This window comes from Colossoma macropomum, unplaced genomic scaffold, assembly GCF_904425465.1.
Source record: "Colossoma macropomum unplaced genomic scaffold, Colossoma_macropomum, whole genome shotgun sequence".
Lineage (NCBI taxonomy): Eukaryota > Metazoa > Chordata > Actinopteri > Characiformes > Serrasalmidae > Colossoma > Colossoma macropomum.
Window position 1 is genome coordinate 30,115,828 of NW_023494789.1, and position 60,872 is coordinate 30,176,699.

A 60,872-nucleotide genomic window follows, 5' to 3' on the forward strand; every position below is an offset into this window, starting at 1 on the left:
TTCTTTTTTTATTGCATTGACTGCATGTTAAAACTTTTAGTGGTGAACTGCATCTACACCATTGAAGGTTATCACTGTAGTTTCAACAAAAGAGGAAAAAAAAACATGACAGCAATCAATTAATGTTTAGGATTAAATCTACATCATTTTAGGCTTACGTTCATGTATGATTTTCAATTTTTTAATCGAGTTCTTGAACAATTACCACTGCAAGCACCAACTTCACTATTAATCCATGTTTTGATCTTTGTTTTATCAGGGTAACAGAGAGACAGTTTTTGAAAGAGAGTTTGTACACTTGGAAGATCTAAAAAGAAGAGTTGATGGAAATCGGTACCTAGTTAAACAGGTTTCTGAAGCCAACAGTGCAGCCTGTTATGCTGTTCCTCATTATCCAAGACCTGTAGAGTGTCTGAAGTGGCCCATGTCACTACAATATCCAAGATTGATGAAATCCTGGAATCTTCTGGATGGAAAGTCAAAGAGCCCAGTGAAGAAGAAAGAACTTTCTTGTGGTGGGGTCTTCATATTGGTGATGAAGAAATAAAGGAGGCAGAGACTCGCTATGTGAGCAAAACCTACCCTAATCTCAGAGTGCGTGACAATGTTCTTAAAAACTTCACAAAATCTCCTGTTTTCTTGCCAACATCTCGATATGGGAATTTCAAGTTCACACTCCGCCTGGCTGAGCTGATGCAAATGTACAGGGATCAGATCTGTGGAGGAGCGGAGCCAGTTCTCAGGATCTTCAAGACAGTTCTTTATCGACAGGAGATCATGTACACCGTGCTTATCCACAGCCCAGAGCTCCAAGAGTACGATGATTACCCAGTTCTGACTAACGGCCCTGATGACCTGTGTACATACAGTGATGGTGTGATTACCTGGAGAGCACAAGCAATTTCAGAAACACACAAATGCCAACTAGTGATAGATGATAATGAGGTTTACACAGAAAGAACACACGTGGAATTTTATGTGTGGGATCATGTGACACTGGCATTTCATCTGGAGAGAAATCAAACCCTGTATGTTGAACAGAACAGGCTGAGAGAAATGATGACTGCATGTGAGGCGGGGAATATACAACTCAAACCACCCGATGAATGGGTGTCTTTAGAAGCAGCTGAAGAAAAAATAAAGGAACTCAGAGCTAAATATGCTGAGGAGAAAATAACGCTAAACAAAGCACAGTTAGCAGAGCAGCATTAAACATATACAGTGTAAGATTTGCTCTCACCTGATGAGCAGTTCAGATACCAGAACCATGTGAGGTTTGAGATATTAAGGAATTAAAATTCTGAATTAATTCTGAATTTTAAAAATGTTTGTCATGGTGCACTTTCTGCAGTGGAAAGAAAAAAAAGCTGAGAAAATGCATTGTTTTGTAATCATGCTCTGGTGTGTAGTCATCTATGGTGATTTATTTTGATATTAGCATCATCAACCTCAAACATGAGCCTCAAATTAGCTCCCATAAAACAAATAGTGTTATGCATCTACTGTTCCATGTTACATATATGGACAAATGCAGATGTAAGCACACCCATGTAGCTCTAACACAATGCAATTTAGCTGTCTGTATCCTCTCATTTGTTTTTACAGCTTGAATCTAGTCCACTAAACACAAAGGAGTAATAAAACTAATTTATATAAATATTCCAAGCAAACAACACAGTATGAGTATCAATATGACTCCTCAGCCATCATTCCTGTATCCAGTGTAAATGCAGGTTAGAGGAAATGTTCTTCTCTCACTGGTCAAATAAGATACAAAGGAATAACTGGTCAGACTGTCTTTGTGATCAGAGCAGGACACATACAAGCACTTATTGTTAGGACCAAAACAAGCATCTACCATCTGTAGCTCCTTGTCTCCAGTTTGGTAGCCTGCCTGAGAGAGAGTGGCAAAGCACTTCATCATTGCCCATCAGTTTCCCTGTGAGGTGATTAATTTTTCATGTGTGGTTTATTTATTTGAAAAACCTGTTTCATGTTTCAAACATTTTAGAGGCTCTGATCTGCTTTCTAAAAGCAGATAGTTGTGTTTGCTGGAGTTACACTGCTTGAGATGATGTTCTATATAAAACTCTTGTTTTTATGAAATCTATAATGTGCTGGCAGCATTGGGCACACTGTAATAGACTGCAGTTATTAAGGGTATTATTTATAATTATTTTATGTGCCTTGTGATATGACTAATCAATATGGATATTAAACGCACAATAATAGCCACCAGTGTGTTCTCTGTGTGGTTCACTCACATTCTGACATCAGTTACTGAGTAACTCACAAATAACTATCAAATATTGAGATAACAAAGTCAAACATTTACCTACAGGCAAATAGTTACAGGCCTTACGACAAATATTACAAGACAAACATAACTGGCCATTTGACACACATTACAAGACAGACATAACTCTATTATTTCATTGTTATTGCTTTATTTAAAAATGTAGGATTTGCAAAAGCATGAAATTGCCGGTTTACAGAAACAATTAAGTTTACAAAACTGTTCCTTTACACAGCAAATTTCTTACAAGCGTCCAGATGCTGAGAGAAGAGGGCAGAGCTTTCCCGCGCTGTGCTGAGCTGTTTCTCACACCAGCGAATCAGAAAATCTTGCAGAAGACTCACACGGTCTCTGTGGTACTGCTCAATCTGACAGTACGAGAGTGCAATGTGACAGTATAAGAACAATAAACTGTAACGGCTGAAAATAATTTGATAATTGAGAATTTTAATGGTGGAACACGACTGACATTGCAAGAATAGGCTTAATCCAGGTAACCTGCCCTTTGTGTACTACATGGTTAAATCTCTTGAAGCAACTTGAAGCTAAAACCCTTGCTTAAAAGTTTTATTACACATGCACAAGGAACAAAAAGCACTTTGAGCACACCTCACTGAATCTCGCACATTTCATCAAACGAGTGGAATTCACTCATTTACTCATTAAAACTTCTGTTTAATAAATATGTTCTAGATTATCTTGGCAATAAACCAAAGAAGAGTCATTAAGGCAAAACAGACTATTCTTTACCTCTTGTTTTGCCACAGATGAGATGATGTTAAACTCCTTCTGTGTAGCTTTCTGGACTCCCTCCATCTGCAATAGTTACAGTGCTCAATATTAGTGTGAGCATGTACAGTCATAATGGTTTGGGTGCCGCTGGTCAAATGACATGTTTTGTTGATTTTCTGAGTGAAAATAATCATCATCTACATCCTTAACACAATTACTGTTTATTTGCTGAATTTAACATATTGGGAAAAAATAAAACATAACATGTGGCATGTGCAAAAGTAATTCAAATGTGTTAAACCCAAAAAATAAACAGAGTTTGTGCACCACAATTTGCATAAAAATGTCAAATACAAGTTTATGTCCTGTAGAGCATTTGTTACAATCTCCGGTCCTCATGGGCCAAAACACTGCAGACTTCAGCAACAGCCTCATTAAACACACCTGATTCAGCTCTTTAGCTAATTAGCAAGACATTTATGAACTGAATTCAGAGTGTTAGATGAGGGTAAACGCTAATCTCCGCAGCACTTTCACCCAGAAGGTCCTCAGTTTGACACACCTGCTGTAGTGGATGTTATTTTACTTAGAAAATCAACAAAACAATGTAATTTCATCATTGTCATTAACAGCTGGCATTGTTCAAGCTTTTTAATACAACTGTATATGGTGTCTGTAAATCACTCACAATTGCTTTCTTATTTTGCTTTGCTTTTTCTGAGTTCCTATTGGCAGCTTCCAGCTCCACTAGTTTGCAGGTTCTTCTGAACAGCATCTCCTACAAGAACACAGAACAAAACAGACCATAGCTCCAACCAGCACAACCTATAAACGTCCAGTCTGAACAACATCCCCATATTTCATAAGCTAGAACTCCAAAGAGTGTTATTTAGGTGAGTGTTAAACTAGTAAGTACTGAGTTTGTTAATTTATGTGATTAATGTCTGTGTCAGAACACACCCTCTTAGCTTCTTGGTAGCGTGACTCCAGATCCAGACCCAGACCCAAAGTAGAGATGTCATTATCAGACACTTTTTCATAGTTTATCTGAAAAGAAAAGCAACCAACCAAACCCAAATCCTATTCAGACTGCTGCAATAAAACAATATGCTAAAATCATGCAAGTCTTACTTACTTTCACTGCTTCAATAATATCAGAGAGCTTCAGACAAATCCTAACAAAAACAAGTGTGAAAATCAGTTTATCATTCATATCTGAAATGTAAATGTAACATTTACACTCTTATAATTTGTTCATTAGACACTTTCATTCACTCTCAGCACATACACTTACTTGGAGAAGGCCACAGCACTCGGATTGTCCTGGTTTACACAAAGATGTAATGAAGTGGAGAAATGCCCACAGGCCAAAGCAAGTCCTGAAACACACAAAGGCACACAAACATTTTGTCTTGTGCGCTTTTCCTCTGAATGTACGCATGCATGCTGTGTTACAGAAACTGAGTCTTACTTTGCTTGGTCAGCACAACGTCAAGGAAATTCTGTTGGAAATGACACGGCAGTTAAAAAAAGAAGTTCTGAGTAAGTCACAAGAATGACAGTGACTAAGGAGTGAGTGAGAAAGACTAAAACAAGGCTGAAAACAAGAACAGGGTTAGGAATAAGGCCATACCTCTGTGGATGCTTTAAACAGAACTGAAAGGTTTGTGCTGCTGTCTCTCTCGCTCTGAAAGAACTCATCCACATCCTGAGGAAATAGATTTGATATTAAGGTACTGTGTGCCTTAACATTTGCTCTTTCTTTCTCTCTTGCTCTCTCTTTCTCATACACTCACAGACCTTATGACCCTCCTTCCTCATCTCCTCCATGGCCTGACTGAGGCGGTTAAAGATGCCCTTTTTGCCACGTTGTTTTCCAGGTGACTAGGAGACAACAGAAAGAAGAAATGCCAAGAGCAAGAAACAAGAATTAGTCATGACGTTCAGAGGTAGCATATGATTGCACCAGTATGATCACCCTTAATAAAGATACTTAAAGATTTGTGGTTAATTTAGCTGTCTCACACTGAAAATATGAGAAACGTAACCTTTAACTGAAGAACATTAGAAAACACATAATTAAATGAGACAGAACTGTGTTCATAAATCAGGCAATGACAATAAACAATGACAACATGTCTAAAAATGCCCTTATGAAAACAACAAGAGCTGTAGTGAACCTGCCTGGAAGAGGATGCAAGTGCATTTTAGGCCTATGCACAGTGAGCAGGATGGTTAGAGAGACAAACATTGCTCCAAGGATTATAATTAAAGATTTGCAGAAGATGGTAGCATTTTGGGGTCACCAAGCCTCAAAACTACAATTAGACACACATCCGTACCAATTCAGAAGAAAGCTATTTCTTTCATATAACCACATAAATGCCTGGGGTTTGATAGGTGCTACTGGAAGTAACTGCAACCAGGTTCTAAAATCAGAAGAGACCAATTATAATTTTTGGCAACAAGAATTCTGGCTGGGATTGGTGTAAAATGAAGGAAGGTTAAACAGGAAAGGACCTCATCCCCACTGTTAAGCAGGGTGGAGGATCTTGGATTTTCCTCCAAATGCCCTGGGAATCTTGTTAGGATCCATGACATCATGGACTCCATGAAGTACAAGTCAACAAAGGTTGCCAAAAAGCCAAAACTGGGGCATGGTTAGGTCTTTCAGCATGATAATAACCCAAAACATATGCCCAAATCAGCACAAAAAGGTGCAAAGATAACAGAATCAATCAAGCTTTATATATATAAATCCGAGTCCCCTGACTTCAATCCCATTGAAAACTTGTGGAGTGAGCTTAAGACAAGAATCCAAAGGAGAAGAATCTAAAAGAAAGAACCCTGGAGGATCTGGAGAGATTCTGTATTAAGGAGCGGTCTTAGATTCAGAAATCTCAGTATTCTCATATGTCATCGAGCATTACATAAGAAGATACATAGCTGTTATGTTAATAAAGGTAGGTGGCACTGAGAAGCGAATGCAGTGGTGACAATAATTGTGACATATGCTTTTGTTAAAAATGATTTTTTAAAAAGAGTTTTTGTTTTCTTAGACTAAATTTATTTCAGTGAAATGTTCTCTTATATGTTCAGTGTGAGACTTTATTACCCATGAAGACATTTTTAAACCAGCTTTACCAAGGGTGCCAATAATTTAGGAGCAGAAAGTCCACATCCTGGTATTCAAAAACAAATATGTGTGTGTTTGTGTGCGTGTGTGAGTGAGCAAGTGAGAGAGAGAGAGAGAGAGAGAGAGAGAGAGAGAGAGAGACCTCAGAGCTGTTGAGGAAGCTGTAGAGTGCTTTGCTCTTGTTGAGAGTGGTGTTTGCTGCCACCTGGTGGAGATAAAGCTCTAAAGCCTTACAGTAAATCATCCATTCATCTCCGAGAGCCAGGAAACCTACACACCCACACACACACACACACAATTCATATACAAGTGTATAATACCAACACAGTGTTAGCTACTATGTCAAACACACATTAGTAATCCAGTTACTGCAGTATTTTTTTTCTTCAGTTGAAGTGAATCAGACATACCGAGCTGCTTCAGCGCTTTGGCCTGTGAAAGTGAGGTGGAGGGCAGTGGCTTGCCGGGCAGAGGAGGAAACTATGAGTAGAAGATAAAGTTACGCAACGTTTAGTACTGCAAGAACTTGTGCTAACAACAAAAAATGATTTTGCAGACCCAGCAGATTTTGAGGAACTTCACAATGAATGTTGTGAACATTCATTCTTAGGGGAATAAATCTCTAACCCCAGACTAAATCACATTTATTTATGAAACAACTCCTAATCACCATTCACAATAACTTTGAATACAGTGAGTACGTTTTGTTTCTTTATTAATGGTCATTAACACAGTAGTAGAACATAGACAACAAAAACATCCCACTAAGACTGAAAATAGCCTGAGAATTTAAGACTTTGGCCAAAAAATGGCACATTATTTATTGACTATTAAAATAGTGGTGGGTAGATTAAAAGCTTTTACATTAACATTGCAATTTGAAAGAGAGCAATTTTCAAATTGCTGAGTGTCAAATAGTTATATTATAGCCTTCATTTTCAACAATGCTGTTTCAACAAGTTCTAAGAGGGAAAATTTAACATAATATCACAGAGCTTGTGAACTGCCTGTAGATGATTTGGACCAATCAGAGGCTACCAAAGTCACAGGTGCTGCACTATGTTCAATGTTCAAGCCGTAAGCCAGAAAAGGGCATATACTGGTCTTCTTGGCCAAAAAAAGACCTGGACCTTAATTTGTAGAAAATAACTGCAGTTTAAATCGCAGTCACAATTGCTCAGAAAAAATGCAATTAGAAATTTTGTCCAAATTGTTCATCACTATACAGCTGATTATAATTGATACCAAACATTCCAAAAATGGATGCAGTTGAATTGCTGCCTTCAAACAGACCTATCGCAACACATAAATCAGGGCTGTGTATAAGAACCTGGCAATACGATGCATATGATACTTCTGATTTAATATATTGTGGGATATTGCGATACTGTAAGCAATGCAATATATATTGCAATTTTTTTTTACATCTAATTTTAGGAAAACTGTCACAGTATAAAAAGGGCACCACCATATGCATTACATCTGAGTAAAAGAAAAAGTCTAATGGCTGTTCAAAGATTACAACACACTGCTATCTAACGGTTGGGGGTTTAAACACAACACAAAATTAAGCATTGTCTGCCAGGAATCTTTGCATGTAAACTATTAATTAACAAATACTGTGTATTTGAGAATTAATACAGTATTGCAAAACCTAATATTGTGTTACTCAAATATTCATATTTTCCTACACCCCTATAATTTATTTTTATTTATTTAACATAAATGCATTTGTATGTGCCCTATTAATTCTACACATGCTTTAGGGAAGCCAGTCAGAAAAGGATAGAGGACACTCACTATGACTCCCTGGAGTCCTGGAACATCCTCCTGAGAGAAAAGACTCTGCTGAAGCCACTCAAAATCCTCATATGTCCTAAAAACGCACACTCCAGCACTGCTGCTCGACTGAGAGAAAGAAAGAAGGAGGAACTCACTTAACAATGTGCTTTTAAGCACATACACAATACAGTGCAAGGCTGCTCTCTCACCTTCTGAGATGTGATGGCAAAAGTTAGTGTATCTCCATCCTGTGTGACATCAGTGATCTTGATACTGCTAACATTCACACTTGGTGCTGAATCGTCATTCGATCCCTTCATAAACACCCACAAAAAATAACTCACAGAAAGATACTAAATGTACTTTTATTCACACCAGCAGTTTGGAAAAAGGGCAATATGTATAAATATTTCAATTTCAAGTTGACAAACTGAGATACTATACTATCTGGGATACTTTTATAGCAATTCATGTTTATACTGACTGTATTACAAAAACCAAAACTGACATAAATACATAACTCATAACAAAACAAAATTCCACCATCTCAGATGTTTCAAGAGTTTCTTTCCTTTATCATGACTTTCACATTCTGCTCTACACCCAGCAGGTGAGTTCACGTAATGATCATGTGATTATCACAAGCAAGAAGCATTCACTCACCATTATCTTCTATTCAATTCAGCCACAGTGGATCTGTGGAGGTGGATTTCTGACTGAATGACAAAAAAACTCAATCAGAAAACAAAAGTACACATGAAACACTCAGGAACTCCCTCAGTATACTAACCGAACAGTGCCTTCCCTTGTATCTCCTCATGCAATCTCTTATTGCTCTCTTTCTGTCTGCAGCAGGCACACACACTCACAAAATGCCCACACGCACACAACTGTGGAAAGCAGGATATCCTGTGAGTCAAAGTTCACAGCAGTCCCGTGATGTGCTTGTGTGAGGTTTGAGTTTGTCCCATCCCATCTGTCCCAGTATTTGTTAATATATGTTATTATAACCTGTGTGAGTGTGTGTGTGAGAGAGAGGGCCAGCCACCCCCACCCCACCACCCCACCCCATTCACCCAAAAATTACAAAGTGCTGTAGAAAAAAAGAGCAGAAGGAGCCAGGGGCGTCGCCTGGCCTGTGCTTTCAGGGCTGAAGCCCTGAATATTTTAACAAGCCCTGACCCTTTCAGCCAAGGTGAGAAATACAGTGGATCCCGTCTAATCTCTTGGACCCCCTAAATGACACAAAATTCTGAGGGGGCGCTGAAAATAAACTTATTGTGAAGATATGCTGTTTGTCAGGGTTAAACAGACACCCAAATATAAATCCAGAGAAAGGTCATTATTTATCCTACATCACAATTGATGAGCTTCTGTCTTCAATATTCTTAACTAACTATGCAGCACTGGTCTGCCTCAGGGTGGCGCTGTAGCAAATCAATTCACCCTGCTGGTTCTTCATAGCCTTGCAACTGTAGCTGTGCCCAGGACACCTCTTAAGAACCTAAAAATATGCCATAGCATATTTGTAAATTTGAAAACTTTTCCAATTTTACAAGAGACTGGCAGTAAGAGTGAATTGTTACTCATTTCAAAAAACAAAGGCACTAGAGGAGATGTGGAAGATCTTGTGTGGAAGAGCGAATTGTTAAAAGTAAACATGTTGGTGCCACTGAAGGTAGCAGCAGCGCTGCTACGGCAGGTAAGTTAGCAATTAGTTGATGCTGGAGTATCCAAGCAACATAGGACCCCAATAGTGAGGAGTTATTTCACGCACAAAGTAGATATAACTTTGGCATTTATATAGATAGATAGATGAAAAGATAAAAAAGTAAGAGACTGCGTCCACAACAGAGCGAGCCAACAAACAAGCACGCCACGATCGAGAGAAAGAGAGCAGTAGAGTCTGCTAGAGAGACTGTGAGGGACAAAATGCGTGCCTGAAATCTTTGTTAAAAAAGGTAAATCTATTCCACTAGTAAAAAATAATCATTTTGTTTTATAAATGACTAATAAATTTATATCAGAATGATTGAAAATGAGTAGTTCTGCTTTCCATTTGAATGTGGAAATTGATGAAGGATCTGACTGCAGAGCAGCAGATTTACACCCGCAGTTTCACTCCAGCAGTTTCAGGCCAGTGTAACGCATGCGCAGTAGGACAGCGCGATTGTGCCATGTAAATAAAGTCCTTATAGGAAAGTTGAGCGTTTCTATTCGTATTTCAACCACAGGCCGGCTGAACGCCTCTGATGTAAACAGCGACTGTTTGTGCTGGTTGTATGTGTCGCCATACCTATTACCATTCAGAGGGATATCATTGCTAATATACAAATCAACCATTGGTAACTGGTTAAACCATAAGCCAAAACACATTACAAAACCATCAGAAACCAAAAGAAACACTTAATGGGTTCTATGTTTTTTCAACAGGGATACGTTAAACTAAAGTTTGTTTTAAACTAAAGTTTGTTTTAAACTAAAGCTTAATATTATGCTCAGGTTAAGCCTGCTTGAGGTAAAGTTTTATTCCTGCATATGTAATGTAAGTGTACACATAAAGCACCCATATTAGTATTATGTACCCAGGCTATATAAGCTGTATTTTGTTTAATATTTATCCGTACATGTACCATAAATTTATTGGAAACCCACATAAAACAGCTGAAATGTTGATTAGCCTAACACTCACAAAGAAAAACCAAAACAAGCGTTGGCACATGCGCTGAATGCCTCTGGCTTGAACCTGCTAAAGTGTAACCGCTGGCGTGAAACTAAGGCTCTGCGGCTCTGCAGAGCCACATTATTGGGGAGGGGATGGAAAATTGAAGGAATTGGACCCCGTACCAGTGCATAGGTTAAAATGTCTGCTTTGAGTAGGAGCTCAATTATATGTGTTACAAGATTAGTGTTTCTGATGTCGGCTAAACATTTTATTTTCTCTTAACCCTGTTTGGCTCACTCACTCGCTCACTCACTCACTATCATTATTTTCAGTTCAAGAGTGCTTTATTGGCATGAATGTAATAAAATACACTATTGCCAAAGACGTTAACAAGAAACACATGAACACAAATAAGAGAAAGATAATATTATAGTTACAATAGAACACTAGAAAGTAAGTTATTTACAGGGTTATTAGTGATCAACCAAAGAAAATGAAAATAAATAATAAATAATGTAATAAACAGTAATAATCAATCATTTTTCGTTGACTGTCCTCACTGGTTGTGACAGGCTGTCACATATCTCACTGCATGTATGATCAGCCCACTCTTCTCTCCTAATATGAGCAGCAGTTTCTCAGTGTTCCTGCAGAGCTAAAACTCAGGACAGATGCTGCTCACTTTGTTATAGAATAGATTTTTAATGGAGTCATATTTACAGCACTCTGTTAGGAAGTGCAGCTCTGTTTCCACCTCTGAGAGCTCAGAGTGAGAGCACAGTCTGGCCTCTCTGGGTAACCAGCTCTGTCTGCGCCGGCCAGTTTCTGTGATCACTGAGTCTGTACATCGTCAACATTTCCCTTATTTTTTTCTCTTTAATGGTTGCCAGGTAAGTGATCTCAATTTAGGGCCAAATAGCAATGAAGTTTGTGTTGATGCTGTGTAGTTTCAGTCCAGTGGATGATGTAGTTGTGTATTTGGTTGGGTCTGATTCTCTGAGTGAGCGTGTGGTGAAGCTGATTAGTGTGGGGGGTGTCATTGGGCTTCAGGTCACTGAGACTCAGGATCAGCTGGCTTAGGGGACTCCTTTCAATGTTCAGCCACTGACTGGCCAGTGCTTTATACTGGAGTGATTGGGGATCACTGGATTTTATGTTTCCAGAGGTTTTTTTTGAATATTTAATAGAAGTGGATGTTGTCCTAATTCAGCTCTGCAGGCATTATTCAGTGTTTTTCTCTGCACATAGAGGATGTTTTGGCAGAATTCTGTGTGTAGAGCTTCAAATGGATGTTTGTCCCAGTTTGTAAAATCGTTTTGTGTCAGGGTCCCACACCTCACTGCTGTATAGTGCTTTTGGTTCAGTTACTGATTTGAGTATTTTAAGCCAAACTGTAATTGGTATTTCTAATTTGATTGATCTCTTTCACTCACTCAATCACTATCACTCACGCACTCACTCACTCTCTTTCACTAAATGCATATATGAATTATTTGAAGTGTTGTTAATTTTTCAATATTGGTCATTAACAGTACCTTAATGTGAACAAAATACTCTTTTAATCAAATTTTTGAATGTTGCATATTTTAATTACTGATGTTTTTGTTCACACTTTGAATGGTCTCTATTTGTTTAATTTAATACAATCATATATTTGCACTTTTCCTCGCATGCTGTTATACTAATAAAGTCTAATCTTGATATATATTTTGATATATATATATATATAGGATTTTGTATCATACAGTCATGCCTACATTTATCTCTGAATTACCAAAAGTGTCTAATGTTAGACGGACACTAAAACCAACAGATCATATAGAGACAGTTTGTCCGAACCACGCTGTCACAGTGAACCACCCCACCACAGTGAACCACCCCGTCACAGTGAACCACCCCACCACAGTGAACCACCCCGTCACAGTGAACCACCCCATCACAGTGACCCACCCCGTCACAGTGAACCACCCCGTCACAGTGAACCACCCCATCACAGTGAACCACCCTGTCACAGTGAACCACCCCATCACAGTGAAAGACCTCGTCACAGTGAACCACTGTGAACATGGACAGGTGGGAAAACATTTAATTTTTAAAATTTATTTCATATATTATTCCTCAAATGGTGTACATATTGTCTGTGACAGGGTGGTACAAAAATGGCTCCCTTTCAGAATAAAAACGATAATAGTGATAAAGATTTTATATCAGAAGTAGGAAAATATGATTTTTAGAGGATCAACATCTATTTCATGTTGTGTGTTTAAAAAGTTTGCTCTAATTTGAAAATTGCAGAGTGTAAATGGCACTGTTTCAACTGAGGGAGGCGGTGCTTTTTTAGAATATTGCCGATGGTCAATTGTCATAACGGTCAATTGTCATAACAATGATGTCATAACTGCGAATATATATATTCCACATTCCAGGATATTTCATTCACATTTCATCACAGGATGGAGGAGACACAGGTGAGCTCATTAAACAGTGTGTTATTTATTTAAGTTTTTTAATTTATTAAAATTCATTACTTTTTTTAATGTATTATTTCAAAGAAAGAAAAAAGTGTGTTTACAGATAACTTGTTTTCTATTTTGGGAAGAATAACTGCAGAATAATACAAACTACAATTCAAAATTGCGGTTTAAAAGTTTGGAGTCAGATGTTTCTCAGTACCAAGAACGCAAATAACAGATGTTCCTTTTTGGGAAGAACACTCGACAATTTAACTTGAAAAAAATAACCAGCAAGAACAGGAGAACAGAAAACGCGTGTGTAAGAGTTTAAGATGCTGCGCTGTGCATTTGATATTGCGCAACACTCCGAGTCCAGATGATTTCACCATCGATGAGCAACATTTAGTAGCGTAAAAGTTCAGAATACATGGAATCCTGTACAATATAAACGACTAAATAGTCTAGTATGACAGCTTATTTATTATTAATGTAGCCAAAGCTCGTCATTTCTCCGATACGGTGGTCATTTTATTTGAACGTTGACCAGCTAAATACTGTGATGAAGGGTCTGATTTAGGAGAGCATTCATACAACTGACAAAACTGAGGAAAAGTGAAATGGAGCTGGAAAAGGAGCTAAGGCCAAAATAATAGATAATATGTCCTAAAATAGCCCTTTAATTGGTCCTAATCATAAACAGTCATTTTCCTTTCAGTTTTAAGATGTTTAACATGTTGTTAAAAAGAAAAAACAAACAGTAAACACACAAGGACACCAGAATAACAGAAATCAATATAATTATAGTATGTTTTCAAAATATGTTAATAAATATAGCTCTCACTATCTGTTCTGATATCTGTTTGGTTCAGTTTTCTTCCAGGATTTTTTTTCGTAACATCAAATAAATAAATTGTTGCTACTATAATATTATCAGGCATTTTAAAGTTGTACTATAAATAATATGTTCTTGTGTGTCTGACCTCAGAATAATTTACTGAAGCTGCTCAACCAGCTGCAATCTACACTTCACGCACTGAAATCAGAAAAGGAACTGTGCGTCAGGACGAGGGAGATGTATCTTCAGCAAGGTGAACATCATTTGTTAAACTCCAGCATTTATTGTGTATGAAATACGGCTTACATTAAACGGAGAGATTCTTGATTTAAAATAAGAAATGGTCTGTCTTTGCAGAGGCCCAGAAGCAGACTGTGGCTGAAATGCTGCTTAACCAGGACTTAAATGACATAGTTAATAAGACATTCAGTGAGCAAGTGGCCTACCTGCTGGAGGAAAGAGCCAGACTACTGAGGAAAGTGAAGGAAATGCAGGGCATTAGCCGACAGGACTACTGCTCTCATGTCTTTACAGACAACCGAGAAAAGGTTGGACTATCTGATTTATTTACATAGAAATGTTTTCCCTAATCATTTTAATATTACATTGGTGGTTATCTAACCAGCACTGTGTGATTGTCTTGGATGGGCAAAATTAAGGATGAGATGGAGCAGCTGAGGATTGCCCCCCAGCAGAAACAGGAGAAAGCTGATAGTTAGCAGGAGACCCTGCGGAGTTCCGCTGTTGAGTTCAGGACTTTGACTGAGGTAAGCAAACCAAACTGTTCTGAAATATCACCTACAAGCTGGATAGTGAAAGTTAGATATAACAGTGAGCAGGAAGCTGGTAAAGAGCTTTCAGAATATATAGCATCTCTTTATTTCATTCAACAGGAGAACATCCAGCTCAAGAGCCACACTGTCAACCTAGAACAGGACAGCTTGAAGGTACTGGAGAGACAACTAAACTAAAATAGTCGTTGACTGTTTCCGAAAATTACAATAACTTTAGTCATGAAAAGGGGAACCGAACTGAAGATGGCCCTGTCTAGAATGGGACACCAAGAGAAATGTGAGCAGCACTGCAGAAGAACAAGAAGCTGGAGTATGAGCTCTAAATATCATATTCTTTTATTACAGAGAAATGCCAAAGAACGTAGGAAGCTGTTAGAGGATTTAATGAACGCTCAGAAGCTCCTCATTTCCACCCAGCAGGATCTGCTTTGCCAAAGGCAGGAAAACTCAGAGCTACAGGGTCGAATTGAACATCTGGAGCAGAAAAATCTGAAAGTACTAGAGTGGAGAAGCTCTTCATCAAATTCTCATTGTGTGAACTGTAGATTTATTCATGTTTAACTGCCATTAAGTGTAAGAATGTATATTTCAGTCAAGTGACTTTTAAAGACAACAACTGATGTTTTGTACTTTTTTCTATGGGTCATATTCATCACTTCCAGGTATTTCCTATATAGAGTAAAATAACTCTGATAAGTAAACACATGCACCTTGCAAAAGGTCTCACTAAAACATACATTCTTTGATCAGGTGGCTGCTGAACTGAAGGAAGCCCAGTCCAGATTGGAGCAGCTGGAGAGGAGAGATAAGAACAGCACTGCACAGCTCCAGATCTCTGAGAAGAGGAACACCGAACTGGAGCAGCAGCTGAGGACACTCTTAGCTCAGGTGCAGAATGAGAAGACCCCCTAACTCCAGAACCAGCAGCAGGAATTTGCATGCATCAGAACTGAAGCACTGAAGAATGAGCTGGTGAGCCACAAAGCTCGATGGGAGGACAAGTCCTTCATGCTCAGCAAGCATCAAGAGGAACTTGCAACCATCAGAGCTCAAATACCAGCCATAGATAAAGAGGTAAAGATAATTTATACTGACAAATCTATATTCAGAAACCTTTAACACTGGTACATTGGTCTGATGGCTTCTGGTAGAGTCTCCATCATTTCTTATATATATATATATATATATATATATATATATATATATATATATATATATATATATATATAGGTCAATGTCAAATAACGTTTACAAAAAAAATATCTGCATATATTTGAATTTATATCTATGTGCATTGTGCATGTATTGTATATGTACTGGTCTGGTTGCATCATTTGAAATGTATATATCACATCACCTTTGTATCACCACAGATCAAAGATCTAAAGCAGATTAAGGCCACCACCAGGGAGCCCAAGCTGGAGGAAACCCAGATAACACAGGAACAGCAAACAATAAAAAAAGAAGAAATGACAGAAGAGCCATGTTCTTTGAAAGTTCAAGAGGTCAAACAAGTAAGACTCTTTCTTTTTCCACCCACATTACTTACATTGGATTTATGAACAGCACTATTCTCAACGAACATCTGTAGTCCACTCAGTCATACAATATTGTGTTTGTTCAAGCAGGTTTGTCAGGGCATTATGGAGACATTGCGTGATACACTCAGCTGTAATCAGCAGAAGATTGAGAGTCTTCAGAAAGAACTCATACAGACCCTGAACAGACTAGGCACTCAGAGCAGGTAAAAATCCAGCACACTGATGTAAAGTCATGAGAGCTCCAGTCCTTCAGCATGCACTGATTATGCATGGCAGTTCATAATGCTTAAGCTGTGTTTTACCACAAAACACTTTTGTATTTACTCTCATTCCATCCATCTTTAACAGAGAGTTCAAGAACAAAGAGATCCACTACAAGGAAAAACTCCTGGAGGACTAGCCGTACAACAGATGATGCAGGAAGGACAGATGGAAGAAGAATGAGAATGGAGAAAGGAGAGGTCAGTCTTCTTTATGTAGTGGACCAAATGTGCAAATAAACAACATTATCTCAGATCAGACTGATTCCTTAGAACTCTCTCTTTGATACACTGACAAAATCTACAGGAAAGTTGTCCCTTATATATTACATGTGTCATTTACCAAGCCACTTGCTTATTTATGTTTCCCATATTTTATCCAGCTTGTTGCTGATATAGCCCTGACATCCAGGTGCCATCTACTACTGCCTAGATCCACTGCACAACTGAAATTTAAACAACTCTCCCTTTTATGAGTTCTGGTGCTGATACAATCCCAGTTGCTTTCAGTAAAGTGAACAAATGCAACTCACAGCACTTGTTCTATGAGATAAATTGTTTTATTAATCTCTCGACTAATCAAAGAGCAATATAAGAGGAATGAATACACCCAACTATTTAATAACAAATGTTCAGAAAGAAATCAAAGTTCAAACAGAGTGTTTGTAGAAGGACAAAAGCTCATCCACACTCTGTGCCTGTACAGGAGCTTCTGTTTTTTGTTGAGGTTGTGAACATTTAGATTGCTCTGTAAAATGTACATGTCTATTTTGTGTTTGTCTTTCTGTGTCTACTTGAAACGATCCCCTCTGCATCTCAGACCATTTGAAGGCAAGTTTTCCTTTGCTCCGGCTCTCTTCTCCAGACCGGACATGACCGGCCTTTCTGTCTTCTGTAAAATATGACGAGGGCGGGGCAAACTCTGTATCCCGCTCCTCCCGACGACGACTTGTCCACTGACCCCAAGAGAATTCTATCAGGAGAAATTATATAGATATCAACATCAGGGGCAAATCAGACAACAGTCTGAGTGAAGTAATTATATATATTTATATTCATTATGATGACAAACATGGGTTATTTGCTTACGTTACCTTTGCCTTTATCCCATTCTCTGACATGTGGCACCCCTGGTCTAGTGTCTTTTCTCTCTTGAATTTCGACCTCCACCTTCTGTACTGCAGCCTCAGGGGCGGGAGGCCCAATTAAATCATCAGCCTTAGCCTCAGCTTCATCTTCGTCCACATCTCCATCAGCAATAGAAGCTACAAGAAAGTAAGAATCTCCACTATCTGCAGAAAATCCCATTTTGGCAATTCGTTCAACACCTTTACAAGCACTTCAGTAATCTGATAAAGAAAATCCAGGTCTACTTGAGTCAGTCAATAATGAAATTATTTTCAAAACAAAGGACATGCACCACAGTTGCTAAGCTGATAAATTAATCCAAGAGACACAGCATGTGACATAAAATTCAAATTTACTGTCACAGTTTTCAACATTAAGTCCCTTTACTGATCTTCATGTAGGATTTTAATGCAGTCATTTGTTGCCTTTTTGTGGCAACAAAAAAGAATCCCATAATAATAAACAAATACATGCAAATATATATACAAAAAACCACAATTACTAAGCTAAAATCCATGCCTCGTTAGATGCATGTAAATGCAGTCACTGACACAGCCTTTATGCATATTAATGACAAACACATACATGCACTCATATATATAAACTATATTATCTACGTCCTTTCCAACATAGCCAGAGGGCACACATATCAACCTCCTAGCTAGGTTGTCTTTAACACACAAATATACACCTTCTTCCTCTTCAGCTCCTGGCTCCAGCTTGCTTTTCTTCATCCTCCTCATCCTCACTTTTGCCAATCGAGCCTCAAGTAGAGCTTTCCTCTTCTCCTTTAGCTGCTCTCGCTTTGTACGTTGGTCTGTGGTCTAGAGAATGAATAGTTTTTAAAGAAAAGAACTACTCCATCAGTGCAAGAAGTGGAGAACTGCTATATAATTCCCTCTCCAAAAAGATTTTAAGGTTTCTTGTGTTTCTTTAAAAAGTCATGTAGCCATTAGCAGAATGATGCAAAGTCAGTTTTGCCACTGGCAGAACGATGCAACCTTAAATACAAGCTGTTTAAAATGATAATCATATTATGCAACCACCGAATGATGGTTCAGTCCTGGCTGGAAATCAGCACAGCATAGTCTACTACTAAAAACCTGGCGCATCACTTTGCTGTCCCTTTGATGTTCTCACCTGGTCTCTTAGCATATCCAAAGTTTCTCTCTGTTTTCTACGTTGTTCCTCATCTTGAGAGAAAGCAAAATATCCAACACCCAGCTCTCTGGCCTCTGAAAATACACAAAAACATTATTAATACTTACCTTACACTTTCATGGATATCTCTGACAACAGTCAAAATGAACTTTGTCCATCTCTCACCTTGATCTCGGATGTTTTCATAGTGAATGGGTCCCACAGGTCTCTTCATCTGCTCCTCTTCCTCTCTTTCCCACTGTTCTCTCTGCATCTCTCTCCTCATATCTTCAGATAACAGAGTCTTGTCTGCTCCAGACACTCTACAGAGAGACAGATACACACAATTATGCGTATACAGTCACAATAACATGTTGTGTATTACGTGATCGACAGGCTAGGCAATATAAATACAAACTGTTTACATCAATGTTCATGTATTCTCTCTGAAATGACTCAAAAGTGTGATTTTTCAAACAAGAGAACCATAAGCTGGCTTAAAATCTTTGTTAAACACAACTAAATATATTTATATATATCCGTGTGGAACACTTGTAAAATATCTCTATAGTGATTTTTGCTTTTCTGTTTATAATGCTTATATTGTTAATTCCTCACCATTACCATGTATAATATAAATCAGCACCTCATGTACACTTCTCTATGTGCTACTTGGGTAAAGTACCCTTACAATATAAATATTTTTGCTCTTATTTATTTATAACTGTTTATACTGTTAATTTTTGTGAAGGATGGAGTTTATATTTTATGCCTAAATAAAAAGCATAGTAAGATCACCATAATGTTAATCATGTTGCCTAATTTTACATCACTAAAAATCTGTAAAAATATGAAAATATCATAAATATTCATCACTTGTGTATGAGAGAAATCGACAAGGACTTGTATTGGTGCATACTTTTTGTTCTGTAAATCTTGATCCAGTTTCTGAAACTCAGGTAAATCTTTTCTCAAACACTTCCTTGATCGACCCAAAGCATCAACATAGTCCACCCTGTGAGAAAAGTAGAGAAAGAACACTTAGATCTTCCAGACAAAGTGAACACTTTTCATTGCTAAGGGTACTGATTGTGTATGCCAGTGGTTCCCAATCCTGGTCCTGGACAACCCCCTGCCCTGCACATTATACTACTCCCAACACATCTGATCTAACTAATCATCTCATTAACAAGCCCTTCATGACATCAAGTGGGTGTGCTGGGAGCCAGAAAAACACCAACAGCAGGGCAGGGGTACTCCATGACCAGGCTTGGGAACTTGTAACGTACTATAACACCTATTATACCATTCTTCATCAGCATTCTGTGGGGGTGGGATAGGGATGTGTGTGTCAGACTCTTCTCCATCTCTGTCTCCTTTCTCAGTCTCTCTGCTGTGCAGGCCTTTCTTCTGATCAATAATCTTCTGTGTGAAGTCAACCAAGTAAAGACTTTCAGTCTCCTCATCTAAAGAAGAAAAGCATCAGACTGTTATTTAAAGCTCAAGAGGTGTGTATCTGTAAGATTGCCAACTGCTGATAAATCATTGCATAGAACAACATGCTCAATAAGGCCACGTTCCTAAACAAAGGCCACCTGTACCTGGAAAATCTCCTTTAGTCATCTGTTCATAGAGCCGTGCCTTCTCCTCCAACTTCTGCCTAAGAGAATATAAAGAGCACAATAAATGGAACTGTATTAGAAAATGATACACTAAAAGCTTTGTAGGAGAGGTTTAGTTGCACACCAAGTCTGTTTCACCTTGATTTGTCTAAATTTCGTTCTTCCTCTGCAGTTTGCTCTACATCCCTCTGAGCACGTGCAGACACACCTTCATTCTGTTTGCTCCAAATACTAGGCTTCTGCATGTGAACCAACACACACAAAACAAATAAATCAGTCAAATGCTGTTATACAACAGCATAAACAGACATCAGCAATCATGTTTGTGCCATTTCCCATTAGGTTTACTTGCCTTTACTTTGCTGTGTGATTTGGGTGCAGTTTCCGCATCTTGGGAAAGTCGTTCCTGTTTGAATGCTTCTTGCTTCCGATACAGCTCCGCTTTTAAGTCAACCAGCTGTTTAAAAAGTAAACAAATAAATAAAAATGTAGCAATAAAAGTGACTAACTAGGAAGGAATTTAAAGTTTTCCGCATACAGTGCTGGCAGAGAGGTGCACAATTTTGTGTAATGTAAGCTATGTATTCTAGCACATTATTTTTGGAATGAAACCATGACTATGAATTCAAATGCAGTGTCAGCTTTAACTCAAGCAAATTTACACCTATGATGGGTAACCCTAAAATTACAGCCCTCATTATACACAGTCTGCTGTGTCTTGGTTGTTTCTTGGAAACGTGTGTTGTTACATGCAAAAGAAAGCTAACTGTTGATATTGCATTTGCATCTAAAGTGTGTTGCTGTTGTCTCTGAACAGTAGGACCAAATAAATCGCCCAAACTGTAGGCATGTTTGGTGTGTTTGATAAAGGGCCTGTGCTGCAGCAAACCAAATGCTCCTCACTTTTTTTAATAAAAGAGTGAAAAAATATTTACTCACTAGTCCATATGAAGAAATTAAGCTTCAGGAGTGTTTCAGAACAGACTGCGTTTTGAGTGAGGCACAATACAGGGCAGCCAATCAGAATAGAAATCATTTAGGCGTATGTATAAAGAGGGCAAGTATAGTATTCATGCAAGACATATAACTAAATATACTTTAATAAAAACTAACACTCCGCAATTTAACATCATGCTCAATGTTTCTTTTTAACTTACCATTAACCCAATAAGCCAAAATAACGAACGCGTCAGTCGCGGACAGCACTGCTTCATATTGGCGAGTACCCTAACGTTTTGCTTGCGTTAAGACATAATACCAAATTTAACACTTTCCTAAGGTTGTCTAAAATGGTCCATATGCAAGACAGTTCAGTGATCGTAACCTTACACTAGATACCCACAAACAAAACCATAGTTTCCAGGTGAACGCATACTACTAAATTATCTGGGTTAGCCAGCTAGGTGGTTTAGCTTGCTAACTGAACCCAAATATCAAAAGACCTGTTCAGTCGACGCCGGACGGCTATGGCAAAAAGACGTTGTTCAACTCACCGACGAAGCGGTCACATTGTACTGCTTCTTCTTTTTATCCATGTTAACCTACGTTAGTAACGTTTATGGTCCTAAAAAGGTTTACTTAGTTCACTCATACAGCGCCATCTTGTAAATAATGTTGTGAAGAATCCGGGATAAAAACTCAAAGCTGCCACCTGCTGCTGTGGGGCTTTACTGCAAGAGAACAGGCCACAGCCAGCCGTAGTCCTTCCAACGGTCTGCTTCTGACATTTGTGTGAGCTTATGTACTGAAAACAGTCGTAATTCATTTTTATATAATAACCATATTTTCCAACTTTTCTTTATCCCTTATAATAAAGCAAACTGTTTCAGTCACCGTGCCTTTACGAATGGTATCTGTTCTGGACTGGGTTTCCCAAAAGCAGGTTAGCACGAAGATGACTCTTACATGATACACTGTCAGAAATAAAGGTACTGTGCAAGTACATTTTCGTTTGTCAAGGTACAAACAATGTAACTATACCTTCAAAGATACAACAAGGATTCAAGGTCCAATAGTGTACCCTAAAAACTTTTTTTTCCCAGGGGAAAGGTGTGTGTTTGTATCTTTTCATAACCTAATGTTTTAATACAGAACATCCATCCATCATCTAAACCGCTTATCCTTCTGGGTCGCGGTAGGGGGCTGGAGCCTATCCCAGCTGTCATTGGGCAGAAGGCCAGATAGCAAAAATGATCTGGCCCGGATCCGGCACAAATCATCCGAAAGCTCCGGCCCAGGTCCGTAAAACGGATCTGGCCCTGTGTCCTTTTGCACAGTGGGCCAATACTGGTACAGATCCGGTTTGCGGATTTGGGCCAACACCGGCCCAGCACTGGGCCAGTTTTCAGTGATTTCTTTACTCATACAGCCCAAATCCGGGCCACATCCGTATCCTCATTTTACGTTTGGATCAGTTCTGCACCTCCTCCGGCCTGCATCCGCACTCCTGCTGGCGTGGATCCACATCTCCTCTGGCAGTTTTGGTTTTTCCTTACATGACATAATTGAGTAATTTATGCTAACACTAGACATTATTTAATTCAATTACAAACTAAATAATAATTAGTTTATTTGATTTTAAAAGTAGAAATAACTAGATGTTTAGACTAGTTTGTTTCTCTGTGTTAAATATACCATGGTCTAGGACTATTTGTTCTGTATATTTTAGTGTTTTTCTTCTCCCACACACCCACATTACTCAGGTCTTGTTAAATACATTAGCTGCATCATGTACATCAAGGAAAACACTAAAATATGCAGGGCAGGGGTACTCTAAGATCAGAGCGGGTAATCTGAAATACAAAATTATTTCACAAACAAAATGTATTTCTTAATAAATGTCTAATTGAAGAGTTGGGAAATAAAATTAAACTTTGGTGGTTTGACATGAAATGATTAATTGTAGAGAAACTTACTGATTCTTGCTGAAACGTATTCTTTACAATGGTGGTGACAGGAACCAGGGGTTACCATGACTACAACTCAAATACTACAAATAACCATTTTATTTACTATCCAAAACCACCAGTGAACCCACACGTGTCCTCTGAGTTTATATGGAATGTTGGGGTAAAATAATGGGAAACCTGAAAAGATTATTTTGGGACCATATTGCCATATCCTTCTAATATATCTAAAAAATGTTTTAGACCTGAAATCTATTCCAGACTATGGTGAAACAGCATCTCAGGGAGTGTAATCATTTGGTGTAATGAGGGAGCTTTTAGAGGTTCAGATGTCTGGTGTCTACCACCACTGTGAAGAGTTCTGACTTTATAAGATTCTCCAGAATGGAGTGTTTCTGATATCCTGATAATACTGATATCCTATTAATGTGTAAAATATAATAATAATAATAATAATTTTTAAATATGCTAAGCAATACAAAATCAGATAGAGGTAAAATTCATTTTTCATGTAATCTGTATCAACACTGAATATTTCTTTTACTTGCATTAATTAACTCTTCAATCACAGCACAAAAAGTCAGTTACGAACAGTTACAAAACAGGTAAAACCAAGAACAATTCAAAAACTGTATTGAATATGAATACAATATTTATTGAACACTTAACATTTAGCGCCTTTTTGTGTTTTCCAAAAGTGAATTATTAACCCTCTGTGGTTTGAAGAGCTGTAGATGACCTGAAAGAAACAAAAGGAAAGAAAAAAAAATCATGACTGAGAAACTCAATTAGTTCATAATTGTATGTAATCAGGAAGTACAGTGAATAGCACTGAGCACATGTTTAAGCTTTCACAAAAGAGCTTCTCAAAAGCATGTACATAGTATGTACGTACAAGTGAATTGGTAGAAATTTCTACAAAAGACCAGAGCCAGGAGTATAAATAATGTTCTTATTTTATGATTTGACTTAAATTAAATAACTGAAAATGGCAGTTCTTAATTTTGTTCAGGTAACCCTTAAGGGCTTGGACTATGTAGGAAAATCTGATTTCTGTATTACCATCCTCTCTGAGGAATAAAGAAAAAAGAATAAAAAGTTCATATTAAGTTGGTGCTTGCAGATTCTGTGCTCCCTGCTCTCCTATTTCAAATCAGGGGCACCAGTGCTCCTGGGCAAAAAACTTAACATAAAACTCTGATGAACCTGTATATCGTTCACTATAAGTTCAAACCAGGTTGCAACACAAACATGTATCTCTCCCGGCGTCCGCCTCCGCGGTCTGATGCAAGATTGAACCATCGGATAGCATGTTTGGAAATGTCTTCTGTGGTGTTGCTGCTCACTTTGCATTTCCGTACAGTTCCTATGTGAAAACATAAGTAACTAGATATGCATTTCCTGAAGGAAATACCAGAGCTTGCAAAGCAACAAAATAAAAAAAAAGTGTGAAATGAAAAAAGAAAACAATAGACAGATAGACAGACTGAGAGTTGTAGATAGACAGACAGATAGGCAAATAGTTGTAGATAGATAGACAGACAGAGTTGTAGATAGATAGACAGACAGATAGACCGAGAGTTGTAGATAGACAGATATACAGAGGGTTGTAGATAGATTATAGACAGACAGAGTTGTAGATAGACAGACAGAGTTGTAGATAGATAGACAGACAGAGTTGTAGATAGATAGACAGACAGAGTTGTAGATAGACAGACAGAGAGTTGTAGATAGATTGTAGACAGACAGACAGACAGAGTTGTAGATAGACAGACAGAGAGTTGTGGATAGATTATAGACAGACAGACAGATAGTTGTAGATATACACAGAGAGACAAACAGAGTTGTACACAGACACAGAGAGACAGAGTTGTAGATAGATATAGACAGACAGACAGATAAAGAGTTGTAGATATAGACAGACTCTCAATTTGGCTATTAAGCTTAGGAATTGGGACAATAAAAAGTAAAAGAAATGGAGACAAACTTTGTGTATTCAACATGCAGGAAAATGGGTAATGCAGTTTCATTTGCATACACTATACTTGCGAAAGAGAGAATAAAGAGCCTTACCTTCAATATTCAGTCATCTCCATACAAGACACAACCTGCAAAAATAAGTAATAAATCATGATTAAAAACAAATAATGATTAACTGAATGCATGTGTGCATTACTTTTAGTGGTGTACAACTTCATTTATCACTACAGAAAGCATCCTTTTGAAATGTACATCTGTTAAATTTCCTACATATTTCTTCATATCGTACATACTTCTTCACGTGTGTGTACCTGGCACAGAATTTACTGCTTTAACAAGCTTTAGCAGTGAATAAAAATGAAAAATTCTTTCTTTGAGTAACTAAAAATAACACGTCCATTATAATTTATACTCATTCAGACAAACATAACAAGGGCTGTGTGACTACCAAGTTAAATAATTAACTTATATCTTAAATAAGTACATTTCAGCTAACGTTAGCTTGATAGCTACGTTACTGATAAGCTAACCTAGCTAGCTAGCTAGTACAGTAACTAGCAAAGTAAAGGCTAATTGTATTTGTATCTCTAGTAACGAAAAACAAAGTTATCTGGATATTAACTCGTGTTCAAGATTAGTATTCTCACATTGCCAGAAAAAAAGCACCTTGCCTCTGTCGTAATAATGAGGCTGAAGAGTCTTGTTAGCCAGCTTGTTATGTGAATTTTCCGTTCCACCTTAAACGTGATAGTATAGTACCTTTTTCTGAAAGTGTAAAATAAGCATCACACTGAACTCTCTGTACCAGTTAAGATGATCTGAACATTAAAATGCCTTTGGGAAATTGGGCCATGATTAGTTATTAGCTGCCCTGTATTGTGCCTCAATCTAAAACATAGTCTGGGCTGAAACACTGTGATTAGGTGGGCTATAAGCTAAATAAACAGACATATGCACATGTATTGGGTTTGGTGATATCATAAAAAAGTGAATTCAATGTATGCTGTCTTTGCAGCTTAATGTCCATACATGAACTGGGGAGTAAACTGTACATTTGAAACATTACAATGTTTACATACTACATCAAACTCTTACTTCAAAAAAAATGAGGAAATTCGTTTTTTATTATTTGGGCCCTGTAAACATTTCTCACACTGCTTAATGTGTTTTGGTGTATTTAAAGATAATTTATGAAATACATGATCTAGATACAGAATGATAAATATTATGTACATCTATGACTGGATGATGATCTAAGATGAATGCAATAAAGCAGCCCTAATAACAAGCCTGCAAGCCCCAGATTTCAGCACAATGCTCATCTTCAGCTAACACCCACTCAAACAATGGTATGACCTGTGTTTGTAAGAGGCTAAAACATGTTCATAGTTCAGGCACAGCGCTATTCAAAACAAATAAAGCAGCTATGTAATAAAGACTACTGTATGCATCCATTAAGTGTTGAGTTTGTATGTTTAATTCTGGGAGATTATCAGCAGCAGAACTATGTCACTCTAATTATCACGTCCGTTACACAGTGGTTCAGGAAGAAAAACTTTCCATTCACTTCACCGACTACCTCATATCTATTGCTAACGTGAATGTGGAATTGCAGTGTGCACTCTCTAAATGACCAGTATCTCTTATCTTTATAATACACATACACACACATACAAATATTTAAAAAACACTATTAGTGTCAAAAATATTCACCACATTAAGGGACAGGGACATTCCACTGTGTTTGTTTTTACAGTCGTCTCTCTTATGAGTCCTGATAAGCAGCAGCCTATTTAAGACTGAAGCCCTGTGTAGAGTGAATTGCTGATACCACCATCTCGTTCTTCGCTTGACCAGGTAAGACACACATCCACATGGTACACATACTAAAACATACCACCTGTAGAGAGGTGCTTTGTTGCGTACGTATACAGCCACCTGTGTTTTAGAGTGTGGCCACTAACGTGAACAAAACTTTGTATTTCCAAAATGGTAATTTCATAGGAGAAGGAAAAAACTTTTTAACTTTAATGTACATCAATGAAACAAGACTAGTTTTATGTGTATACAAATGTTGGTCAAATGACATGTTTTATTGGTTTTCTAAATAAAAATAAATACACATTCTGAAAAAAGTAGATTTTAATGCACAAATATTATTCATTTATTTACGTTTTAAATTTTTTTTTAATTTAACATATTGGGTACACACACACACACACACACACACACACACACACACACACATATATATATATATATACTATTAACACACCACCACCATGTCAGTGTCACTGCAGTGCTGAGAATGATTCAACACCCAAATAATACTTGCTGTGGTGATCCTGGCCACTGAAATACATAGTTTTATACTCTTAAAAATGTTTAAACTCATACATACATGTATACATATTTATATATGGATGTATGACTTTCAACAGTCATTGGATTATACTCATAGCCAGCTACCGCAGACTGATCGTTCCAAAACTGCTGTACGCATTTTGTTGTCACTTTTCACTGGAGGTTAGCTGCTTGGTTTCAGGAGATATCAAGAGCCTGCTCAGGATGCCATGCCCAAATCGCGCAGGTCATGCGATATTGCTCCTCTTTGCTCTGTCCCTGTGGGCTGAATGTGTTATGTGTGGCTCCAGCTTCCTCAGCCCCACCCAGAAACCACAGGTGAGGTACATAAGGCACATGTATGACAAAACTCTTCTTGTTTGTTTGTGTGTTTTTGATTGTTTAAAAGTGTGTGCGTAACGGCATAATAGGAATATATCTTGTTTCGTGTGTAGCTTTCTAGCTGTGTTTTAGAGATGATGAGATGTTTTAGCCAGTAAGTGTGTATTTTAGGGTCGTGGAGACCGAAAGCCACCCCGACTGGGACGGAGGGCTGCAGCAGAGCTAGAGATTCCTCTTCCTTTGGAGGATAACCATTTCATGGTATGTATATCAAACATGCTACATGCCAAACCATGATATACAGTTGCATGCAAAAGTCGAATTTCATGTTTTGCTGATTTTCTAAGTCAAAGAAAGTATTTCTTCCCAAATATTTTAAATTGAAGTAAAGTATATAACTCAGCATGTCATTAATAATTAATAATTATTATTAATAATAATTAATATACTTAGTAAGTATATGCACTGTACTAATCTGAAAAATAATTTCAAACTTTTCAAAAGTAACCTTACAATTTTTTCCCATTGTAGCCCAAAGCAAGAACAGAACTAGAACTAGTAGGGATAATAGTAATAAAAGTAGTAAACTTTCAGTATACTTCCAGTACACTATGTAACATGCACTTAATGCAATTAGTATACTTAAAAATGCTCTAAAGTAAATTAAATGTATTTCTGTAAGGGAAAACAAAGTTTTACCATTCAGAACTACAGTTAAGAAAAGGTGCATCAGGATATTTATGACACATTATGCTAAGGGACTCCATTTAAATGACTTTTTTACTCTTTTTCCATGCCTATCTTAGATGAGCACACCTTTTCAGCTGGGTGTGTCTCTGAGTGAGGACGAATATGAAGAGTATGGCCCGATGCTACAGAAGATTCTGCTGAATGTCCTGGGTGATATGCCCCCTTTAGGTTTGTTCTAGTTGTGATTTCTTCTGTCGTAAACACTAATTCTGAAACAAAACTAGAAAAATCTTTTTTTCCCTCATTTGTTTCAGAGTGACCAAACTACCAGATCTTGAAAGGACTCCAACTCCTACAAGTTACTGTCAGAAAATGCATCAACGAGTGATCATTTATTAACTCAGTTGATTGTTAAAAAATGAATAAAATTCTAATTTGAGGAGCTCTCTAAGCGTTGTGTCTGTGTTTTTTTTCCCCAAAGTTGTTTGTGATTAGAAATTAAAGCGGAATTCCACTGATTCAATCGCTGGGATGTAAACAAACTCATGCAAAGTTTTTCATGGTCTGATGAGAAATGGTTTATGGTTTTTTGTAGAGAAACGTAATCTGATTTCTTTACAGTGGTGGTGACCACTGTAGGAACCAGGTGTCACAATGTCTACACCACAAATGTGGCCATTTTATTACTATCCAAAACAATAAGTGAACATACATGTGTCTTTTAAGTTTTTATATGCAATGTAAATAATGGTAAAACAGAGGTAACTCTAAAGAAAAGTTTTCTTTGGGTACTATTTTGCCTTACAATATAGTGCATGTACCTCTCCACCATGCAATGATGACAATATCTCAGGCATCAGAAAATGTCTTCACAACCCAGGGCCGTCACTAAAGGTTCATTGATAGGGGGCTAAGACTGTACTAGGGGGGTCTGGGGGCATGGTCCAGCACAACACACACATGGTCCTAATGGCACCAAAATGTTTATAATGCACTTTTAGAGTAGCAACAGCCAGAAATGTCAAATACATCAGCGTGTTAAGTATCTCACAAAATGGTTATTTGGTCAAATTGGCACACACTAGATCTGCCTCTTCATAGTTTGTATTAAGCACAGAGCCAGTATAACAAACACTATATCCATCCACTTACAACAGGCACAGACCAAGCAAAGGTACTGAAGGCAAGCAGTGCTCTCTCCTCTCTCTTTGACAAGCTGCAAGGTCCTACACATATTATTCAAACACACAGATTATACATCAGTCTCAATTGGAAACAAACATTATTTTAGCTACACTGTTAGAAATAAAGGTTCTGTGCAGGTATATTTTTCGTTCATCAAGGTAGAAACAATATAAATGTTTTAAGGTCCTATTGTGTACCATAAATACGTTCTTCCAGGTGAAAAATACATATTTGTACCTTTTCATAACCTAATGTTTTAAAACAACAATAAAATTAAAAAAGCCTGGAGACGAGACGGGGTGTGTGCAGTCAATACAACTTAGAAAATAATATTTAATTATAGTACAACTTTGTTCACTGACGAAAGGTACTGAGATGTGCCTATGAGTGTACTACCCCAGTTACAAGAGGGGTGCCCCAGTGACAGTTTCCTACCTTTCTCTCTGAGAATGTAGCTGGCCAATTTAACACGCTATTGTGGAAGCTAGCTTGCTGATCTGTAGATTTGGTAAATTAATAAATAGAGATGAGATGAAATAGAGATTTGTCCTTTTTCTAAACTATGTTATGCTGCCGTAGCTTATTTATTCAGATAGGTGCTTAAAACTTTTTTGAAGAATTTTCCAAAATGTGGCTGTTCATCTCTAGTTAAACCCAATAACTATGGAGGGAGCAACATAGTTTCAGCCATGTAGTGTCGCTCCATTGTACTTACACAGAATACATCCAAACAAATCAATTCTTATTTAAATGTCATATCTTTCTTCACTTTCTGTGTTGTTGTTAAATCTACACGGAAATATTACCATCTGGGATAAATTCTCTGACTTGTTGTTTAGAATGTACTTTAAACAGTATTCACTGAACAGTTAGGTTACTGTGAATTTTTTTTTTATTAATCAAAATATTAATTTTCCTTCATCTAAGAAGTGTGCTTTAGTTTTCAGGTTAACCTTCAACATTCCTCACATTTACTGTACATGACTACCCTACGTGCCCTTGTGAAATTGACACCATCAACATCTCACAGCTTCTAAAAGATACACCAACAACTGTTCTTAAATGCTTATTTGTTTCTATGTTTTAATATATCTATATTTTTTTAAATATTTTTATTTTACTTTATTACTGACTTTTGCAGTGACATTGAAGTCTTTATGATGTGGTTTTTTTCTTGGTGGAAAAAATTTAAAATTAATTTAAATATGAACAAAATGTAATTGCTGTAACATTACATGTAACAAATATGCACACTATATACATCACCTTCAGGACAATTTTATTGGAAAAGAAAGGAAATCTGGTATTTTATGTTTTGGAAACATACACAACACTATCACATGTATAGAACCATACAAGTGCAAGAATTCACATATTATCAAAAGGTAGAATAATATCTATAAAGGATTTTAACAGAACCATTTTAAAGTTAAAACAAACTGACGGTAATACGGAAATAAAACAATACTTTTAACAGATTTTCCTTCTCATAAAGAAACCTATTTGGCACACACGTACACATTACCTATTAGTTTAGCATACAGATTTGGAGAGATTACCATGGTTCTCATACACACACACGCGCGCTGGTTGATGGGCGTTAGGATATGATCAGTAGACTCCGCGGTAACAGCCTTCAGGCCACGAATGCATGGCTGCTGTGGTCACAGGCTGTAGATGTATGTGGTGTTCTGGCGGACGGTTTGGAACACTGTGGAGAGGAGCTCTCCCTTCAGCAGGCTGATCTCACGCAAAGTGTGTATGCCCATCCCAGGGTGAGCAAACCTACACATTGCCTTGGACACCTAGAGAGTGACAACAATGAAGCGTTTACACAAACAAATTTCAACCAAACACAATGACCAGGAACATTAAAATAAATACATAAATAAAACACGGACACAGTGTCGCCGACCCAAAGCACTGCTCTTATGAAACACTAAACGCTACTTGAGTGGATTAAAAAAATGCTTATAGACAATCTTCAGCATGGTAAACATAAGGGAGTGAGTGAGTTATAAGCCAGGTCCATGAGGTGCTTCACACCTAAAAATGCTCCGGCAGTATTGTACCTATGTACCACACACCAGGCTTTCCTCCATGGCAGGCATAGGAACGTAACCCTAGAGGCCCAGATTACTGTAGCATTTGGTGATTTCCTGATCAAACACACCTGATTCAACTTATCAGGTAATTGCCAGGTGTAGCTGGTGTGTTAAAGCAGGGAAATTAGCAAGCTGGACTCTGGTCTTTAGTTCCTCAACCCTGCTCTATGGTTTCAGTGCCATGGCCCTGAAACTTTAGAATGCACTATTCCAGTCTCAACTCACAACCTTCTGTTTACACAAAACTATTCTTATCTTTCTACTCAATTTTATTAGGGTTGGGCTGTATACTTTTTTTTACTCGTTCAAAGCGTCTACAAATAATACTGCAGTATACAGCAGTACTAGCGTTTTACAAAAAGTGTAAAAACAGTGTTAAAATGCATCAGTATTGTTTGCTAAATAAGTAAATACAGTGCATAACATTCAATCCATCATTCAAAAAAAGTCTTGACATCTACAGTATCTCACGACAGACGGTAAATATTAAATGATGCTGCTAACTAGGAGAGAGGAGCTAGTTAGCATTAGCTTAGCTAACACAATAACAGTTCTGCTCAATACAGAACAGGTCTTTTATTAAAGCTACACTAACACAAGTTTAAATGAATGACTTCAAATCTTAGGGAATGCAAGTCAAGCATCTAATGTCAGAGGGACAGAACGGTGATATTACATTTGTTCAGTGGCATTTGGATCTTTAGTCTACTAGCTAACCTAACATTAGCTTAGAGAGCAGGCTACAGATCCAGTCAGTCCCACATACCACAGTACAGGCTCAGTTCCTGCTAAATGATGATCAAATTACATGTTTAGAGGGTAAAGACTCACATTTGTCTGTGGTGTTGGAATGAAATCTAACATGTTCTGTGATGTGTGTAGCTGTAAGCTGTCACTAAACCACTGCTGCATAGTATTTCTAAGTTATTTCCAGAGACATTAAAAAATTTCCTAGTCCTGATTTAGCAGTACATCAGGTGGAAAGAGAAACCACAACCAGCATGATACAGCCATGGGAACAATTTGGCTCTCAGTGGAGGTGAACAACATCTGTAAAGCAATTAGAGGGTTTTCATCTCTGGCTATGATAGTTTTCAGGTAAATCTGGCAGAGTGGCAACCCCCTCCTCCGCCAATGAAATGTAAATGGGTGGAATGTGGTCATTTTGCCGTTTGCTTGATAAACATGGAAGAGAAATTTGACTTTGTCATAATTTTGACAGACAAATGCTGTTGTCATTTTTTATAACACCGAACATGTTATGCTAAAGGGAGATTGTATCGGTTGTAATGTTATGTTAGTGATGCTAATATAGTTAGAACTCTGCATGAGGTTCAAGCACCTAAAATAAGGCTGCACGGCTAGCTGTGTGAAAACATGTTTCCTGGTTTCACACTCCTTGGAGGGAAACATTTGTTAGTTTACACCCTCAAATATGTGAGAGAATGACCAAAAACATAAGAACACAAACAAACACCTGTCTAGGCAGGAAGTATGGTGCGTCAGTCTCCATTAGGATGCGGTTGAGTGGGATTTTCCTCACTGCATCACGGGCCTCTACAGCGTGAGGGTATGTTATCAGAGCGGTAAACCCCACGCACAAATTGGAGAACTCACTCAGGAATGGCTCGATCACAGAGTAACTGTTGGTGAAACAGTGTCTGTCTCATAGACAAACAAACACAAAACATTAGAGAATTCCTGTAGCTTATACACAAGTGTACACAAGGTGTTTCTATGAAAACAAACCTGTGTATCTTGTAGTCTCGGGGAACAAACTTCTTCATGATTTCCAGCAAATCATCATCAGCATCACGGCAGTGTATGACCAAAGGCTTTCCTAGAGACACAGCCAATCGCAGCTGCCGCTCAAACACCTGCACACAAATGCATGTACACTGCACACTTAAAAAAAGATGGTTCTTCAAGAGTTCTTTAGTTAAGACAATAGTTCTCTTGAAACGAATATTACCAAAACCCTTCTAAAAAACCTGTCTTAGTGTTTTTATACCTCTTTCTGTTTGCTTGAGTCTGTAGAATTCTTATGCGAGTAATCCAGCCCTATTTCTCCGAAGGCAATGGTCTTTGGGTGGCGCATGGCTCCCATGATGCTTTGCTCATGAGTGGTGTTATACTCCTTGGCGAAGTGTGGGTGGCACCCAAAGGCACCCCATACTAATTCCTCTCCCAGAAGCCGCTCCCAGATAGCTTCCCTCTGCGTAATCCTAGGGTTGCAGAAGTCGGCTATGCACCCGCCAAATTCCACAGGGAAACTGCTAGCATATTCATTCCGAAAGCTCTGGAAACTTCCCTGGAAGCCCAACTTTGCATACAGCATATCCAGGTGACAATGGGTGTCAACAAATCCCATAGTGCTTGCCTTTGAGTGGTCAATGTCTGACAACCAGAGAGGCTCTGAGCCCAATGACATCCTACGGGTGGCGCAATCATTAGTAAGTGATGTTCTTGAAGCAGAGAGCGTGTGCACGTCTGAGAATCTGTGTCTCATTACAGGAGAGAATTCACACAGTCCCTTTGGGAGTGGGGAAAGAGTTTTAGTTCTGGCAGCCCAGATGGGCAGGGCATACGGGTCTGGAGATATAGAAGCCTGTCTGATTGGCTGCTGTAATCTAACACCCCGTCCCAAGGCCACAAGTGAACTTTTAGGCGGACATACAGTTCTGGAGGTTGAGGAATCAGGTGTTACTGGAGGGTCTTGGAGGGTTTGTCCTGACGACAGAAGAAACTCTCTCCAAGGCTGTGAGGGTTGCCTTGAGGTCTCTGTACTTGTAGGAGTGGAGGAGGTGTGGTACGGGGTCACATTAATCCATGGCATACTAAATGTGGATTGTGGGGGCAGCATGAATGCTGGAGGTGGGTTAGGCACATATTTCAAAGGAGGTAGGCTTTCAGCACCTTCTATTTCGCTCTCTTGCTTGCACTCTACCTTTCGCTGGGTATGCAGATCCAGAGACTCATCCTGTGAGAAGTTCTCTACCTCAACAGGGTCCTCAACATCTGACCAATCAGGAGATTCATCACCTTTCAGAATGACACTCTGCAGAGTGAGATAAACCACACATAAAAATCACAGTAAGTGGATTAGTGCCAGGGCCACCCAAATATTCAAAAGAACCAACACACTAATATTTGAATTTTTAACAGTAAATATGGGCAATATGGAAAAAGACTGATGTGATTATACTCATACTTGAATTACATATTTATGATATGCATAACAATATGTAAGTCTTTTGAAGTTTGACAAATTAATACAGACACAATGGACCATTTGTGCCACATTTAAAATGCTTTGAAGTCAACCTGAAATCATATTTTACCTTTTTCACCTTGTTAGTTCATGTTCCTGATCACATTAAGCATGTTTCTTGTTCTCCAGTAATCTCAGACTAAAATGAAGCTACAATTGTCACCTCTAAAACGTCATCTGCATTTGATATGATTTCCAGTTCACGTTGATGTTAAAAGCCAATAACAATAGTGTACATGATTTTGTATTCATTTCAAATACTCCACAACACGGCATCTAATTAACCAAGGATCAGTTATGCTCTCTTGAATTTTAACTCAAAATCTACCGACAACAAGACATAACTTTAGACAGCTACATCATCATATTTTCATGTCTCTCATTTCCTAATTTTTCTGTTCTTCTTCTGCTTACCCGAGTGTCTGTTTTCACCACTTTCTCTTCTTCATCTGAGTCTATGAAGACAACTGGGGTGGGACGGTGGTCTCCCGTCTCGAGTGACACAGATGATGTCTCGTCACTGAATGAGCATCTAGGGTAAGTATTTTCCTCTGACTCCGCCTGTGCATGTGTGCCAGCGATGCATTTCCTTCCCAAGAGCCTTTGGACACTGTCCTCGGTCGAAGGGGCCTTCCGGTCACCAGACACGATAGCCTCAGTAAGTGCTCTGAGGTAAATAGCCTTTGACCCCTCCTCTGGAGTTCTGTCCTTGCGCTTCATACTTGGAGGGGTTGCTGGGGGGCCAACTGGGGACCGCTGTGCTGACGGTGCATCTTCCTGAACATATACACACACAAATAACTCACACAAGTCACTGTCTACTGATATGATACGTAATGTTTTGCATGAGGTACAATGCTTCTATGAAAGCTTTTGGTGCTTTATTCAAGTTGAGGGAAAAGTGGTTATTACAAAATTAGGCTCACACAGCTCAATATAAGTACAAACCACTTACCTCAGCAGTCATAGCTTGTTTTTGAAACAGTTTGCGAGGACCACTGGATAAGGAGCATGCTTTTGGAGTACACTCTTTCTTTGAAGGTGTTGCCTGTCTTCCTTTAGGTGTGCTGAGCTTTATGCCTTCTAGCTCTCCTAGATCAACTGACCCAGTAGACATGTTCAGGCTGGAGGAACAGTCTTCACTTGATTCATCAGACCCAGGATCCTCCCAGAGCGTGGGCCGAGGCAAGCCTACATTATTCTTCTGGAACTTCCTAGGTGAGCTGAATGCCGTACGTAGCCAACCAAACTTCACCTTTCGCCTTTCTCTATTCATTATGCTGGGGCTAAGAAATGGAGAATGAGGTTTTTGTGAGAAACATATCAATATCAACACACAAATTCAATATGCTTCCACTGTGATAACTGGCAGACTTAAACATATGCCCAATTCAGACAGAAATTATTATTACACAGGGCTTCCTAGCAATTGTAGGGATAATTTCTATGATATTAGCTGCATGGAAGAAAAAGAAAAAAATCCCATTCAAATTCAAAATTCACATTCAAATCTATTTAGGCAAAATTTTCATTTCAACACAAATTTATTTCATGCCACATCCCAGTAACTCTTTTTTTCAGCAGCAAAAAGTACTGGCAATCACATTTGGCATGCACACAGACCATTTTTAAATTTTCTTTTAAAATAAATTTATTTAGAAACTAGTTCTATGAACTATTGCCAAACCTCTTTGCTTTATGCAGATGCAGCTCCTGTTGCCTGTCCACCCTACAGGTACACTGTACACTCTCTGTGCCAGCACAACAGGCACAAAACAGGACTTAGTGCAGCTGTAAACAGAACTGTAAATACCATGGGCCAGTTTCCTAAAACTAAACCTGCACTGAAAAGAATTTCCAATGGTGATTCACCACTGGCACAGCAGTGTAAAGTTAGTTTAAGACTAGGCTTAATGTCCAGGAAACGAGCCCTAAGGATTACATTTTACTTTTCCTGTGAAAGTCATTAATTGCACACACAACATGGACAAAAACATGAATCAAGGATTATGCAAGCAGGAAGGTCCAACGTCAATGATTTACTTTAGACCCTGCCATAAAAATGGACTCGACCGGTGCGAGGGTCGAGGAATTCAACATAAATAATAATAATGAAATACAAAGAACAACCAATTGAACACTAAAAATACTGCTTTTTTAAAAAAATACTCAAGAAATACCTATTTCTGCAACTTTAACATTTACATGAACTAGCTAGCTATCCAGGTTAACGTACTGGGTTACTTTTCCACCGTTAGCTAGCTAATTATCGCTAACGTTAGCTAACCTAGCTGTGTAGGCAGTGATGGATTAAGTCCACACATTAACTTGCAGCTTAGTTAAACCACTTATGCTTGTATATTAAAACAAACGTTTGTATAAGGCTTTTACTTGTGCACATAACCGCCCGTTAGTGAAGAAACAGCTACAGTAAAACAGTAATAATGCTGCTGAGCTGTTGGTAAACTCCGCTAGCTCGTTGAGGTCGGTTACCTGGCCGCTGTGCTAAGTGCCCGACAGCCGCCCTTCCAAACCACGATGACCTCTTATCGGACTAAACCGATGACACTCAGAGGTTACAGAGACCACAGTATGTTATCGATCTTGATCGACCCTTTCTCTTATATGGTTCGCAATATGATTAGCCACAAATAACGAAGAATTTGCAAAGGCATTCAACATTGTTGTATCAGTTGTCTGGTCGAACCGGCCCGAACCTTCACCTCTGCAGGCCTGGTTCTCTCCAGAGCTTCCAGACCGGGCCGCACCGCTCTGCGCTCAGCGGCCACGTGTGAGCGGCACAACCTCACAAGCAGAGAAAACACTAAAAGACTCATTTTTACACTATTATTTTTTTCTCGTTTCGATTTATCAAGTCGTAATTAATATTTTGTCAGGAAATGTCCATGAACAATAGCACTGAATCAGCGTTTTGTTCTAAGTGGCCTAAAGAGCATATCCTTAGTATGAGCATAAACATATGAATGAATGAATAAACATTCTGCCACTTTCACTCAGTAAAAAGACAAATTCCAAAATAAAGCTGTTTTATTGGTTACAAGTAAATATAATCACTTACTTAGTGAAGTTTCTAAAGTACAACAGTTGTGTATTACAAAGGTGTACTATCCACTATTATCACATAGCTGCCTCCATTCAAGCAAACTACCTGGCCTGTTGCTGGCTTTAATCATGGACTTAACATATTTAAAATATTTGTTTACATAAACTGGTGGGATATAAACAGAGCAGCAAGAGGAACAATGATGTGTGTCCAAAGGCAAGTGAAAATGGGTGCTCTGCAAAGACAAGTACACAGATGCTTTACAATGGGCAGAATGTGAAACTGCATAGTTACACTGAGCTTTAATTAAAATTTTAAACTGTCCATTTTATTCAGTAAAACAATGCCATCTTCTAGGACAGCATGTGTTCTGAATACATGTATAGGCACAGTAATAAAGGTTGCCTTTGACTCTATACAAATTCACGTGTTTTGCGCTTCTCTGTTCTCCAGTAGTTTTTGCTCCACTCGCCGGCTGATGCGTTGCAGGTCAGCATGGATGCTGGGTTTCTGAGCAAGTTCATCTTGTAGAGTGCGAGCAATTTCTAAGCGAGGGAAATCTTCACTACGCACCAGCTTCCTCACCACCTGCAGACAGCGCTCTCGCAGGGAAAACACTGCCACACAAACACACACAGTGAAACATGGACTGTCCTCACAGTCTGTCAAAGAACCTTAAAATACCATAACTCAAGGCAGAAGTCACATGGAGGCTGTTAACACCTTGCATTTACATGTGCTTCCTGTCTGAATCACATCTGCATGTACTTAATTTACACTTTTCACTAAAATGCATCAGATGAGATCTGATTTTACTTTCCCAGGTAAAAAGCACATCAGCACATACATTGCTTCCATTTTAGTTCCACTTACTTTTCCCCACTTTTACAGTCATATGCACAAAAATAAATAAATAAATAAGTTAACATATTCTTTGTATGAAACAAACTCAAATGTGACACTTTTCTTCAAATTTTAGTGCACAGTTTCTATTCATTTGATGAGTTTAACATGCCACATAAAATATAAAACATGCCATAACTATTGCATTTTACGTTTTATTTTTTCTTAATATATTAATTTCAGCATATAAACAGTAATTTTTTCCAAACTTTTGCATACAACTGTATGATACGAATTGACAAGCTTATCTGGGACACATTAATCAACCCAGAATGCAAGAATGCACTTTGGTGATAATTCCAGTCTCGGGTGTCTTCCATCTTGGATTTCCTTGTTTATCCTCTCACCTGCTATTCAGCACTTCAGACTGACACATTTCCACTTATGTACACTGACTTCTGCCACTTCAATAAAACCACCTCCTTGTTTCTGCCCTTATTGTCCGTTTTATCAGCTTTACTCAAAATATAGGTGCACTTTGTAGCTCTACATTTACAGACTGTAGTCCATCTGTTTCTCTGCCTACTTTGTTAGCCTCCTTTCACCCTGTTCTTCAATGGTCAGGATCCCCACAGAACCACCATGGAGCAGGTATTATTTGGGTGGTGGATCATTCGCCTTACTGCTGTGACACCGACTGGTGGTGGTGTGTTAGTGTGTGTTGTGCTGGTACAAGTTTTCCTGCTGGAGTTTTTCCACACACAATGGGTGTGTGCACCTGGATTTTCATGCAGGTGAACATGAGGTGATCACCAGAATCACATGTTGATGCAAAGTGTAAACAGCCTCATTGCATCTTATAGACAAACCAACAAAACTACAAGTTGTATATTTGCCCCAGCTAAAACAAACAAAAGTCAATGCCATACACTTTATCACAGACAATCTGAGGTAGCGTACCAGGTAATGTGATGTTGGCCAATGACACCTGGCCATTTTCCAATGCACTGGGTAAGTACATCTCCTTATTATTCACCAACAGGGGATCATCAGACTCAGAATCACGAAACATCCAGGGATGCCCTGTCAGATATAAACAGAGAGATGGTCATTAATATGCAGTCTTAGTCTATTACTTTTTAACATCATTACCCTTGTAAAACACGTTGAAATCACCAAACAGACGTGTCCACCTTTAAAACCCTCAGCTGTGTCTCTCTTGATGCAACAAAATTAACTACGTAGTACACAAATATTTTCACTGGTACACTCTTAAAAAGGAAGGCTCTTCAAGGATTCTTTAGTAAAGAATGGTTCTACATAGAACCACGAAAAATCAAAGAACCATTTGCATGCTTGGTTTGTTGCATGGTGAAATGGTTCTTCAGATTAACGGAGAATTTTTTGTCTATAATTCTACATAGAAACTTTTGAAAATGGTTCTCTATAGCACCAAAAAGGGTTCTCATATTTTTACAAGCTTGACATCATAACAATAGAAGGACCCAATATGGTGCTATATAGAACCATTTTTTAAAAATATATATGTTCATGGTTCTATATAGAACCACTATACTAGTACTATTTTATAGAATAGCCATAATAGTTAGGGATGCACAGATATAGGAATTGTGGGGCGAAGCCGATATCTTTTCTATGTACTTATCTGTCAATGCAGATACATAACATTTGTAAAAATGTATAAATTATGGTTATTATGGATCGAAGTGGCAGTTTGAGAGATCTGGAATGTGTGCCAAGCCAAGGCCTTTGCCGTTTTAGCTAGCTGTGTAGTACAGACTGAACTGGTTCTGTGCGGTATCAGATAATGTAGGGAGGAGAGACAGATAGATAGACAGACAGACTCACCCACATAAGTAGTGACCGTCCTCCCCGTCAGCGGCTGCAGGTCTCCGTAGGACTGCGGCTCTCCGTTAAAGTTGATCCATACGAGCTTCACGGTTCGAGGAGTCCGGTTACAGAACACCACACGGGCCTGGAGGCGACTGATCAACGAGCGGACCAGCGGAAGCGGCTGCTGCCTCCCTCCGGGCTCCTGAGGCTGGGGCATGGTGTACCTCCACTCCGATACCTGCCTGCCTGAACGTTATCTGACCAACAGCAGGCCAGCCAGCTGGCCAAGAGACGGAACTCAGTAACCGCTAACAAAGTATACAAACTATTTACTTACACCAAAAAGAAGGTTCGTTTATTACGCCAGAGTGACACAAAAGTAAAACAACTATAAATGTACAACGAAAATAAAAACCAAACAATTCTAGCGATTTAAAAGAGTCTGAAATACAGACTGTTTACGTTTAGTACGTGCCTGAAGTTTGTTTTGATGACGTAATCAAAGCTGAAGAAGAATAGGGTCGCCGTGCTCAGCGTCTCCCTCTGGTGGTCTCTCTCTCTCTCTCTCTCTCTCTCTCTCTCTCTCTCTCTCTCTCTCTCTCTCTCTCTCTCTCTCTCTATATATATATATAAAGATTCGTACGGTGCCAAGGGGCCTTTTTCTATATTTTCTTGTATTTCGTATTTTACTTTTTTTTCATGAGGTCCTCTTATGAAGTTTGTGTGTTTATATACGTCATAATTAATTTTAACAAATTTTTTAAATTTTCCAAGCTTTTTATCCCTCAGAATTTATCAAGTTGTTGTTGTTGCTGTGCTTTTAAGACGTTTATTGTGCCAAAACAACAGTTCAGGCTGAAACACTCCTTATAAATGCACAGTGAAAAGCACTGCTGTAGATACGCTGGTTTTCATGAGTGTCTGTGTATAGACCATAAGGACTGGTGAGTTAGCAGTATGTTTTGAAATTTTAACTATATTTACATACTATAGCAATCTTTTTTTCGTTTTATAAATTTGTTTTTCCGTTACGTGGGCCCTTTAAATTTCTGCTTAGAAATGTGAATGGATGTATAATTGACAAGTTCTCATCATCAGTCAGCTTTCAGTATAGACAGCTTGCTTACCAGTTTAGCTTGGAGTCCTTCTCATTATACTCTTTTCCAAATCACATTATAAGTCCAAGTACTAAGTGCATCACCATAATAAGTATGCTTAATACAAATGGACATTCCAAAAATGATTTTATTAGCGCAGTTAGTAGAACTGAACATCCTTTTGAATCCTGAATCCCTTGAATAATGAATCATTTGAACATTATGATACAGATATGTAAGTGAGTGGCCTGTTGAGTGCATTTTGTGTATCTAGGTTTATCATTATGGATATGAGACTGCTGCAGTACGCGCAGGATGTTTGTATGTGAAGTCTATCTGTGTACTGCATGTAATGAAATTCTGCATTATAATAGAAGTTTCCCCAAAAAATGCTGCAGTCTACATGCAGACCTCTCTAATAATAAGCCTGCTAACAAAATCCTTTCAGTGCTTCAACACACATACATCCAAAAACATTGTCATTGACAAGAGATAGGGAAAAGGGGGCAACATATAAATACAAAAATACAGTAAGCAGGATTTTGCCCCTGATATGACTTTACAATGATAAGTAAGAGTAACTCTGTTACTTTCTAAGTCACCAGATGTCCATCCCCATCAGTAGTTACTGTGGCGTCCAGGAGCATGTTGCACGGTGTCCCCTCGCTGTTTATTAATCTTACCGAAGTCATCTTTCTTTGGACAATAATAGTCAAATAGTCCTTCCTCCTCACAGAAGGCCTGTTTATATTAACATAATACTAAGAAACACAATGTGATGACCCTTTCATCATATGCATACACAAACATGAGGCATTGCCAAGTTAACAAAGTTATTGTGAGCGAAGTGTATGTCATCATCCATACTACGCTCCAGTCTGCTAGACAGAGCGCAGCAGCATCTGTTACAACAGCAAAAACAATGAGAGGAACATGTTCAGATTGTAAAAGCAATAGATTTAAACTGAGAAGTGCCTCATGGAGTCCATCTTGTTTGATTCTGCAAGGGAAACTAATTTACAAAGCAGTCTGTTTTTCTCCTCTCCTTTACTCCTCATACACATTTTTGTCTCTCTGTCCCCTTTTTGCCCTAGTCGAAGCTATTTCTCTCTGTCTCTCAACATGTTTCTTTCTTTCTGATTTGGAGAGTGATGTTTTGGGGTGGAGGACTGAAGTGATAGATGTTTTATGTGCTGCGAGCTGAAAAGGTGCAGGTCATGCTGAGGTCACAGGCAGAGCAGGCGCGAGCCCTCCACACCCTCCTCGCCCTGGGGGATTGTGGGTAAGAGAGCAGAACGAGTCAGACCCCAGAAGCGCGGGGGACTCAGATCCTTCTTCACCGCAGAGAACTTCCAGCCCATGTGAGAACCACACGTCCGACACTGAGCAATCGTCCATGCATACCTAAACAAGATGCAAAAAGAAAAGAGGCATAATTAAGTCAGGAAAACAGGCAAACCTCACTGGGAATCAGACATGTTGTTTTAACTTAAAACAATGGGACCATAAATTGCATTATTTCATAATGTGCCAGCTTTCACCAATTTTACAATTTAATTTCAAGCTTTGACTGTATGATCAGTCCTCATACTAGGTGCTAACTGTGCCACACCTACTTTGTTTGGTGCGGACCAATCAAACTTTTCTTTAGTTTTATCAGTAACAGATGCGAACACTCCACCCATATTCGGGTTGCTGAAATGTGGGCTGCCAAAAATCACAGGTTGGTTGTGCTCCAGTTCCAAGTGAGTTCAGTTCACTGCTGGTGGGAACACACTTGTACAGTGAATGCTTTTCACTTCTTTTTGCAGTGTGTCAGCACTGTACCAGCTGCATAATCTGCCGATTATTGACTCTTCACAGATGCTCATATCATTCTTGGAGCACAAACTACTGCCAATAATGGCAGATGAGCAACAAAATAACAGCAAAGCAATGTGTTTGATCTGGCTATTTTCCATTTTTCTATCTTCATGTGGGCAAATGTAATGTAAAAGTAACAGTCCTTGTGTCTCTGCAAAATTTCTAACCTAATAAACAAACACCCACATTCATTATTTGATGCACTTTAGCCACTGCAGCATGAAACCAACTAGACAAAAAGAAAAATATAAAATGTTACAAAAACACAAGCTCTGGTGCAGACTTTAGCAAATAAATGGTGTGACAAAAGCCTAAGACTGTAAATGTCCTAAGTTTGATGTATTCTAGCTAGTAAAACATCTACTAGCTCTACTAGACTACAGTAGAAATTGAAGCATGTTTCAACAATAAACACACATTCAATAATCTTAAAAGCATGCACACACAAATCCTCACCCTGGAAACCAGCTATGCAGAGTAGAAGGTCGTCCAATCAAATTGAGGTTGCTAGCCTTGTAGACAGTCAGTGTCTCATGAACATAACCATGTGGATTCACATAAGCCGCCATTGGCCCATACAGAGACAGACTACAAAGAGAGAGAGAGACAGAGAGAACAAATGATGTGTGCACTGGGGTACAGTTCAAACTGCAGCCAAAATCATTTCAGTTAATGGCAAAAGTAAACATACTTACAATTATTATGATAAAGTCACATTATGCTTTTCTGAGCATATCATGGATATCTTCAGTACTTAAATTACCCTGATGTACTGCATGTTTCATTAAAGAGAGCATAATTAGCCCTGTTTAATTGGATATAGTGCAGTTCAGTATGTAAAATGTTGAATAAAAATCACTGTATTCATAGTTTGTATAGTATTTGTCAAACGTGGCATTACTGGTTCTTTTTAGGTCTGTTCCAACTAACTAAACCTTAGAAAAACACTATATCATGACGCATATTGTGTATCGTGAAAATGTCTTGAAATATTGTTATATATTTTTGCCTCATCATCCATCCCTAGTGAAAACTCACAACAGTAAGGTGATAAAGATCTCAGAGAATTATTTTGCAAACTGTTCCATATTTGGCAAATATATTCTTTGTGCTCATGCATAAAAGCCACCAAAAAGGTTACTGAACACAGGCTTTTCTTCATCAATCTCAATCACTCTTGAGCACACAATGTCTTTCAGTTTTGGATTTTTAATCTGTATCAAAGCATGTAGCTCATGATATACCTGTTTTTTTTTCTCATTTCTTCGCTTTTTTATGAAGGTCTTATGAGTCTTACCTGAAGATTTCATTCTTGGTTGTGATCTCTGTGTCCTGGCACTGTTTGCAGCACAGAGATGTGCACTGTGACAACAGACAAAACACAACAGCATTGAACTACTAACTGAAAATGATTCCAACAAAATCAATAGGTTTGATATTTTTGCCCTTTATCTCCAGTGTTTCTCAAACAAACCCCACAAAGCCCAGTCTCTCTCAGACACATACCCTGTCCATGATGTCCAGCTCACAGCGCAGTCTCTGTATGGCACTGCCAATCCTAAGCAGCTGCAGTCTAAGAGCATCATCTATTGGCAAACATGCAGCCACCCTGTATGAAAAATCTATGGAGAGAGGCACAGACTCAGAGAAAAGGTGCTTTTGTTTGTACTTTTTGTGGACATCAGATGTAACTGTATGTGTGCATGGGATCTGCTGTTCATGGGTGATGTGTAGTCCAGTAGAAGTGTGTTTATATTGTCATATGTACCTATAGCGTTTGTAGGCAGAGATTCATCTTTGAGGTTCTCATCCCATTCATGAAGCTGTCTCTTTACTCTACTCATTAGAGTCTCCTGTAACACATCATTATGAATAGAACATCCATTAAGTGCATGCAGTGATGTGAATGTGTGCAGTACTGTGCAAAGGGCAAAGACTCTGGTATTTAGTTTCCTGTCAAAACAGCCAGTAAGTGTGATTTATTCACACATTTGCCTTTATTACAGCTTCAATTCTTTCTAAGAGACTTGCTTTCAGTTTATCATTTAAATCTGCAGGGATATTTTTCTACAGCTCTAAAGTTCAGTCTTTGAAGTTGGAAATTTTCTGTTTCTCACAATCCAAATAATCCCAAACACATTCAGTGATGTTGAGGTCTGAACTCTGGGGTGGTCAGTCTTTTGTTCTGAGATCACCAGCAGCCTCTCTGTTTTTCCTATTTTCAGTAGAAGTATCTTGACAAAGACACATTCTTTCAGAGTGAAGCTTGACTTTCTCTGAACTCTTAAAGATGAAAGCTTTAAGTACTGATAATCTGATGGTGATAGTTTTGGTGGTCTACCCGGTTCTGCATGGTTGTTAGGAGTCCCATTTTCAATTAATTTCATTTGACTTTCCCCTTCCATATGCAAGTAGCTTATCTTATCCTCAGAAATATCTCTTGAAAAATAAATAACTTGCACTTAATGGCCATTTTGACTAGAAATTAAATAAATAAAGGGTGAATGTGGATGTACATATGTGGAGAACTGTAACCTTATGAAACTCACAGAGTCATAGAGAGCATAAACCCAGGGAGGCCATGGTGTCATACTAGCAGGATACAACTTTCTCTGAGAGATAGACGGAGAGAGAATGCATAACAAACAGTAAATATGATAGCATGCCCTATGTGTGTTCTGTGATCAGCATGTTTATATGTTAGTTACCCGTCTGTAGTTCTGGCAGCGCTGCACTTGGCTTTGTGGTTGTGTGTGCTTGGTAGGTGAAGCATGTGTGTGTACACGGGACAAGAGCTGAAGTGCACTCAGAGGGTCGAGTAAAATCCTCTCAGGCAAAATCTGTACTTTTGCCTGACGAATTCTAAAAAAATAAATAAATAAATAAATGCATCTATTTAATGAACCATATGATATTGTGTTGTGCAGTGTTGATATCTCACCCATCTGCTTGTGTGCGAATGTCATGCACTCTGAAGCGCTGCCGTCCAATAGCTTTGATTTTCACCGTTTCAATGCCGTACTCCTGCTCTTCACGAAAGGCGTAGATCTCTGCTGTTGTCCCAAACTCTGCCTTCAGCTCTCCTCCACTCGCATCAGGACTGCAGAGAAATTCTGATTTTAGAGGTTTCTTTAATCCTTCGCAGTCATTTAACCCCAAACAGTGCAATCCCAATAAAAACAAAATCCCAAAACTATTTTAACATTTGTGTACACAGTATGTATTATTTTATTACAGAAATGATGTACAGGCATACAGTATCCTCTGAACAAAGGCACATTTACATTACTTTTATGTTCTTTCCTATAGCATGAATGTGACTGTAGAACCAGGTCACATTCATACAATGGGGCTATCTAGCAAAAGACAGTAGTGAAGTAGTGCATATGTGAAAATGGCCTGACTTGTTTAGCACAAATACCCTTTGTTTTTGACATGAACCACAGATCATGACAGTATGTTTCAAGAGATCAAAATGACATGTCAGGAGTCTAAATTTAATATGCAATTCCTAACTACAAACTGAATTACCCTATTTTGGCTTTGCAGATTCTGAATTCAAGATTAAATGAACGAGATCTATGAGTACAGACACCACTACACTCTTATTAGCAGAGAAGAAATTAAGCACTGATGTCAAGAATTGGATTAGAGCACATGCAACCACAAAGGTCTTTTACCACTGTGGAATGAAAGAGCTGAATATGCTTCTATGTGTAAAAGTAAAAGCCTGGCTGCTTGATGGCATTGAGCACCCCAGACAACTGACAAGAAATAAACCTTATGTAACATAATTTTCATAAACTGTATTTAAGCATCATTCTGCAACGTAGTCACTGACTACAGTGTTGAGTTTAAGCCCTTTATCACTTTGTAAGCCACATTGATGGGCTTACCTGTGTGCAAGAACGGCGAATGTGCGGTCGTGGCTGACCAGGTTGCGGAACATGCTGACCTCTTGCGGTCTGAACAGCTGCAGCGGGAGCGTCTGGCCCGGTATAAGTATGAGAGCAGCATGAGGGAGAACAGGCAGATTCTGCACACTGTCTTCATCGTGAAGAGTACGGCCATGGAACTCCTCCATGTCTGAACCCAGGTACTAATACACACACGCACGCACATAAATAGTCTTACATTCTTATTATTTTCACAGGTACATCCTTACAGCATCCATTCTGAACCATGAAAACATCACATACGTTACATGAAGCCCTGTATACAAAATCTCATTTCATAAGTTTCTACATGTTTGCCAAGTCTGATGATTTAACTGACACTCACAGCATGTGAAGTTGGCAGGCTGGGGTCAAAGTTGATAATGCTCGGTTTTTCTGCATCCTCACTATCACGATCCTCAGTTTCCATATCATCTTCCTCCTCTTCCTCATTTTCTAGAGAGAGAGAGGGAGAGAGAAAGAAAGAGAGACAAATATATTAAGCAAGAGAGAGAGAGAGAGACAAACAGAAAGAGACAGACATAAAGCAAGAGAGAAAGACATAAAGCAAGAAAGAGACAGACAGAAAGCAAGAGACACAGACAGAGCAAGAGAGAGACACAGAGAAAGTGATACAGATACAGTGAAAGACAGACAGAGAATGCGACACAGACACAGTGTAAGACACATACAGAGCGAGAGAGACACAGACACAGTGAGAGACACATAGAGTGGTAGAGACACCGACAGAGCGAGAGAGAGAGACAGACAGTGAGAGAGATAGACATACATAAACACAGTGAGAGACACAGGCATGCAGAAAGAGACAGACATACAGAGTGAGAGAGATAGATAGACATACAGAGAGAGAGAGAGAGGAGTGAGCGAGAGATGGATAGGCAGAGAGAGACACAGACAGCGAGACAGCGACAAACAAGACAGACATAGACATAGGGAGAGACAGAGAGCGAGTGATAGAAAGAGATGCAGAGAGAGACATACAGAGCGAGAGAAAAACGAGAGAAACACACAGAGAGAGAGAGAGAGAGATAGATAGAGAGAGAAAGAGAGAGAGAGGGAGAGAGTTATGACTTGGCTTTCATTTTCACTTTTCTGCCGAGTCAGTGTCAGGTTTTGCACTCTTATTCGCCAACTAAAGCGCACGATTCTACGAGTCTACTTCCTCCAGCAGGAGCAGACCGGAGGGGCAGAGACACAGTGTGAACACACATTCTTGGTTATTTGTGGCTCATTAGTCCAAACCTGGTAGCTGTCATGTCTGACCGCTCGATGGCCACCCAGTCAGGCAGCTGTGGCCTCAGCAGCGTTTATGAGGAGTAAAACTGCGGCTGTGAGTTTGAGCAGCTCTGTTTTACAGCCTGCAGTGTCTCCGTATCTCAGAAGTGCGGTTCCAGCCCACTCACCAGGTACGAGCTGCAGCTGGTTGCCCATGTCGTCGTGGATGTTGTTGTCGCCTCCGCCCCTCTCAGCAGCCATCGCCGTCTGTTTACAGTCCAAAGCCCAACGAGTTGCGCCGGAGTTGGAATCGAGCAGCGGGTAATTACTTCGTGAAAAACGCAGCGCCGTCTGGTGGCCGGAGGTCGGAGTTGTGCTGTAGAGGTGAGAACATGGAGCGTTTGCAAAGGTAGTACTAAATAATGCTCCTAAAATATCATATTAAGCCTGCATTTATCGACACTGGGTCGAAAGCACTTTCACCATGTTGTGGTCGTAGTTTTCTGAGAAAAATCTCTTTAAGTGTAGCGTAGTTATGTGTAAGTTGTGTGCTTGAGTTGTGTGCTAAGTTAAAAAAAAAACATTGCAGTCAGTGAAACGAACATGCTTCACTTTCTTTGCGTTTCCGTTTTACCTTTATAAATAAGGACATAGGACGGAATATGTGAGGTTGCTGAAAAGTGTGTGTGTCATTGTTCTGATTTGTAGCTCTTCATTAAGTAATCAGCTACCAATACTGCTTTACTGCTTAATGCCCTGCGCAATGAAAAGCATACAGTTCAATATCTTATTTGTTTGAGTATTATATCTCCCAACCTCATAACTTTGATAGAGCTGATGATTTTATATCATTTTTATGTTTTCTTGCTGCAGTGTTCTCTCACTACAATACCCAGCATGCATTATTCAAATACCTCGTACAGCCATTGTATATTCCTGTGGTGTCCGCCAATTCTGACTGCTAACTTAGCCACTGTGCTATATGCTAATAAAAGTAACCAAGGTTGAATTGGCTTTTATTGGATTCATCAAACAAAATCAGGAAGAAAAAAAGTGATTCTAATTTCATGTAGAATAAAATGGACTAAAGAGACATTTCTAAAGTTAGCTACTTTGTTGTCCATCATTTTTGATGTTTAAATAATCAATTTTCTTCATTGTAATGGCGCTTTGAATACAGTTACTACAGTTATACAGCTGCAATAAGGTATTCGGCTTCCTAGCAGTAACAATAGTTATTTGCCTTTCCTTTTTCAATCACCGTCTTGCGAAAAAATAAATAAAATCAATTCTCCCCGAAAAACCAACCCAAAGCAGCTTTTTCAAAAGTTCCTTTTGCTTTCAAGATGCATCATCAGAAGTCTTTAAACTAGAATACCTCACTCTAAAGACTACAACGACACTGCTGTAGGATATGAGTAAGCATATTTACAACAGGTGTAGTGATTATTCAGTTTTTCATTTTGGCTGGATTGTACTTTAAAATACTGTCAAACAGAATTAGACATTGTCTTATGCTTTACCAATCTTAAAAAGAAATTCATTCTTAAAACCCACTTACACAGTTTTGATAAAGTTTCTGACATTCACCAATGTTTTCTTAATTGGGATTTGTTCTTAGGATCTTTCTCATAAACAAATTTAAGAAAAACAATTAGGAAGATATTGGTGAATCAGGCCCATTGTCTCGTACGTTGTCTTAATATTATGTCAGTGGAATCAGAGGTCAGAAACATTCCTGCAGCCTTTACACTGATTCTATTCTCTGAAAAGTTCTGCTTTGTGAATTACCCACAGTTATCATTTTTATCATGAAAGTGCAACCACCACCTTTTATGATGTGTATTGCTTGCACATTTCTAGGAGGTGTAATTTTACTTTGTGTATTTTGGTGTGTGTATGTGGTGACTTTGCTTTTGCTCATTTCTGTGGCATAGCAGACAGACGATGGCACTGGCAGTGCATGTGTGTGTCCTGCTGCTGTGTGCATGTGTTACTGAGTGTGTGAGTGATTTTTATTCAGTGTTAGGAGTTCCTTGTGCTGCTACAGAGAAAGACATAAAGAAAGCGTTTCGTCAGCTGGCCCTCAAATTCCACCCTGACAGAAATCGCAGCCCAGATGCACAACAGATCTTCACCCAGCTTGCACAAGGTGTATACACACCACACACAGTCCCTCTTAAGTGAGAACATGCTCAGTCATGCTTAAGTAACAATTATGTTACATCCGTTTGTAGATTTTTCCCTTTAATTTTATGCACATTAATTCACACACTGACCCCTTTAAACAGGTTCACTGACTTTCCCTAAATATATACAACGAATTTGTACCACTGTGTTAATTCATCTGTGAATCTTAAAAAAAAGTTTTAACAGTTTACTCAATTTTATGAACAAGAAACAGAAGGGTATTACAGTGGAACTTCACAGATTTTTTAAAATTTCAAAATAATAAAATGCGTAAGATGTACACAAAGTCATTTGGAGTGGTTTGATATGAAATGCTTCATTCTAGAGAAATTTACACAGTCAGAATTGTTCACAACCGTGGTGGTAGGTACCAAATGTCAGAAGCATGTCATTTCTGTTAAAGCTTCCTCCCCAGTGAGGGTTTGGATTCTTCACAGCAAATGCCTGATGCCTTGTTGTACAACAGGTTTTTTTGAAATCCATTCATGAACAGGTCATTGTAAGGCAAATTTACCACTGTTTAGCCATTATCAACATTGCCTATAAAAACTCGTAGGACACATGCACATTCACTGGTCATTTTGAATAGTAAATAAAATGGCTGTATTTGCGTGACCTCTGGTTCCGATCACCACCATTGTAAAGACAGTCACAGTCAGTAAGTTTCTCTATGTCAAACCACTTTGAATGACTTTTTCCCCTCAGTGATTGAATTATGCAGAAATTTAGAAAATTCGGTGGAATTCCCTTTAAATGTTGCAGTTGCCAATAAGCTCAATTGGGCTTTGTAGCAGCCAATATGATTGGCCTGCTTTTTTTTTCTTTCTCAGCCTATGAGGTGTTGTCCGACCAAGAGAGGCGGAGACTCTATGACCTGACGCACATGGACCAGTGCAGCGATAAGATGAAGGGAAAGCCAGAACCGGGGTGCAGTGTCTGCGATGACAAAGGTGGTTCCTATGGTAACAGTGATTTCCTATCCTACAGTCTAGATGACCTGCTTGAGATGCTGCGGATGGACAAAGATTTATTCATGGGAGAAGAAGATGATGTAGGTCAAGGGTGGAGTTTTGCTCTGTGGGATGAGTTTCAGGAGGAGGAGGATCAGTTCAGCTTTATGTTTGGAATTCTTTAAGAGAGTGTTTGATATTCATATTAATATGCACAATTGAAGCACTTGGGTTGCCTTGAGTTGATTAGGATGTGTTTTTCTGTTGTATATTGATTTTATTGATTGATTAAAGTGGCTCTGATGACACAGTGAAACGTAGTTTTTGGTTTGACTCAAGTCTAGTTTCCCCAAAACACTGAAGACCTAAGGTCATATTAATCATTAAAGCAGCTGTTGTTTTACTCAAAACACAACATTTAAATAACTGCACAGTCATGGCAACTTACCATGCGGTCTAGAGAAGGACAGTATCATGATATGGTGATCTTAGGCTCATATGTGGCTGCTCCAGAGTGCCCCATTCTATTGGTAAAGCTTTTCTATGGCGGTTATACAAGCTGTGTGTGCGCGGTTGAACGCCTTTGTCACTAATGGATGGACCATAAAGTACTCACTTATTCAAGTTTACTAACTGAATTTACTAATTAGAAGGGGTGTCTGGATAGTTTTAGACATTAGTGTTGCTGACTTGATGTTAGCCCATTAAAACATCTTATTTTATTTTATTTTTTTTTTACCAGTTTTGTTTATCAATAGTTAAATTTTGCAATCATTGAATTAAAGAAATCATTGTATTCATGTGCTGTAATGTGGCACTTAGTTCACAAACCTTAGAAAAGCTAAATACTATGATGCGTATCAAGTTGTGATGTGTCGTAATATATTTTTGCCACATTGCCCATCTTATTGCAGTCAAGTCACGATGAGAACTCGATTTATAAGACATAATTTTCTTTCAACTCTCTGTGTAAATTGTGTTTATACATCACTATTTTCATCAAATATACCATTTTCATTCCTCCTTCTGATACATACATTTGTTTCATATTCTTTGATTAGTCAGTTCAGTCAAAACATTACGATGTTTAGAGAATGTAGCAAATGCTGGAAAGGAGCCAACAGGAAAAAAACAAAGATTAGATAGGTACCGCTTAGGTCTTGCGATGAATGATGGTTATGAATAGAGGATGTCCTCCCACACCCTCAGTAATACAGCATTAAACAATTGTTAATTTTGTCAACTTTTCAACTTTGCCGGCCTTAATATTTAAACTCAAAATGTTTCATTCCAGTTCAGCTGATTATTAAACTTCCTGTGATCTGCGTAGTAACTATAGCATTATATCAGGGTGGGGAGCTGAGGGCCAGAGTCCAGCACAGTTCAGTGTTTTCCCTGCTCTAAACCTACTAAACTTGCTAAGTAACTGCTTAGATGAAACAGGCGTGTTTGAGCAGAAAAATCACCGAACCGTACAGGAAGCTTGCTCTCCACCCCTGCATTAGATACCACAGCTGTGTGTTTCTTTATAGTAGCTTCTCTGAAGTCACATCAGTACTCAAGCAGTGAAATTATGTATTGGTCCTCTAGAAACCCTTTTTTTTTCACCCTCTTTCTTGTATATGCTTTATTTAAATGGAATTGATGAGCATGGAGAGATCTAGACATTAAGCTAAATGTCCAACAGGGAGTAGACTCGCCACTCAAACTCTAGCAACTTAAAAGTGCTCCAGAAACCTGCTCCTCACTGGAAATGAGGAAAACCACAGTAGTATGTGTCTTCTGGCTCATTTCAGTGAGTCAGATTTTTGGCAGTTTTTTAAAGTTAGCAGTATTATTGCATTTTTTTTTGTTGATGCCAATCTGAATTGTTTTGGTGAAACTGTCTAATTAACAAGACTTACATTATATTGCATTGTGTTTGTTACTGTCATAGCAAAGAAAAACAAATAACAATAATAATTAAAGTTTTTCTCTCTACATTGGTGATTTACTGTTAAATAAACCACATTTTACGTAGTGGTTTTATTGATTAATTGTCTAAAATGATTGTTTAATTACAAATGCATCTTAAGGGAAAACCAAAACAAAACAGTTGAAAGAGCCGGCTTGTTCACAAGTGAACCAAAAAAGCACACGTATCTCTGAATAACATGTACAACAATTTGTGTATTGGAAGCTGCATGTCTGGACATGTGTGTGAGAAGCTCCACCTCCTTGATACAAGACTGTGTGGTAAGTGATTCTGAATCTTATTGTTTGTATTGTAGCTGTGCATACAGACCTGTCTTCCGTACTGTTATGTAGTGTTACTGCCTGTAGAGTTTCTGTACAGAATTTGTGTCAGTGGAGTTTTCAGTACACACACCAATCTTATATAGGATTCCAGTTAAATGCTTGATATGGAATTGAATCTAGATTATTGCCAACATTAGCACTGCTGTCCCTGTTATGCTTTTCTTTCTCCTATTCTTCTCCTCCTGCATGCTTTTCCTTTTTGATTATGATCTACTTAGAAGAAGCTGAATTAAACTCACTTATGTGGTTTCTGATACTGTATGACCAAGTGTTCCATGTACAAAAACGGATGCAATGCATAACTATAAACAGTAGTAGCAGCCATCTTGAGGTCAGAATTTTGCCTGTACTTTTGTTCATTTTTATAGATAACAATATGTCAAACCACATGAGCAAGTCTTTTTAAGATTATTTAACCTGACAAAGTTTGATTTAGGCACGTAGTTTGAATTATGTTAATTGGTGGCTGTAAGCTTGCGTTATTTGTTGGCTTGTTAGCTCTTTGTGTGTTTGCGTAGTAATGAAGAGTGTTTTGTGTTGGGGTACAAACTGGTCACACTGCACTACCGAGACCACAAGCTATGTTCCTGCTGACTAACACACAAACTTCCTGTACCAAGTCCCCAGTACCAAGAACCTCAAGTAATGTATGTCACTCAAACTCCGCTACAGCTTGCCTGACAAAACCAGCCTAAGTAGTATCCTCATAATCATAATCATAATCATAAGTCAGATCCCCATAATCACACAAATGTATACACATTGCTGGAAAGGAAGTACATGATCTACATACACTATCATTCAAACATTTGGAATCACTTGTCGTATTAATAGTCATTTTATTCAGTAATAACTTTTACAGTATAGAAATAGCATAAACAGGCCAACAGAAGGTATCTTAGATGTTTTATTCTATGTCTCAAGTTTTTTGGGAACAGCAAAAAGTAACAAGACTATACTGAAATTATTTGTTTACAGAAAAAACTTAATTCTTGATGTTATACAGCTTTCACAAATATTGAAGATTTGTCTACAGCTCAATTCATCATTCTGAATACATTAAAAATTGTACTTTTACTGATTATTAGAAACTTATGAAGCTGTAGAGTTCCAGCATCGTATTATGATGGTTTTATACATGCATCTGCAGCAAAATTGTCTTTATATATAACTGCAAACAGTGATTCCACACATTTAAACGGTAGTATACTGTGTCTATCCACTGGTCTTTGTTAATATCCGTGTGTAATTTCTTAGCGAGTGTATATCAGTTATCTGGAGCAATGGCAGTGTGTCAGGTGCTCAGTGCAGATGGAGGAGGAGGAGCCTACACCAGCATGTGCAGCAACAGTTTCCATGACAACCTTTTGGCTTCCCTCCTGCTTGATAGGAGATGCTTCATCTTTCAGCTTAGGTAAGTACGTATGTGCGTATACAGTTTCAACTCATATTGATTTACATACAAAACAAGTTTCATATGTGTATGTTATGGGTTTGTTTGTTTTATGCTTTTAGTCAGTGCAGATGGAGGTCAAGAATGGAGAGAGAGGGCTGTCTAAGCAAAGAGTGGATGTTCAGGAGGCAGCATGACGTCCAGCGTAAATACAAGGTGACTATGAATGTGAGCGTGTGTATGTAGAAGAGACAAGTGTGATCACATAACCACATCCATTTTGAAGCAATTAGTATATTGAGTCATTTAAAAATCCATTTAAAGACTAAATGCAGTCAGATAAAGTTCTGTAAGTTTGGACTCTGCAGATGATTGAGAATGTTACAATGACTATCAGTAGCCTTATGGCTGTGAGTATCAACTTCAGTGCTTTGAATGAGAGCATCACTGTTCCAGTGAGAGTATGAGAAGTAATACAGAGCACAAACACACACACACACACACATTCATACACACTCTAACTACAACCATTTTTTGTATGACAGCTGGGACTCCCTAGCAGTTTGAAGTTTCTCCAGCAGGATTATAAGCACTGAATATAACCATGGTTGACACTTGAGCGTTTATCGTTTAGAAAAGAAACAGTCATAGACCTAAGCAGTATAGAAGACCATAATGGACACAACTGCAGCAGACAGTATTTGTGTTTCACTCTTGATCTGTTGCTGCTCTAACTGTTTGAACATATTGGAACACAAAATATAAAAAACATAAAATATAAAATGTGCCATAACTTTTTATGGCCACCGTTTGTTTTATTTTTTTCCAACATGTTAATAATTGTGCATGATTCGTGCAGAATTGTGTTCTCTGTAGAAGATGTGCATTTATTTAACTTAGAAAATAAAGGGCCACCCAGACTTTTGCATGCAACTGTGTAAGCACCACTGCTAGCATCACATTGTAAATTCAGTCTTAAAGTTGATTTGCTAGCTGCATAGGAAGAAAAAATGCTTGGTAATGCGATTTTACTTTGATATATTTGTCAAGGGATCCGTTGAGGACTTAACAGAATCAGTCATGAAAAGAAATTGCTAAGTGAACAGAAAACAGCATTTGAATTCAAGAAAATTTGACTTTCAAGAAAAAAGCATTAAAATGATAATAACATAGGAATTTATTTGTTTGTTCATTTACCGTCATGTTTGTCACACTACATCAGTATAAACACACAAAGTATTGATCAAGCACTCCTGAAATTAAGGTGAATTTTGAATAGACAACAAAACTTCCACATTTCAGTCGGACGTTATGACACTTATTTAAGCACTCAGTTAGGATAGAACTCATTTTATTAGGTCAGTATGTTTTTCTAGTGTTCTATGTCGTGCCCTACTGGATGAGATATCAAATCCATCATGAGTACATTATGATGGGTTTGGTATGAGAGCAGTGTAGTACTGCAGAGCCACAATAGGTGACCTATGAGCTCTGAACATTATTAACCACATTAGTTAAATGTGGTTCAATTCATACAGCACATTCATTATTTCATTTATGATGTTTTTTTGAAATACACAAGCCCAAAGATTATAATCACTTGCCATATTATCATTATCTTTGTGATTTTATATACAATAATAACTCCCAGCTATTCTCCAATAGGCAATTTTTAATTTTTCACAAATTCTGTGAGCAAGAATTTATTGAAAGATAAATAATATACTATCTATTTACATTCATGTTTTTGTCAGGTTATCTGCCTTTAGAGGTGAAATATGATGAATTCTGGATACTCAGTTTTCTATGCTATAAATTTTTTTCCATCATTCTAGAATCTTCTACGTCTCTTTTATCATTCTGGACACATTTTTATTTACAGCTCCTTAGAGTCCCATTAATGTATAGCACCTATAAGGGTTCTTCTATTGTTACAAGCTTGACATCATAAAAACAGCAGAACCCTTTCAAATATAGAACCTTATACAACACATTCTTCATCAATCTGAAGAACAATTTCACCCAGCAAAGTTCTCTTTAAGCATGCAAATGTTCTATATTCACCAACTGTTCTTAAGAAGAAAATTTTCTTAACCCACTTGCACAGTTTTTCAGAAGATTCTGAAATTCACCAGTGTTTTCTTTTTTGGGATTTGTTCTTAGGTAAGAACAGAATCTACACACACTCAAGACCACAAAGGTGCGAACTGTTCTGCGGTTTAAGAGCACGTCACAAATCTGACTTAGACTTTTTCTTAGGAAACTTCTTAAGAACGAATGTGAGAAAAAAAACTTAGAAAAGACTTGAATGATACCTCTGTCTTTACTAAAGAACACTTGAAGAACCATCTTTTGTAATAGTGTAGAACAGCAGAGTTCAGTTCAGAGAGTCTGTTTGATGTGCCTTTGAACTACTTTCATTTACTTATTTTCCAATTCTAATGGTTACACAGTGTTATTGTTCCACAACAATGAACCACATACACCTGAAACTAACAGCCATTAATAAACCAGACTGAAAAAATATGTAGCAAAACCTTCCATTCCCTTTTATGTGTATTCATTAATGAGTCTCTTGTGTTGCAGCGCTCCAATGATGTGTTTCGTCTGGTGAAGCATAATATTAACACAGTGGCACGATTAACACACACAAAACAGCTCCTGCTGGTGCTCGGACAACCAGAGACTGTGCTGACACACACACACACAAAACAAGACACACTCAATACATACAAATGACCCAAACAGCACATACATTCACACAGTGATGTGTCCCTGCATACATTCTCACTGCGATAGGACGCATGTTTTGCTGTTAAATGCACTGAACACACACACATAGTCACACACAGATGACACACATGCTGAATGTTTCCTGTTGGCTGTAAAGGGTGGGGTGTCCAGCCGAGGGTGTTTTTTCCCCTCTTTGTTCTAACTAACAACAGTCTGAGTGTGTGTGTGTGTGTCTGTCTGTATGTTTGTGTGTATGTGTGTGTATGTGTGTGTTGGTGTGTTTATACATTTCCCTGTATATAGACACACATGTCTATGTTATAGATGTACAGTACTTTGCAAAAGTCAAATTAAGCCCTTCATTTTTAAAATTTCCAGTCAAAAAAGCCAATAAGTACAAGTTATTCAATTTAGCATCAGGAAAAAGCAGAAAAAAAGCTTTTTAATATTTAGTATTTAGTGTGTCCACCGTGCTTTTATTGCAGATTCCATTCTTTGCAATAGATTTGTCTTAGAAGTTGCATTTTCTGCTTCTCACAACACCAGCAGCTTTAGTTTGCTGATGTCCTCCTGTTTTCTTTTTCTAAGCAACAGCTTCTTCACAACTACACAACCTTTCAGACCCACAGTATTACGTTTTCACTGTGAAAAGATGGATCTGAAACAAGAGTGCAGCTGAAAGGTGAAAGCTTTAAGTACTGTTCATCTGATGATGATGAACTTCTAATTTACAGCTATTTTGACTAGAAAATAAATAAATGAATGGTGGTCTCTGACTTTTGCACAGTACTATAAATAGAAGGCAGATTGGTATGTGAGGGCTGTATAATGAATAGTTAGGATAGTCTGTATGTGTTGAGTTATGTACTAATGGTCTAACGATTTCAGTACAGTATTGAGGAGGAAAAAAAATGAATGCACAGAACCGTGTATTGAAATATAAACACTTTCTGTGTTTTGCTGTCTCTTTTGGAAACCACTGTCAGTGATCAGAGCTAGGCATCTATATTCATCCTATCAGAGGAACATAGAAGGGGGCAAGGCATATGCTTCTCTCACACCCACACTTGACTGAGCTTCTTCCTGAAGGGGTTGGGGCTTTTTTTGTTAGAGGGTGGCATGGACACTGGTATATTGACACTTGAAAAATGGCATTGAAAAAGTTCTGTTTGAGAACTTATCATTTAGTGTTCTGTAGAATCTGAAACATTGAAATAAGATTTGTAACATGAAAAATGATTGATGCCACTTTTTTATGCTGTTGACATATTTTCTAGTTTGACCCTTTGGACTATCAGTAGTAATGCTGGCTGAAACCCAGCTGCTCGTGGGCTGTGAGGGAATCTGTGATTGTAGTCCTCTCATTCAAATGCAGCTTCAAATGTGTTCAAGGCGCTTTTAAAGCGTTACTTTCAGCAAAGTGAGCCTTGAGATCCTCCACTGTAGCAAGAATACACAAGCTGTAAGAATCAGAAGAAGAGCGAGAGGGCTACAGTTGTATCAAGTTGATATGATGCACGATCGTTTGGAACATGCTGCTACTGTTGCATCACTGGATGTCGGAGAATTGCTGTGGAATTCATGTGATTTTCCTGTTCAGGTTAATATGTTCACATGATGAAAATAATATTACTGAATTATTGAAAGTTTTAAAGACAAATTTTAGCATATAGTTATGTTTAAACATGTGATTAATCCTAATTAAGTACACAAAATGATTTGTTGTGATTAGTTTAATTGTTTTATGTGTTCTCAACACAAAATATCAAAATTTGTGTTAAATCTTGACCTCAGAAAATCATATTCAACCCAAAAATATGTGTATCGTTACCTTGTATCTGCATGTTTCTGTGTCTGTAAATGCATTTGGGTGTGTGTTATAGATGTTTGTTGGTGGCAAGTTGGTGTATGAGGGTCTTTATGGTGAATGGATAGGGCATCAGTGAAGCTGATCTCATGAAACAGGCTGAAAAAGCACCGGGTGACTTCATTAAAGGTTCCACCCTTCATGATGACTACAAACTTGAGTGAGTCAGCACAGTTACAGGTTCATAAACACACACACACACACAGACAGTCAGACTCCAACTCCCCCTCCTTCCCTTTTTCTTTTCCCAGATGATGGATGGATATTTGCTTCAGTGTAGCAGAACGTAAGGGCAACAGGACAGCAATTAAATTAAAGAGATAAACCCCAATGTAAAATAAAG

At 38.4% G+C, this 60,872-nt stretch overlaps 7 protein-coding genes across 15 annotated transcripts; 2 read left to right on the forward strand and 5 right to left on the reverse strand.

Moving 5' to 3' along the window:
- Positions 1–2,425: 2,425 nt before the first annotated feature.
- Positions 2,426–8,869, reverse strand: si:dkey-28n18.9 (sorting nexin-5). 4 transcript variants are annotated; one of them, XM_036570872.1, is made up of 15 exons: positions 8,737–8,869; positions 8,610–8,662; positions 8,156–8,260; positions 7,965–8,072; positions 6,575–6,644; positions 6,307–6,434; positions 4,829–4,912; positions 4,662–4,736; positions 4,500–4,530; positions 4,323–4,407; positions 4,164–4,203; positions 3,989–4,075; positions 3,717–3,806; positions 3,047–3,112; positions 2,426–2,664 (listed from the first exon to the last, which is right to left on the reverse strand). In XM_036570872.1, the coding sequence occupies exons 2-15, from the start codon at positions 8,610–8,612 to the stop codon at positions 2,524–2,526; spliced, it is 1,113 nt and encodes a 370-aa protein (XP_036426765.1). In that variant the 5' UTR covers positions 8,613–8,662; positions 8,737–8,869; the 3' UTR covers positions 2,426–2,523. The 4 variants fall into 4 exon arrangements, with proteins under 4 accessions (XP_036426765.1, XP_036426766.1, XP_036426767.1 ...); XM_036570873.1 differs by having other exon boundaries at positions 8,610–8,658; positions 8,737–8,861; XM_036570874.1 differs by having other exon boundaries at positions 8,610–8,642; positions 8,737–8,841.
- A 7,787-nt stretch (positions 8,870–16,656) lies between these two features.
- On the reverse strand, positions 16,657–22,007 carry ccdc174 (coiled-coil domain containing 174). The gene is made up of 11 exons (XM_036570867.1): positions 21,878–22,007; positions 20,737–20,841; positions 20,523–20,623; positions 20,364–20,422; positions 20,069–20,228; positions 19,682–19,777; positions 18,949–19,085; positions 18,763–18,857; positions 18,314–18,446; positions 17,589–17,759; positions 16,657–17,467 (listed from the first exon to the last, which is right to left on the reverse strand). Exons 1-11 carry the CDS (start codon positions 21,917–21,919, stop codon positions 17,145–17,147), a joined length of 1,422 nt encoding a protein of 473 aa, XP_036426760.1. The 5' UTR covers positions 21,920–22,007; the 3' UTR covers positions 16,657–17,144.
- Positions 22,008–27,036: 5,029 nt separating this feature from the next.
- Positions 27,037–29,096, forward strand: ghrl (ghrelin/obestatin prepropeptide). Of its 4 annotated transcripts, none has more exons than XM_036570885.1 (5): positions 27,037–27,127; positions 27,816–27,952; positions 28,127–28,216; positions 28,762–28,873; positions 28,960–29,096. In XM_036570885.1, exons 2-5 carry the CDS (start codon positions 27,839–27,841, stop codon positions 28,962–28,964), a joined length of 321 nt encoding a protein of 106 aa, XP_036426778.1. In that variant the 5' UTR covers positions 27,037–27,127; positions 27,816–27,838; the 3' UTR covers positions 28,965–29,096. The 4 variants fall into 4 exon arrangements, with proteins under 4 accessions (XP_036426778.1, XP_036426779.1, XP_036426780.1 ...); XM_036570886.1 differs by having other exon boundaries at positions 27,071–27,127; positions 27,797–27,952; XM_036570887.1 differs by having other exon boundaries at positions 27,077–27,127; positions 27,802–27,952.
- A 2,163-nt stretch (positions 29,097–31,259) lies between these two features.
- Positions 31,260–38,062, reverse strand: tatdn2 (TatD DNase domain containing 2). 2 transcript variants are annotated; one of them, XM_036570859.1, is made up of 7 exons: positions 36,894–38,062; positions 36,162–36,492; positions 35,621–35,983; positions 33,947–34,993; positions 33,685–33,812; positions 33,413–33,596; positions 31,260–31,635 (listed from the first exon to the last, which is right to left on the reverse strand). In XM_036570859.1, the coding sequence occupies exons 2-7, from the start codon at positions 36,480–36,482 to the stop codon at positions 31,495–31,497; spliced, it is 2,184 nt and encodes a 727-aa protein (XP_036426752.1). In that variant the 5' UTR covers positions 36,483–36,492; positions 36,894–38,062; the 3' UTR covers positions 31,260–31,494. The 2 variants fall into 2 exon arrangements, with proteins under 2 accessions (XP_036426752.1, XP_036426751.1); XM_036570858.1 differs by lacking the exon at positions 36,894–38,062 and having other exon boundaries at positions 36,162–36,833.
- Positions 38,063–38,236: 174 nt separating this feature from the next.
- On the reverse strand, positions 38,237–41,462 carry vhl (von Hippel-Lindau tumor suppressor). Its single transcript, XM_036570877.1, has 3 exons — positions 40,983–41,462; positions 40,074–40,196; positions 38,237–38,887 (listed from the first exon to the last, which is right to left on the reverse strand). Exons 1-3 carry the CDS (start codon positions 41,182–41,184, stop codon positions 38,694–38,696), a joined length of 519 nt encoding a protein of 172 aa, XP_036426770.1. The 5' UTR covers positions 41,185–41,462; the 3' UTR covers positions 38,237–38,693.
- A 732-nt stretch (positions 41,463–42,194) lies between these two features.
- On the reverse strand, positions 42,195–49,411 carry crbn (cereblon). The gene is made up of 11 exons (XM_036570868.1): positions 49,287–49,411; positions 48,209–48,318; positions 47,824–48,026; positions 46,869–47,027; positions 46,636–46,789; positions 46,477–46,539; positions 45,696–45,780; positions 45,434–45,549; positions 45,225–45,289; positions 44,384–44,515; positions 42,195–43,468 (listed from the first exon to the last, which is right to left on the reverse strand). The coding sequence occupies exons 1-11, from the start codon at positions 49,357–49,359 to the stop codon at positions 43,291–43,293; spliced, it is 1,338 nt and encodes a 445-aa protein (XP_036426761.1). The 5' UTR covers positions 49,360–49,411; the 3' UTR covers positions 42,195–43,290.
- On the forward strand, positions 49,394–52,964 carry zgc:152986 (uncharacterized protein LOC101884054 homolog). 2 transcript variants are annotated; one of them, XM_036570879.1, is made up of 3 exons: positions 49,394–49,482; positions 51,036–51,250; positions 52,119–52,964. In XM_036570879.1, exons 2-3 carry the CDS (start codon positions 51,046–51,048, stop codon positions 52,421–52,423), a joined length of 510 nt encoding a protein of 169 aa, XP_036426772.1. In that variant the 5' UTR covers positions 49,394–49,482; positions 51,036–51,045; the 3' UTR covers positions 52,424–52,964. The 2 variants fall into 2 exon arrangements, with proteins under 2 accessions (XP_036426772.1, XP_036426771.1); XM_036570878.1 differs by having other exon boundaries at positions 49,463–49,482; positions 51,039–51,250.
- Positions 52,965–60,872: the final 7,908 nt, after the last annotated feature.

Bases quoted from the DNA above. Each gene is read 5' to 3' on its own strand.
- si:dkey-28n18.9 (XM_036570871.1), bottom strand. From the start codon at position 8,266: ATGAAGGGATCGAATGACGATTCAGCACCAAGTGTGAATGTTAGCAGT. The intron at 8,073-8,155 runs GTGAGAGAGCAG...TCTTTCTCTCAG, and splicing joins TTGCCATCACATCTCAGAAG to TCGAGCAGCAGTGCTGGAGT. The intron at 3,807-3,988 runs GTGTGTTCTGAC...GTGTTCTTGTAG, and splicing joins GCTACCAAGAAGCTAAGAGG to GAGATGCTGTTCAGAAGAAC.
- ccdc174 (XM_036570867.1), bottom strand. From the start codon at position 21,919: ATGGATAAAAAGAAGAAGCAGTACAATGTGACCGCTTCGTCG. The intron at 20,624-20,736 runs GCAAGTAAACCT...GTTCACATGCAG, and splicing joins AATCACACAGCAAAGTAAAG to AAGCCTAGTATTTGGAGCAA. The intron at 18,447-18,762 runs GTGAGAACATCA...TTCATTCTCTAG, and splicing joins TGGATATGCTAAGAGACCAG to ACCACAGACCAACGTACAAA.
- ghrl (XM_036570885.1), top strand. From the start codon at position 27,839: ATGCCATGCCCAAATCGCGCAGGTCATGCGATATTGCTCCTCTTTGCT. The intron at 27,953-28,126 runs GTGAGGTACATA...TGTGTATTTTAG, and splicing joins GCCCCACCCAGAAACCACAG to GGTCGTGGAGACCGAAAGCC. The intron at 28,217-28,761 runs GTATGTATATCA...TGCCTATCTTAG, and splicing joins TGGAGGATAACCATTTCATG to ATGAGCACACCTTTTCAGCT.
- tatdn2 (XM_036570859.1), bottom strand. From the start codon at position 36,482: ATGAATAGAGAAAGGCGAAAGGTGAAGTTTGGTTGGCTACGTACGGCA. The intron at 34,994-35,620 runs GTAAGCAGAAGA...CTCACTCTGCAG, and splicing joins TGGTGAAAACAGACACTCGG to AGTGTCATTCTGAAAGGTGA. The intron at 31,636-33,412 runs GTGTTTGTTTGT...GTCACTCTCTAG, and splicing joins CATACTTCCTGCCTAGACAG to GTGTCCAAGGCAATGTGTAG.
- vhl (XM_036570877.1), bottom strand. From the start codon at position 41,184: ATGCCCCAGCCTCAGGAGCCCGGAGGGAGGCAGCAGCCGCTTCCGCTG. The intron at 40,197-40,982 runs GTGAGTCTGTCT...TATATCTGACAG, and splicing joins GACGGTCACTACTTATGTGG to GGCATCCCTGGATGTTTCGT. The intron at 38,888-40,073 runs GTACGCTACCTC...TTTGTGTGGCAG, and splicing joins GGCCAACATCACATTACCTG to TGTTTTCCCTGCGAGAGCGC.
- crbn (XM_036570868.1), bottom strand. From the start codon at position 49,359: ATGGCTGCTGAGAGGGGCGGAGGCGACAACAACATCCACGACGACATG. The intron at 48,027-48,208 runs GTGAGTGTCAGT...TGTGTGTATTAG, and splicing joins GCCTGCCAACTTCACATGCT to TACCTGGGTTCAGACATGGA. The intron at 43,469-44,383 runs GTGAGGATTTGT...CATCTTGTTTAG, and splicing joins CTGCATAGCTGGTTTCCAGG to GTATGCATGGACGATTGCTC.
- zgc:152986 (XM_036570879.1), top strand. From the start codon at position 51,046: ATGGCACTGGCAGTGCATGTGTGTGTCCTGCTGCTGTGTGCATGTGTT. The intron at 51,251-52,118 runs GTGTATACACAC...TTTCTTTCTCAG, and splicing joins CTTCACCCAGCTTGCACAAG to CCTATGAGGTGTTGTCCGAC.